This window comes from Vanellus vanellus, assembly GCF_965231255.1.
Source record: "Vanellus vanellus genome assembly, chromosome: 4".
Lineage (NCBI taxonomy): Eukaryota > Metazoa > Chordata > Aves > Charadriiformes > Charadriidae > Vanellus > Vanellus vanellus.
In genome coordinates, this window is record NC_138909.1 from 2,656,252 (window position 1) to 2,717,199 (window position 60,948).

General features: G+C 44.2%; 4 protein-coding genes across 4 annotated transcripts; 3 read left to right on the plus strand and 1 right to left on the minus strand.

The window, feature by feature from the left end:
• Positions 1 to 636: 636 nt before the first annotated feature.
• LOC309671612 (alveolar macrophage chemotactic factor-like) lies at positions 637 to 1,319 on the plus strand (the record flags this gene model as incomplete). Its single annotated transcript, XM_082482888.1, has 3 exons — positions 637 to 700; positions 938 to 1,067; positions 1,232 to 1,319. 3 exons carry the CDS (start codon positions 637 to 639, stop codon positions 1,317 to 1,319), a joined length of 282 nt encoding a protein of 93 aa, XP_082339014.1.
• Positions 1,320 to 2,073: 754 nt separating this feature from the next.
• LOC309671491 (C-X-C motif chemokine 2-like) lies at positions 2,074 to 3,483 on the plus strand (the record flags this gene model as incomplete). Its single annotated transcript, XM_082482735.1, has 4 exons — positions 2,074 to 2,137; positions 2,665 to 2,800; positions 3,161 to 3,244; positions 3,351 to 3,483. The coding sequence occupies 4 exons, from the start codon at positions 2,074 to 2,076 to the stop codon at positions 3,475 to 3,477; spliced, it is 411 nt and encodes a 136-aa protein (XP_082338861.1). The 3' UTR covers positions 3,478 to 3,483.
• A 4,289-nt stretch (positions 3,484 to 7,772) lies between these two features.
• On the minus strand, positions 7,773 to 41,523 carry CNOT6L (CCR4-NOT transcription complex subunit 6 like). Its single transcript, XM_082482681.1, has 12 exons — positions 41,488 to 41,523; positions 20,880 to 21,001; positions 20,234 to 20,420; positions 19,668 to 19,753; positions 19,129 to 19,218; positions 18,265 to 18,333; positions 16,824 to 16,981; positions 15,650 to 15,804; positions 14,115 to 14,266; positions 12,748 to 12,972; positions 11,847 to 12,049; positions 7,773 to 11,477 (listed from the first exon to the last, which is right to left on the minus strand). The coding sequence occupies exons 2-12, from the start codon at positions 20,989 to 20,991 to the stop codon at positions 11,265 to 11,267; spliced, it is 1,650 nt and encodes a 549-aa protein (XP_082338807.1). The 5' UTR covers positions 20,992 to 21,001; positions 41,488 to 41,523; the 3' UTR covers positions 7,773 to 11,264.
• Positions 41,524 to 43,820: 2,297 nt separating this feature from the next.
• MRPL1 (mitochondrial ribosomal protein L1) lies at positions 43,821 to 60,099 on the plus strand. The gene is made up of 9 exons (XM_082482512.1): positions 43,821 to 43,870; positions 44,064 to 44,175; positions 45,317 to 45,560; positions 46,656 to 46,739; positions 48,187 to 48,258; positions 48,494 to 48,605; positions 50,013 to 50,113; positions 57,631 to 57,712; positions 59,676 to 60,099. Exons 1-9 carry the CDS (start codon positions 43,837 to 43,839, stop codon positions 59,828 to 59,830), a joined length of 996 nt encoding a protein of 331 aa, XP_082338638.1. The 5' UTR covers positions 43,821 to 43,836; the 3' UTR covers positions 59,831 to 60,099.
• Positions 60,100 to 60,948: the final 849 nt, after the last annotated feature.

Below are 60,948 nucleotides of genomic sequence, written 5' to 3' on the forward strand. Positions count from 1 at the left end.
GTAAAGTGTTGTCACCCTGGGTGATGATTTATGGGCACGACGTTGCTGGCAGGGTGATACAGCCGATGCGCCCCACATCCAAGCGGCGGTGTTTGTGACGGGGCTGGGGCGTGCAGGCAGCCGAACGGCTTTTGAAAGCGGCGAAGGGCAATAAGGAAATATAGGGAAGGGGTGTGAGGTCACTTGGCAGAGTTTCGGGATAATCGGCCACAGGTGGGGGAGAGAGCAAAAGCAAATGTCCCCAAAGCTCGGGCTGGGATGCGCCTCGCTGGGGGGAAATGTGATTGTAGGAGAAATGAGTAACATCTGGTCGCGCCGAAAAGAAAAGCACCCAAAAATACCTCCAGGCTTGTGGAGCTGCATGGGCTAAGAACAAGTGTTGGGGGAAATGACCAAAGTCGAAGACTCGGCTTTGTAGGAAGGGGAAAACGGAGCTGGTTTCAGGAAGCCCGGTCCCCCGCCGAGCCCCGAGCTGCTTTTTATCGGTGGCGCTGCAAGTTCAGCGAGCGCCGTCAGCAGGGAACGGAGACGGGCAAAAACCACCCCGACCCCGGGGCCTCCCGCCTGCGCCGCCTCACTTCTCCTATTTTCCAGCTCAAATAGGGGGATGCTGCCGGGGCCGGGGATGGGGCCGGCATGGCTGCGTGGGCGGCCCTGCTGCTGGGGGTGCTGCTGGCGACCCACCGCCCCGGGGATGCAGGTGAGGGTCCCCGTGCCCGCAGCGCGTGGGGCTGGAGGATGCTGGGGTGGGGGAATGGAGGTTTTTGGAGATGGCACCCTGCTGCCATCTCCAGGGCTTAAATACCGCCCAGGCTCTTTTGCAAGCGGGTGCGTTGCTCCTGTGGGATGTGGGGGGAGACGCATTGCCCATAAAGGGTTTCGGGGATGGCGGCGGGTTTTCAGGCAACGCATGAGCTGTGGCCGTGTGCCCCTCCAGCTCTCCTGGAAGCCAACGGCAACCTGAGTTGCCGCTGCGCCAAGACCACCAGGGCCTTCATCTCCCCGCGGAAATACAGCAGCATCGAGGTCCGGCCAGTGGGGAGCAGCTGCCGGCGCCTCGAGGTGGTGTAAGTGGCTCCCGGAGGGGTACGAGCCCTCTGTTCCTCCCCCCGTCCTCCCTGAATTATTTCGGTTTCATGCTCTTTTCCTTCACGAGACGTGTCGGGGGGGGGCTCGGCTGCTCCAGTCCCCCCACTGGAGGAGGGATGCTGAAACCCCATGTGTTTTCTAGGATTAAGCTAAAAAGCCTGGAGAGGGTCTGCGTGGATCCTGACACCCCTTGGGTGAAGAAACTCCTGCAGGACCTCCCTAACCTGTAAGCCCCCCCCCCTCCACCCCGAGCAAAAGGAGCTCCCGGCGGCACCAGGGGCATCCCGTGGGGACCGCTCTTCACACGTTTCTCCCCACTTCTGCTTTTGGCAGGAGGAAGAAAGAGGCTCCCCACTGAGGAAGCTGCCACCGGTGGGACGGCCAAATGCGCCGGGCCCCAAACTGGACCCCCCCCACACCTTTTCCTGTCCCCCTGCCCCAGTGTGGAGGGGGCTGTGCTGCTGCGTGATGCTCTGAGCCCCTTCTTCCTCTGCGTTTTATGCATTTAAGCCCTTGAAAATGCCAGTCCCCACTTCCCCTCCCTCCCACCCTGTGGCCAAGTGCTGCGTGTCGCCTTCGGGCACAGCCTAATAGGTCCAATTAAAGGTGGCAGCCCTCGGTCACTGTCACTCGTGTCCTTTCCTGCGGCGTGCCAGGGGCTTGGGGGGTGCTTAAGGGGAGCGAGGGAGCAAGTCCCCTCGGGGTGGGGAGCAGAACAGGGCTCACCGGCGTTTCTCCACCAAGAAAAACGGGGCAAGAAGGAGGTTTTAAGAGGCGGCCACAGTGGTTTCTGCCTTTTTTGGCGGGGAGGTGGCGCGGGCCACGTGCGTCGGAGGGGAAGCGACGGCAGGGAAGTCGAAGCATGGGGCAGCTCGTGTGTGTGTGTGTCCCCACACCGCCCCCAGCGTTTCCCAGTCTGCAAAATCCCCCGTCGGGGCCAGTTATAAAGCCGCCCCCCGCGGCAGCTCGGGGCGGGTGGCGAGGATGCGGCTGCTGCCGGCGGCGCTGGCCCTGGCCATTCTCCTGAGCAACTTGGTGCCGGGGGACGGTGAGTGACCTTGGGGTGGCTGTCTGTCTCCCCATCCAAACCCTTCAGTGCCCCGGATGGGGCTCCTCTGAGCTTTCAGATTTGTCTCTCGCCCGTCTTTGAGCTTGAGTTTTGTCTTTTAAACCCGGTGGCTAAGCTGAAGAAGCATGCTTGGGACCGGGGAGGGGATTTGCTTGATGGGTTTAAGCTGCTTCTCTTCGAGATCCCCCGTGAAACTCGAGCGCTTGGTGGGCGGGCGATGGGTTTAATTTATAAAATGTTGATTAAGTTTTCGAACTCTGAAGCTAAACCCTCTCCATCTCCATGAAAAGAAAGCTTTGGCACCATGCTTGGAGGGATTAGCCTTGCGTCAGCCTCGCTGCGTCAAACCCCATTAACACAAGTCCATCCCTGCAAACGGTGCCGAGGAGGGGATGGGATGGTGGCACGGCGACGGTGGCGTGGGGATGGCAGTGGGAGGGGGTTGTCTCCATCTGTTTCCCCCATGGGGGGGCCGAGACCTGGGTGTGGGTTGCTCTTGGGCACAGGTCTGTCGTTGGAGAGCCTTCTGACCAACATGAGGTGCAAGTGCATCAAATCGACCGCCCGGGTCATCAACCTGGGGCTGATCCTCGCCATCGATGTGACGCCGCCGGGCATCCACTGCAGGAGGAAGGAGATCATGTAAGTGGAAAACCTGCGAACCAGTTCTTCCGAATCGCTCACTTGTGTACCAGTGCAAAAATACGCAAGCTCTTGCGCCCTCTCCGATTCCCCCAAATTTTGCGGTGACTCTCGCTGTTGCACGGGACGCGGTTGCATGGGACGCCGCTGCCTCTTTTAACGAGGCTTATCCCTGGCGTGGCTCATGGAGCCGAGGTTGAGGCCCCCAAAAATCCCATCTATCTCCCAGCAAGGGTTGCAGGGGTGTGGATATAACTGTGGCGGGGAGCGAGAGGGGTTTTCTCTGCAGACAATGGCGTGGTGAGAAAAACATTGGGGAAGCGGCGTGCGTGGGGCTGAGGGGGTTTCATCCCCTTGCAGCCTCACCCTAAAGAAAAACAAGAAGGTGTGCGTGACCCCGGAGGCGCCCTGGATCCAGCTGCTCATCCACAAGCTCACGCAGAGGTATGTGACGCCCAGCGACCGAAAAACGAGAGGGGTATCGAAGGCAGGGTGGCCCTCTCCTCCCGAATGCTTTATTTGCATTTGTTTTCTCCCCTAAAACCTGCAGGAACGCCACCAAAAAAGAAGCGGCGGCGCGGGCGCGGCGGGAAGCGGAGCGGTGGGCTGGGAGAGCGGGGCCATGGTGCTGGCCCCCCGTCCCATCTCTCTCTCTGTCCCGATACGATAATAAATAACCGGCCGTGGGTGATATAACCCCTCCGCGCCGAGAGACGCCGGGTTTCATGGCACGCTGCCGGCGTTTTCTCTGCTCCCAGGGTCTTCGGCAGGGGGCAGGAGTCTTCCCCCGTGCTCTCCCCCCTAAAAAAAGGCTTTGCCCTCGGGTACCTGGCGGCGCCCTCCATCGCCTGCATGCGTCGGCAGCCTGTCCCAGGCGCCATCAATAAAAGGATGAATGTGCTTCCCTCCCTGTGCCGCGGCAGCAATTTGTGCACAGATTTGTGTAAAAATTGGGATTTTTAGGGCAGGGGTGTTTGACCGGATCGTGGCACCGTGGAGCCCTCGGCTGCTTTGCCGCAGGGCCGTTCCTAACTTGTCATCTTTCCTCTGCCCCGAATTTTTGATGCCTTTTTCTGACAGCTCCTGGGAGGAGCAGGTTGTGCCGTGTGCCGTTGGCAGGATTTGGATGGGGTCTGAGCTCTGCAGCCCCACGGTGCTGGCTCCCCGTTGTGCGAGCAACTGGGAGATACTGGGAAATTTCCTGGCTGGGGCTCTCTGGGTGGGCCCCCACTTTCCTGGGTTGGATGCACAGGTCCCGCGGGGACCGTGGTATGGCACAGGGGATGTTCCTTGGCCACGGGGACCGAGGCGACGCAGGTGTGACTTACAATCCTGTGTACTATCACCATTTAAAAATCTGGCTCGGCTGTGCTGGTAAGAGGTGTCTGAGGTCTGGGGATGTCCCCAAAAAGGGTATAGGAATCAAATTTGCGTCACCACCGTGGATGCCAAAAGACTGTCCCAGGGAAGCGGCGAGCTGTGAAACACCCGTCCGGTACCCGTGTCCCTCCTCCTTCCCACCCCATGTTTCTCAGGAACCACAGCAGGGGACAAGAGTGGTCGCAAAAGGGCTGTTTATTGCCTACAGAAGGACACAAAAGTACACAGGTGGGAAGAAACAAGCAGGAATTTCACCCTCTCCATCACGTGTGAGCAGTACCCCATGATGCAGGGGGTGGGTGGTGTTTAAATTAAAAAAAAAAAAAAAGAAATAAGAAGGGAAGAAGAAAAGTAACAGGGTTTCGAGGATGTCCCTTTCCCAAGCTGCCCGAGTTCTTTCCGAAGGAGAGAAAAAGAGGATCCGTTTGTAAAAGCAAAGGGGAGAGCTGGAGAGAAGGTTTCTTACTGTTTAGTCTCGTGGGAAACGTGGAATAAGCAAATTACTCTGTGGTTGTTTTTCTTTGCTCAGGTCTCAGTTGAAGGCTGCTGCTCTTGCATGTGTGATGCTTAGGGCTGGCGTCAAACTTTGCAAAGCTTTTTTGCCCGGGAGACCGACCCCGTCCCTGTCCCGGGGCCGGTGGGTTCAGCAGCCACCCAGGGCCCCCCCCAGCTGTTTGTTTTTTTTTTTTTTACCATAAAACGCGATGTAAACGCCCTTAAAATTTTAGTGTAAGCGTGTCCGGGAGTGACACTGACACTGCAGCTTCCCCCTCTCCACATGCACTTCCATCTTTTGAGGGACAGGACCTTGCGGTTGCAAAGACAACACCCAAGAAAGAAATCCAATTAAAAAAAAAAGGCAACAAAAACCCGAACAAACCCTGACCTCCCAAAATAAGCACCGGGAAATGGGGCGGGAGGGGGAGCCCGGGCTCCCATCACCGCTGCTCCGGTCCAGCTTGCGAGTTTATGAATTAAGGGCATGTTTAGCTCCCGGTGGTGCACACAAACACTTTTAATTGCTCGGAAAGCGAACACACGATGCGATAATTAAAAATGGAAAACAAAGCCAAAGTCGTGGAACACATCACTCATGAAGAAAGCCACCGTGAGGGTCATGGGGTTTTTTTCAGTTGAGTTTTTCTTTTTGCTTTGGAAGAAAGACAAATACAGACAAATGGCAACTCAGTAAATGCCTAAATTGTAGGAACTGGGAAACAAAGAGGACAAGACCACGTACCGGGATCGCTCTAACCTTCACGGCGCAAACGGTGAGGGATTTCGCAAGCTAAACACACCGTACAATTGCAAGGAGGGAGGGGAAAAAAAAGATAGAGTCATATCACTTGGTGTGCTTTGCTGTCAACGCTGTTTAAAACACCCTAAAGTACCAAAGTACCCCCAGCGCTTCTCTATCGTCACTCTTATTTTCAGATATACTCAGAGAAACTGTACTCCTGAAGTCCGTCATCCTCAAACGTAGCCAAACCAGCAAACTTTATCATTTCTTAATACCTCTTATACTTTTTATAGAGTCAAATCATTTTTTTTTTTTTTTAGGATGAAGGAGTTCTTTAAAGGTGTTAATTTGGTCCCTTTACTCATCGGGCAATGCCTGCGCCTGCCTCACCCACTGGTTTTTTGTCCCCACTCTCGTTTCCTGGAGGAAAAGCAAACCCGCAGTCGGTGTCGGTGCAAAGAGTGGTCCCAGGAGAAGATACTATATCACGTAGAGCTGTGCCCAGATCTAGAGCCTTATAATTTCCTTCTAAAATTGTTTTTAATCTTAAAGTGAGTTCTTGGCTGACGGTCAGCATAGAGACTTAAGACACGAGTGGTTTCCATCAGGTTCTCTTGGGGTGCGTGTCGCCTTTGACCGCTGTGGGATGGGGAAGGGAGGGCACGTCACTATACTTCTGTAATCTTATTAAAAACTGATGACCTGTGTATCACAAGATGCTCTCCCTCGCTATGAGATGGAGAGACTCAGCTAATGGTAGCGTCTAGCAGAAAAACCCAAACCTCTCTGCGTTCTAGGGCTCGTTTCTTTTCCAGTCTCTAACAAACCAGGTCCTCGCCTGGGTAAAACCCCTCCAAGACCAAGCGTTTCGGCTCCTTTTGGGATGCGCAGAATTAGGCAGGTGAGGTTTTTCAATGCGCGTGCTTGGTGCCGAGACCATCCCCCTTCCGAAGCCAACGTCAACTTCAGCCAGTCTTGTATGCCGCTTCGCTTCCTACACCAGACAGCTCTGGTTATGAAGACCGCCCAGAAGAACATCACACCTGTGTGGTGACCAAGTAAGACAATGACCCGCTGCTCTTTCGTGTTGACAGCCTGATTTTAGCTGAAGCACCTCCTGCTGCTGCCTCGCGTAGCAGCGTGCCAGGTAAGGATGCGCTTAGATCAGTCATCTCCCCGTACAACAGGGAGAGGGTCCTTCCTGAGGTCTGAATCGGGCTTTAGATCTTCCTTACAAGAAAAATATCTACACTGAAGCCAAAAACAGAGGAATCGTAATTACGTACAAAGCGGCAGTCGCTGGGGAGAGGGCAACTGCTATTTGCAATTAAACTCCCCTTTTTTAAACCACTACGAGGGTGCGTATCGCATCAGTGTGATATTTCTAACGCAGGCTATTGATTTGGTTCGGAAAGGACTAAAAGACCTTTCACTCTACCCCACTACGCCAAGCTTCATGCCAAAGGAAGGTTTTGATGGTAGAAATTGAAAATGAAGTCACTGCTGCTGTGTTGCTCGGTTTAAATCTGGTCTTCAGACGGGCAGCCACTTCTGGCTCCTGCTCCCTACCAAGGCGGAGTGAATACTGTGCTCCTGCAGTAGTAATCCTTAAAGCGTATCCCCAACCTGTCTTCTAAATTAACAAACAAACTTTGAATTTCAACAAGCCTTTTCGACTTTCCCCCCTTTCCACCACCTCACCAAAACCAACCCCCAGAGAAACAAGTGATATGAATCTTTGAGGTCACGAACCCTCGCTCGCAATGCGGACCTGACATCTCACGCACTGGGTGCGGAAAGCCGGTCTCCAAAAGCCTGATATTCCGGATTTAAGTGGGAGCTGCAGATGCTCAGCACCTTTGTGAAGCGGGCCACGGGAGCGCAAGAGCGTGAACGTGGACTGAGGAATCTCCGCAGCGAAGCCAGCAAGGTGGGAGACCGTCAGCCATCCACCTGCAGCGTTACCCGAACGCTGAAGATCACGGTGTGGTTTTGAAAGCTGCGTTAGGGTAGCGGCAAGTGTTTCTGAAAAGGTTAAGAGTCAAAGATTTTGGCTTTCTAGTCTATAAAACACAGAACAGCGAGGATTTGAGATTAATGAGACCTTTTCTGGATGCATCTGCAGACTAAACAGGAGTGGCTTCCAACAGACAGAGGAAGGTTACTGATAAAATGAAGTATTTTCTCAACAAATGCTAAAAAGAGATTACGAAAAGCTTTTAACGAGGCAAATGGGAAGGAAAGCTGGTCTCAGACCCCATTCTGCCATACCTGACTTTAGCGTGTGGTATGCAAATGGTCACGCTCCTTACATTGAAATAAGGAAACAAAAATATTCAGCTACATTGTACAAAATTCTCTTTTTTTTTTTTTATATATATATATATACATACACACACAAAACCCCATATCTAACAGATTTACCATATTGAATTTTAAAAAGTTGCTTGTAGAAGGGTGTTGGATTTTATTTTCTCTGCTTGCTTTAGGCAGTGCTGTTGCTTAGAAGTTGACACCAGGCACCATATTGTTTTGAAAGCAAACCGAGACAGCGAGGAGCAATAAAGGATTTAAGAGCTTTTTTTTCCCCCGGCATCAGCTGCGAGGGCACGGCGATGTGCTGGGAGCCCAGGATGGGAGGTGGAGGGAACTGATGGTTTCCCATCCATCTCTGCTTAGAGTTAGGGATATTTTGCTTCGTTATTACTCCTTCTCCCCTAAAAAAATGCCCTCCCGGCAGCTTCCAGCTGCGTCAAAAAGAAAATTAGCGTCACCATCCGGACGATGCGTATTTTTACTGAAAGGGATCTCATCCTGCGCATCAGGCTGAGGGCTGCCTACTCCGCCGTTCCCTCTCTTCTCAGACCAGAAAATCCCTACGGAGAGCGGCGTTTCTGCTCGGCTGGGAAAAAAAGCACAATCCCTTTACTGCTCCAGTGGGAAGGGAAAAAAAAAAAACAGAAGGAAAATGGGGAGGAAGCCAGACATGTGAAAGGTGGGTAAACACGTCCCCAGTTACGTGCATCGACTGTAACATAAACAAGACTCCTTTTTTCTTAAAAAAAAAAAAAATCCAGAGGTTTTGTGCAATGTCTGTTAAAATAACATTATTTTTTTTAAAATCGCACAGCATAATGGACATTTGGAAGTGCGTTTTGCAGCAGAGAAAATCCAATTAAACACCTTCCCGCAACAGAACACTTCAGTCGGTTCGAAACCAAAGGAAAGTCAAACGTAGAGCAGTGTACAATGTTTGCCAGGTAATTTTTTTTTTTTTCATCCCCATCCTCTCCCGCCCCGATATTACAAAAGATTGTTGTCGGTTTTTATTTTTATTAATAAACGGGCTCCTCTGCAGTTTCATATACAATCATAGGTGAATTTGAAATTCCATTTTATACAAACATCTCAAAAAATATTGGGAGTGAAGTATGGTAGGAAATATTGCTCACGTTGCTAGTTAACATGTGTGGAGGAAAAAGGAGGAGAAGGGTTTGTTAGTGCACACCTCCGGAGCAGAGCAACCCCCCCACCCTTCTTCCAAAAAAGATACAGTAGCTGATTACAGAAAGGTAATGTCCACAAAATTAAGTTTTTCATGCTATTCTACTTTCCAGTACTATACTCTCAAATCGCTTTCGCGATTTCTCTGCAACGGCTAGGTGGCGAACGCTGAGGTATATTAAAAAAGAGATACCTGCACCTAGAGAAAAAAAATCCGTCTTTAGAAAGGGCTTTTTTTCTTTTTTTCTTTTTTTTTTTTTTTTTTTTTGGTGCTGCACAAAGGAATTGCTGTACAGGAATTTCACCCAGCTACGATCGCTTCCAATTTAGAGTAGACAATAGATGACGCCTCCGTTATTTTATTTTTATTTTTTTTTTTAGGCACTTATTTTAAAAGGGAGTTGTCGTTTCGTTTGACCGATTTTTTTGCATTCTGTCCCACACCGCCCCCTCCCCTGCCCCCGACAAGAGTCAGGGAATAGTTTCTACTCTAGCTCCAATTGAGTTTTCTTTTTCTTTTTTTTTTCCTATGGATAATTTCCTATGTATAAAACGACAAAGGAAATGCTTAATTAAAGAGCAGAGGAACAGCCTGACTTAGCAGTCTTGCAAGACCGAAGATGGCTCCTCAGTATTTCAAACTAATTTCACAATTTCAATTGGACTTCTTTTTTTAAGTATACGAATGAGACATAAATATAGGCTATCGATCTGTTTAAAAATTTCATTCACATAATGGAAAACTTTTTTCATTTATTAAAAATATCACATTTTGAGACTAGAAACAGTAAAGTGCATGAAAAGTTTAAAATATAAATTCAAGAAAATCTTATAGCAGCAAAAAAGCAGAATAAAGAAAAACTTAAAAACACAGACACAACCTTTTCCTATCACTGTGCCATTATTATTACTATTTTTTTTTAAACATTAAGCAGCCAACCAATTTTTCAGAAAATTGCATCATGTTTAATGCCTCTTGAGGCATAAGGTTTTGAACTGGCCACCTAAAGCGTAAAAAGGAGAGGAAAAAGAAAAAAAAAAAAAAAAAAAAAAAAAAAAGATTTCCAACACATCCAAAGAGCATTAACAGTTGGGAATGAACCAGCAGCTTTTGAATTCAACCCTGACCGACAACAGAAATTAAAGATTACTAAAAAAGTGTGATGGCTATTTGGCAACTAGGGTCAGGAAAAATAATCCAAGGAATGACTCCGGCTACCGCTCGCTCCCCCAGCGACAAAAACGTGCCGACAGCTGCTCCGCGTGCCCTTCGGAGACAGAAGTAAGGTCATTTCCGGCGGCTTTTTCCTGTACCCTACGCTCACGCAGTCAATCCCAAGTTTCCCATCTTTGCAACCGCACTTGGGAAAAGGAAACCTTGGATGGATTTGCTACTTTTTTATTCACCCGGAACCCAAACGCTTGCAACGGTTGGTTTCAAGTGCGATTTCTTACCATTTCTAAGTGCCGCTCCCAAACTGTGCTGCTGAACAGCGTGTCGCCCGGGCTGGCCGAAGCGGAGAGGCAGCTCCGTTTCACGGAGGTCCTTCGGATCCCCACGTATCTCGCCCAGAAAGGACCGAGTCCTTCAGAGCTCCGGGAGGGGGGAAAAAAAAAAAAGTCACCGTGGCATCTGCCGAGCGAGCGATCTATATGCAGCATTAAACGCTCACCCGGAAAGTCTTGTGAGACGTAAGTTGGCGGGAAATTTTGTTGTAAATGAAATTACCTCAGGAGAATTTAGACCTGAAATTTTATGACAGATATTAAGCCATCTTTGGTTTTCTAATATTAGTTAGACGAGGGGCAGGGCCACACTGCTAATCATTTATAGTCAGGTATTAAGTGCTTCGCTAACGTGCAAAATTTCTTTCGGATGCAGAGTTCAGTCTCCCTTTTGGGTTCAAACAAACGGTGTTTCTAATAGTCTTCCTACAAAACAAGCATTTCTATTTTTGTTGTTCTCTCTCCTAAAAGGTTGGCTCATTTCGCCACGTTCTGGAAAAAAGCATTACTTTGAAATATGTTTATAAGCAAGTTTTTAATCTCATTTGTCCATTTCTAAGTGCAGCTTCCTACTGAAAAGAAAAAGCTTGCCAGTTTAAAGAAAAAAAAAATTAAATTAAAAACCTGGAAAGGGAATAATACTTTGGTTCCAGCCCTAGTGCCAAATGATACCAATATGCACCAAAATGTGCAAAATCTCATATCGAACACATAAGGAAAGGAGCTCGAAGAAGCAGCTTAAGGTTGGCCATACTTCACTCCTATATACTTTGATTTACAACTGTACAGGTCCATAACAACAGGTCCTTGCCCTCAAAGGGGCAGGGCTCCACACTACCTCCTGTTCGGCAAGTGCACACCGTTGACAAGAGGCAGGAGCGGAGGATGGAGTTCGAGTTGTGTTAACAGTGAGAAGTGGTCTGAAGGGATGTGAGGGTGTGGACACCCAGTGATGTTGTTGTCAACCAGCCACTGAGGGTCCAAAGGCCCCAGGACACCAAGCACGTTCATGTGAGTGTTGGAATAGAAAATGTAGTCAATCACACCCTAGGGAGAAAGAGAAACACGAGAGTGAGAACAGACCTCGCTTCTGGCAACCTCAACTCGACTGGCTTCTGGCTGCCATTGGCAGGAAGAGGCGCAGCGCTGGAATTAGGGTAAGAAACGCGCGGGGCGTTTTGCGTTCCAAGCGCTGCATCCGTTCTCATTAAGTCACTGGCCAGAGCCAGGTCGGAAGCTTAAAAACACCAGCAAATCAAGGATTTGTGCGCGGTAGGAAAGTGTCCAGCGAGTGTAGGAACCAGTGACGAAGCACTTACAGGAACAGAGAGAAAGACAGCCAACGGCCAGAAAATTCAGACAGCATCCTGGGGAGACCAGGTCAATGTCTGCCATTTCAGAAAAATCGCTGCTTACTTTGAAATCAAAAGTGTAATTGGTGTAAGGCATCAAGTTGTTTTCATAGGCGCTCTTGAGTTGGAAGCCATGCGTAATTCTTCCTTCAGAAGCCCCGTTTTTTCCGTTGCCACTGAAGTTCATGAGACACTCGTTATAACGCAACTCCTTGAAGTCCTTGTGGTTGTCAGCTACTATGCCATTGCTTAAGTATTCCACTACACCTGTTTGCAAAGGAAAGGATTCAGGGAGTTGCTTTAAAATACAACATTCAGGGAATGTTGGCCTCGGAGTTAAAAACCAAAACACCAGTAAGACACCCCATGAGATCAGAAAAGAGCTTTCCATCTAAGGGGAGATCTACACAGCAGCTGTCTTGTCCGCGTCTGAGCCACCTTCCTGACACGCAGCCGGGGAACTGAGGCTCTCCAGCGGTTTTGACACCATTTTTTGAGGATTACAGTAAACCTATAGCACGTGTGCTGTAGTACACATGTGACGGGGTGCTAGAGAGGCTGCTTTAATACATATACATGATATTACAGTATCGAACGTCGTAATTACTAAAGCAAACCTGTCTCCTTAGAAAGTTTTCATCTTCCATCATGACCGTGCGTCTTTCCTACTTGTTATTGCCGCTCAAGGCACGTGTATTTATTTAACCATTTATTTAACATCTATTTGTGCTTTTCTACATCTTTCCAGGTGCGCCCAACTTTTCTGGAGCTGATGACGAAAAGCAGTCTACTCAACCAGAGGACTTGCGTTCTCTTCAGCCGGATTTTGAGAGACAGCTGCTACTACGAAAGTTTTCATCCATACCTACCCGGGGAAGCGCGAACCGCCCCATCGCCCACAGAGGAAAAGAGGATTCGGACGTTCTAAAAATGTAAGTTAAAAATTAAGCCAAAACCAGTCTTACCTGAATCAGGCAATGAATTGAGATCCGCGCACAGCACCAGAGGGATAGAGTTAGGATCTGCTGTTGGGCTACCAGGCCTGCTTGAAGCTTTCTCGAGGATATTTTTCAGTTCCGAGACAAACATCATAGTCTGAATGAGTTTCACATCTGAGTATTCAGGGTCCCAGTGCATGTGGGCGTTGGCCACAATAAGCAGCTGTTTGTCCACATGAAGAGATTTCATACCTAGATAAACAAATACGTTTTTATCAGAGAAAGACTGATTGTGTGAATACAGCAGATTATCCTGTTAATGTTCAGGGTCCAGCTACTACGGGCTCCAACTCGGGCACGCCAGCAGATGGAGGTACTTTCATCGCTGGAAAAGAGGCATTATCTGGATCACTCCTCCCTTCTAAATCGGCAGCATTTACATAATATTACATGACTAAATCTCTCCAATATAGGAAAGAAATATCCAGCATAATCTGACGTGGTTACAATTGCATTCCTTCGCTACTGCTCAAGTGGTCATCGCTTGACTGGGCACCACTATTCAATATTTAAGGCACAAGGGAGTTTCCTGACTCTTAGCTGCCATGGTACGGCAAATTGTTCCCTCGGGGAAAAAACTCAAATGTGCTTAAATGAATGCGGTATGAAACTGGCTGCTGCAAAACGCTACAGCTGGTTTTACTATTTATCTGAGAAACCATACTCCAAAAGACGGGCATAAAGTCACAGGCAGCTCCTTCCAGTCCTGCAATTTAGACATTGTGGTCCTTTGAAGGGTACGTGGGAAACAAGGGATCAAAAAAACAGACAGAGCAGAGCAGGGTGGCAATTTGAAGTATGTCGAAATTGTCTACTGCATCTGATCAAACTTAATGAAAATGTGACACTCAGTCAATCGAGTGGCATGAAAAGATACCTGATAATCTCATTCTTCCACATCAGTACATTAGCACTGTCATATAATCACTGGGGGAGGATGGAAGGATTCAGAAAAAAAGAGTTGAAAGATAAGAGTTGAAAATAGAAGTTGAACACTACCAACAACTATTGGCGTACGCATGTAAACACACGGACCTCGGAAAAGCTGAATTCTTGAAGTAGAAATTAACAGAATAAGTAAGCAGGGACAAAAACTTGAGAGGAGAAAGCTAAGTGCTGGGCGTCTGGCTGCGAGTGCGACCAGACCAGGAAATTATGTCATGTGTGTCCCGTCTTAGCCACTGATGTGCTATCGGTTCCCAAATTAGCAGAGCGAGCAGCATTTGCTCATTTGCAAGTATTTGGTTACCACCACCAATGGCAATAATATTCCTAAAGAATAACTCATGCCTTTACGTGGAACTCAGTAACAGGAGCACCACGGTCATACTCACTTGCTCCAAATAATTCTTTGTGCACCTCTAACACCACGGCAACTCCGATGTTGTCCTTTGTCATCACTCTGTTTAACATCGCTTCTGAACCTTCAGAGTTAGCCATTGCCACCTGGTTGAACTCCACTGTATGCTTCTGCACCAGCGTAAATCTGATTAAACAAAGGGAATCGCCTGTGAACATGCGTGACATACAGCTACGTGAAAAGACGCGGTTTCTACCTGCACTCCAGTCTATCCTGTCCAAGGTGAGAGCCTGCAGGACAGGGTGAGGCACATTTCTGTTGTCCTCTCGTTTTATGAAAGAAAAAACAGTTCTAAGAAACATTCCCCCAGTCAGGATAGAGCTCTCGGTCTGGCAAGTGAGGTTACGAAGTATTTACTCGTTTCTGCGTAGCACCCTGAGCGCGCTTTTAAGAGCAACGCTCAGAGGTTATCGCACCTCCTCAGGAGTGTTCTAGGCAAAAAATTAAAATGAGATGGTCATTAAAGGCTCGCCTTTTACTTTGGGCAAACGCAGTATTAAAAACTAGCTTCTTTCAAACCACTAGCTACCACCACTCGTTTTGTGAAATTGTTTTTTCACTCCTTTCCAGCCTTAGGATGCCCGAAAAAGCCGTGCTTCGGGACAAACTGAAGGCTGCCTTTTCAAAGGGGTATTTTTGGTTTAAAAATTTAAAAAAGAAAAGTATTAATAGCAAAACAAAAAAAAAAAGGATTTTTTTTTGTTTTTTAACTGAGAGCCACAACATAATAACCAGTTCTGTCTATTTCCTTGTTAGTATCAAGGTTTGAAAAACATCACTTGTTTGTTTTCACAGACTTCCTCTATTCAAAACCAGTCGAGTTGTTTTTATACATGATCCCAAAGGCATATTTTTATTTCTGGAAGCAATGAAAACTCTGAAAAGAAGCAAAATCTTTGCGAAACTTCCATTCTAACTACTGAAAACTGTTCTGAGGGAATATTCAGAGGGATACGCATTGTGGTACAACCCGTGAGTGGTTTACACAGGTGAGAAGCGTGAATGCCAGCACCTCTCCTCCCTTCCCAATAGTTTGATGCTTTTAGCTTAGCAGAAATTTTTGGATCAGGTATTCAATAATGTAATGTTTCCGCTCACAAAAGCAGAGAATATTCTGTGATCGCTTGGTAGCAACAGATCTTTTACTACCTGAAGGTTAAGCCAGCACCGAACTTTCATCTTAGAGGGGGCGCAACTGCTGTCAAGCAAGGCAAAAGTTTGTAGAGAAGGTCATCTGCCCAAAAATGTGCACACGAAGCACCTAAGTTTTTACTCATACTGGCTCTCCTGCAGCTCCCCTGTTTCTGATCTTTCATCGTAGACTGAAAGGAACGGAAGGATTCTGTCACAAATAGAGCAGCAAAAGGGAAGAGGGGATCATTCTTTGTAGTGAATATGTTGTTTTCTAGCGCAGTACTTTGGTTACCATGCACCCTGAGAGAGGAAAGCTTTCAGACCTAAATCAAGCCGGGTTTAATGGATTTTCAAAAAGCTGCTTCTGCCCCTTACTTTTCAGTTTTGAAGAATATTGCACAGCCATCCACATGCTTTTTCTCCTGCTCAGACATGATTTTGGCACGTGACTTCGGAGAAAAGAATCCATCGTATCCTCGTTCTTTCAAGGCCGGCAGAAAAAGGGTGAAGTATTGCTCGGTTTCCACTTCCTGGAATTGAACACAAATACCTTAAGGCTAACGAAGTCAAGTAAACCCTTCCTATCGCTTTATGGCAACTTGGGCTTGCCTTTGCTGGCAGTCAGCAGCTCTCACCAAAGTGAAAAGCTTCTGTTTGCACAAATCATGTCACTACCTAGATAAATGGCCTTGCTGGAAACAGATTTGCATTCCTGGATATCCTGGAATCCTCCCAAAAGGCAAAGTGACAGGTGTATTTTGAATATGAAGAGATTACACCTGATATTTTTGACATCTGAATGCCGATACCGTCTTAAGGTTAAAACTTCTGAGAGGTCGATAGATATCCAGCAGCGATTAATATTTAATCTGGAGAGCTCTTTCGCACAGGGCTCTCTCGCGGTTCTATAACAATACATTTTCCTTGTAGTAACACTTAGTCTCCAAGAGGATTTCAGAGGTCGATGTCTTGAGGTTTTAAGACCAAGGTAACTACTCTTTTCTTACAAAGGATTTTTGCCTACCAGAACTTGCTTAAAAAATGACAGATCAGTTTAAAGGCAGAAGCGTTCAACTGTTCTAAACATCAGCAATAAATTTCTAATAATATATCAGGATACAGGTACCGATAACAATCGATGTTTAACTTTGACCGTGCGAGTCCCCCTGTTTGCCAATGAGAGTATTTTTGAGACTTGAACTTCTGTACCAAGCAGGAATGGACTAGGAACAGGAACAGCAGCATTTGGGGTTATTATAGCAGTCTATATTCTCCCCTTCTGCAGTAAACCCGGTACACCCAAGAGGGAGACTATTTAGGATGCTTATCTGAGGGGGAAATGACCCAGACCTTCCAATGCAAATTACCTACTGATTTAGCTAATTTTCTCTCACTCACTTTGTCTCATTTCATAAAACACAAGCCAATGCATAAACAAGGAGCTGTCAGCGAGCAGGCGAATATGGTGTTTTCAAGGGAGCATTTTGTTCTAAAGGAGAAAGATCATGCTTTCTGTTTCTGATTAAAAATACAGTTCTTTTCCAATTACCTGAAGACTAATGATATCTGCATCACAGTTGACAATTTCTTCCATGATTCCCTTTTTTCTGTACTCCCAATTGAGTGCCCAAGATGGGCAGTAGCCATAGAGCTGCCGGGTGGCGTATTTATCGCACAACACATTGTAACACATAACTGTGAATGAAGCTGGAAGGAAGGAAAGAAAGGGAAAGGTCATCAGCCTCTGAAGATAACAAATGTTGAACTCATTCAAGCCAAAATACTGAATCTTACATGGTCTATTCTGGAGGGCCTACTGAACATGAGTCAGTGGGCTTATTCCACTGAGCGTTTCGTGAGCGGGAGTGAAAAACGGCCCTGCTGAGCCGGCAGTTACCATGTAAGGCTAAACTCTGCCTGAAAAAAAATCAGCGTTACTACCAAAACCAGATGACGTCGTGTGCGTAACAAAGCAATGCAATTTCGCAACCAATTGGCCTGTTACGGTTTCTACTATGAAATATTCCACAGCTCACTCGCCTAATACTGTGCAATGACTTCTGAAATTCTTCAATGATTTCTGAATTCTGTTTCTGCTCAGGAAGTTTGATTTAAAAAATACAGCCAAAGTCTGTGAAACTCCACTGACATACTGATTTGTAAGGGAATTTGAAACAGAAGTGCAGAACTTAATGTTGTGGTGGCTTACAGGACTTTTGGTATCTCCCGTTTCTTCCTATTTTTTCTCTGTTTTGTTATTCTTTAATAGGAAAAAAGTGACAGATGATCTTAACTGCAACATCAGCCTGCCTAACACACAGCCCAGGTAAGTTTTGAAGACCTGCCATCGTCACGCTTCTAAAAAGAAAAAGTGTAGAGGACTGTCACGTTATTCTTGCTGATTATTAATCTGATCATCTGCAATAACAATATTGGCATTTTTCTTCTTTAAACAAGCTCACGGATGCTTTTTGAGGGCTATATTCAGGATGTGCAGGGGAAGAAGAGCCACTGGATTTGGACAGCCTGAAGAAATGCTGCCTCTTGCACTTTACCAAAAGCAACAATAGAGGGCATTAAACTAACTTCAGTACCAGGCACTGCACGGGTTTACTTGCAGACAGGGACTTCTTGGAGTCTCGCTTTAGTCAGCCTGTGCACGGACATGGTGTTTGTATGCAGTTATTATACAGTTCTTATTATTTCTGAGAAACTAATTTTTTTTTAAAACAGCTCTTTGGCTTGGGCTTCAGTGGCTAGAACAGTCATGAAAAAGCCTAACATGGAAAAGAAAGGACCATCATCCCATTCAAATTACAAAAAGGATATTTACACCATTGCTGTATGTTAATTGTTTTAGTACGAATCAACACAAATTGCTATTTTCAATCTGATCCACGTAAGGCAGAAGACTTCTCTGCAAATAAAGCCAAAGAAAAGTTTTTCAGCGCATCGTTGTGCGAACATAGGGAAAAGAACTGCAGATTTACCTGAGGGCAGAATTTGGTCTCTCTCTTTTAAAGTAATCCATGGCCTCGGAGGCAGCTGCTCTGGATGAACTAAAAAAAAATTTAAACCAGTGATTTATTCAGCGTTTATATTTGTAAATTACAATTTCTAAGGCAAATTGATGACTGAACAGTAATTTTTCATTCTGTGCTTTGCAACCCCAAATCCCGAGTCTTTTTACAGTCCAGGGGATGCAAAATAATTTAAATGGCTACCTACAGTATAAGCAAATTTGCCGGTTTTAAGATTCATGACTATTTTTGTCTCTTGCTTTCAAATCTAGGAGCACCACCGAAATATTCCTGCACCTTGAATATACTGCTGAAGAAGGAGGAGTGAATCCTGTAGTGGTTCAGACATCCTATACTCCAAGAACCTCACCCTATATCCATCATTCCTCCAGTGTTTTAACTTAGTAGCCATCAAGTAGAAAAACAGAAAGCTCAGTTACAGAACCACGGAGCAGGATTCAAGTCAGGTACTGGATATTCTTAATTGCAGTGGTATTTCTAGATCTAAATTGGACTTTCTGCTAGCATTTGGATTATAATTTCTACTGGCAAGTATTAAAATAGCTTCAGCAAGGAAGACTTTGCACTTTGTTGGTAACTGAAGGGTTTCAAACAGAACACGGTATCAGGGGAAAAGCGTAGACAATCTATGTCAACCTCTTCCGCTGTGTGCGAGTGTGTGTTCGTGTACAACTGGAACCACTTGACAATAACGCAAAAGCAGTTAGAAAATACTCTCCCTTCCGTGGTTCAGAATCTTGTTTTAGCAGGAAATACTGTCAGAAACGCATGCTTTTAAACCACTTCTGTCAATCAGTTTTGTAGGGCTGTCACCTGCTAGATTGTCAAGCATGTAGTTCAGTAGCTTTCGAGTTCCGTCTGGATCCTGGTAGAGGCTGAGAATATCTTGTGATAAAGGATTGCCTGCCAACAGCATAAAACAACAACTGGGTGATTAGCTGCCTGACTTTCTTGAGGCTTTCCAACCAAAGAAAATCTCCCATAATGAGAACAAGACAAATTGACCCAGAAGATATTTAGGTTGCTTAACTTGGAACCGTAGAATACCACAGTAACGGATGCTAGAGAAATAGCTAGCACACACAGACTTTCTTCCTTTGACGCACCTCAATCAATAATATGGTTAAAGGGTTTGTTTGCCTATCTACAGATTTGAAATAGACTCGTAAGGAAGGTTAATAGCATTAAAAAAGAAAAGCATTGTTTTCCAAATTGGCTGGTCATTTTTGCTACAAGCTTAATATCTCAAATAATCTGTAAGAACATATTGAGGTAATGCACAAAGATTTTGAGCCCAGCCCCCTCAGTAATTCAAGAGTACTCCTAGAAATATTTAACTGTAAAGAACTCACCTTTCAAACCTAGGGTTTGTAGCTGGAAGAGCCGTCCAAGTTCATAAGGCAAAACCCGTAACAGATTGTTATTTAAAAGCAATTCCCTGCAGCAAATGCAAAAACACTTTTGATGAGTATCACTTCAGAAGAAAACTCTTAAAGCGCTATATGCCGCTCCTCTTCAAAGATGACACTTTTTACCCTGATTTTTTTTTTATATTATGGAAAGATATGCCAATCTTCCCATTTCAAAGCACAACCAAAATACTTTTATTAAGGGGAAAAAAAAAAGCCACAAAAACCCCAAACACAAAATTAAATCAGGGAGAATTTAAACAGTTGGTAATCACCAAATCTCAAAGAATGTTTCAGAGCAGAAGGCTACATAGCTTATAGGCATGTATCTGTAGAGATCAGAAAAGAAGGGTAATGAAACCAAAAGTAATTATTAAAACTGAAGCTTTGCACCAATCTTGAATATTTCAGAATTATTCTAAATACAACAATGGAAAGCAAAATAAAATTCTCAGTCCCAATCCCAGAATATAGAATTCTGAAAAGTTATCCAGAATAATTTCTCTCACCTGAGAGATACCATGTTTCCTAGTTCTGCTGGTAAACTTCTGAGTTTGTTGGATGACAGATCCAGGTAAACCAGATTATGAAGCTTGGCAATATCAGGTGGAATGCGAGTAAGATTATTGTCATTGAGGTGCAGAGCAGTCAAGTGCGTCAGCGACCAAAGTGCCGTACTTAAGCTCCGCACTCTACCTAAAAAAGAAAAGCAAAGAACCGCCTCTTCAGTCAGCTTTGCACTCTCAATCTATCAGATGTAAACTACAGGAGATGTCCAAATATGGGACTTCCAGTGTGGAAACCCTACCACTTACTGGACCATTCAGTGATGCTTGCAGAAGATACCTCCGTGCGTCTTTCCATGAGGAGACTTTAAATAATTATCTAACCCTCCCGGTTAGAGACCGTGGTACAGTTCTACAGAAGCAGATGTGCTACCCAAAATCTCGTGTCCGATCTGAGTTGGTGTTTTAAATCAACCGGGTGGACTGTGAGCCAGCCAAGCTTGAAGGCAACCTGGTAAGTCAGTCACTCCTCCTCCCCCACCTCAGAAAAACTGTTTTCACAACAGGATCCCCTATCTGAAAGCATCTGAAGCGATTCTGGGGCACCAACATCTCCGCTGAACCAAAAATCAAAACCAAATTAACTCACCCGAGATCTCTAGTTCAGCCCAGTGCGACTTCTTCCCATTGGCTACCTCTTCTGCTGACATGATGGTGTAAATTCTGCGAGGATCTGGAGGATCATATTTTTCCTTTGGCATCCCTGTTAGTCTGAAAGACCATCAGAACCGTTACTATCTGTCACTCGACAACATTTCTTCATTTCTAGCCTGCCAGGAGATTATCTTCGCCATTGACACTCTGCAAGAACACATGCCCTGGAGTTTAGGTATAATAAATATTATGCTGATGTGAGCCCAACTGCTCCCAGCACATGGAGTTAAGCAGGTGCTCAGACTTTTGCAGAATAGGGGCCCATGACAGAAAAGGGCATTTCTTCCTACAAAGTTTGGTTTTCTGCAGTTATCTGCAGCGTTACCTTGTACCGCCCCGATGCAGGCTTTCTGGATTTCCTAGTTTATCCCCCAGACCGAAGCAAAACCTACGTCATTGCTGAGTTATTTGCTGTGTGCAAAACCTGCAGACAAGATGACAGCGTTTCTCTAGTCACGGCGAAAGGGTGCGGATTGCTCCCTCCTGTAGTTTTCCCAGGGAGCCAACGACTGAAGGGAAGGCTCTTCTTTTTGCTTTCACAGCAATTATTTTCAACATACAAAGTCCTACTTTTGCACTCCACTTATACAAGACTCAAAATCGCAGTCTGAAGGGGAATTAGCTCAATTTTTCCATTAACTGCCTAGCTTTTCTGTTTTGGGCTTTTTCACGCTCGTTATCAGTCAAGACCTTTTTATTCCTCATGGCCTAGGAGACATATACGAGCTCAGGTAAAATTCTCATTAGCTGTTCTTATGCATACAGGGTTTCAGCCCAGTCCAAAACTTTAATATCAGATGCACTCGTGTCTTAAGAGTGAGCTTGCACACACACACAAATTCAACTGATCTCACTTTCAGATTCTTGTCAGAAGAGAACTCCAATGTCCCGTTCAAAAAACAAACACTTTGCAGATGACACGGGGAGAAGTTTCCATCCATACCTCCCCAGACCATTGTGCTGAGAAAGGCTGGGGGGGGGGGGGGGGTAAGAGGGGTTGTTTGGTTTAAAAATACAAGGTTAGCTGAATTTGCTGTTCACCGGTCTTTTCCTCCCCAGACACACAAAATACACAAACCATGATTTTATACAAATCCAAAGCAGCTGGTCTACAGGATGCCTTTTTTTCCTTTGTAAATACGTCTCTGCTACAACGGGCTGTAATAGCCGTGAAGCTCTTTAAAACAATTATAACTCATTTGGTTTGCTGAACTGACAAGACAGAAAACTATGAAGAATTTGAGGAAATTAGTTCAGGGTTTGGTTTTTTTTTCAGCTACTCCAACTAAACAAAGATCACACATCCCCTTTACGAGCTTAAGGTACTGCAGTTTTTCCAACCGATGCAGGTAGCCAAAACAGCCTTGCGGCATTGCACAGGAGCAGGAGTTGTCAGGGCTGTCCCCTGTGAAGGGTCTCGGTTACAGGTTTGGGGCTTCCTTCCCCGACGAACACGCAAGGAAATTCCATTCATGCTGAATTAAGGCTCCCTGTTGCAAGCGCAGGACAGATGCGGGCCCCACATCTAATTATAGCCAACTTCTATTTACAGGTGAAGTCATACGGCGAGGAAAGCTACAGGGTAAGAGGATTCTGCGCTCACGCTGCTCAGCTGCAGCAATTCAGTTCGAGGCGATGAATGAAACAGATTACTTAAGGACATGGGATTAGACCTGAAATCGTTCAGTCCTCATTTCAGAACCTCAAAATTGGGAACAGTACTTCCCAACACAATCAGAGTTACAGGCTATGCTTCCGGAGTGCTAAATCTCCAGTGCTCACGGTTTGCTGCGTTTATCTTCACTGTTAAATATGTGGACGTGCAGAGGCAGGGAGCAGCCCCGGCCCCAAGAACAGATTCCTCACAGCCCCGGACGAGGGCCACAAGAACCCTATTTCACCTTTTCTCCCAGGCATCTTTGCCCTTAGACGCGTCTGAAACTAATCCACATTCCAGCAAGTCTCGACACGGCTCTGCCTGGATTTTCCTAGACCCCTGGAGCCGACCAGAGACATCCAGCAGAGCCGTGAATTGCTGCAGAGACGGGGGCCAAGACCCGAGCACTGGGAGAGCCTGAAGTCCCTGGCAGCTGCGGAGAGCGTGGTCCCAGTCCCGACACCTGCAAGGAACCACATCACAATGCTACTGCACTTTGTATTAAAGCCTAATCGCCTTGAGTAGCACCGAGTGTATTATATAGTGTACTACTCAATACAAATTTTACGTGATGTACACCCAAATCAAGACCACAGTTCTAGCGTTTCAGACACGGCATAAACGGAGTGAGTCTGTCCATGCCAAAAAGCAGCAAGCTAGTTTTGCAGCAAGTAAAGCTGTCATGTCACTGTCACAGAGTTACCTGCAATGAGCCTTTAATAGAAAATGAGAATTCATTACCTGGCAATATTTATTTCAGCCATAAGTCACACTGCAGGTTAGAAGGGGGAAACTTAAAAGCTGGGTGGTGAAAATCAAGCAGAATACTAACAAAGGGTTAAGGATTTACAGCAGAAGGGAGTCTTTTGGATCTTTAAGTCTTAATCATCAAAACATTTGAATTGATCCAGGACAGATCTTCATTTTGCTTTTTAATCTGTCATATCTTAAAACAATCTGTACTTCTACCACATCTGGATCTAGGACACGGCAAACTTTGCTGCCCAATACCCAGCATCGGCATTTGGGTGAACAGCCTGTAAAACACGCTGTGTTTAATGGGTCTTCGCATTCTTGTCTTCTACAGCATAATATTATAGTAAAATCAGACCCAGGCAGATTTAAATTTCAGTTTCTGCATACTGAAACTCCTCCCTGCCCTGCATAGTGCTGGCAAAAGCTTTGGCCACGGTTGCTTCCTATGGGCTTCTCTAGGTGCATTTCCAGCTAAAAAAGCAAAGGGGGAAATTATCTGTATTTCTGCTTGCTCTTTCATCACAAGGCAGCCACAGATGGCTAACAGCTCAGGAAGGCTCCGTCCAGCCAGGGGTCCCCTGCTGTCACACACACACGGTGATTCAAAGTCTTGAAGTGGCAGCGGTCCCCTCCAGCTGCTGAGCAGCCTTGCTGGAAACCGGAACAGGGCTCACCGTTCACCAGACCTCAACAGCTTCACTCCTCGCAACGGGGGAGAAATCGGACAAATATCCCAGGGCTTGGTGATGAAGTCTTTAAAACCGCAGTGGTTAGACCATCTGAGTCACCCCATACTCATCCATACCTGCCCCCAAGCCAAGAGATGACCACTGACCTGGTGACACGATCAAAAAGCTTCGGGATTACAGTTTCCTCCTTGGCAGGGAACCCAATTAAATTATGTTGAAGCATCACTCGTTATGAGAAGTGCTCTGCCAATTTAAAGCAATTTGCGGCAGTCGGAGGCCCTCCAATGAAATGAGCCCTGAACCGCGAGTCAAACGACATGGACATTTTTTCAGATATTAGTCACTTTAATATTATTTTGAAATAGTAGTGAGTCAAACGAGCATCAGTGTAATTTCCACAGTTACAGAAAAGGGAAAACAAACCTAAATCAAATATACTTTTTTTTTCTTCTGCGTAACAGCAACATTGAGCAAGACTTGAAAGCCACCACATGTATTTTTTTGAAGCAAAAATGAATTCTGCCTGAGTTCCCAACTCCTATCGTTCCCATCTTCTCCTCTGCTTGTCCTGGAACTAAACCAGTATCCAAAAATCCCAGCCTATTTTTGCTCAGTCTTCAGGGAGCTACACCGAGTTCCCTGAATCAGTTAACCCCCAAATCGGACGTGTATTAGCGCTGTCACAAGCAGCAAAGCAGGAAGACCCAGCCAGGAATGCGGGAACCGAAGTAGCACTGATTTAGGTCAGCTTGAGCTGTTGCGGAGTTGCACCCTGTGGGTCCAAGCAAGGCCTTTGCTAAAATTCAGCTAACACAGGTGTGACAGGAGCAGAATATGTGCAGTAGGTTTCTTTGCTTTTCAAGTGGGACCAAAAAAAAAATTCTTGCCGCTCTTCTTCTAAAGATTTCCCTTGGAAAACTTTTGAAGCTGCTAATACTTGCTCTCCATTACAAGTCTAACCATGTAAACTTAAATAGTACAATCCTGATATTGTGAAAATTAAAGAAAACCTGACTGTGAGAACATCAGTGCATTAGTAAGAACAATATTTAAGCTCTGAACAAACTTCAAAATTTGGGGGTTCCTAACAATGTCATGCTTATGCGCTAATTCTTTGGCTACAAGTCCTCCATCATCAAGAGCCTAGAGGTGACTGGCAGAGCAGGGTTCCTCAGCTGAAACCCAAAGTATGGTCCCAGCTGAACTTAAGCAGCTCTCGCTCAGCTGTATATAAAAAGGGTTAGGGGGAAGGTGCTCAGTTGGCAAGTGTTGCTAGCAGTAGGTCTGTGGTTGCCTTTTTTTTTTTGCACAGTTGTTTTTATTTGCTGACTTTTGTGTATGGGGCACACCGACTACCAATTAACGCCAAAAAAACCCAGAAGGTATAATGTAACATAACAGTACCGAAGGTGTGAAGAGTGGCAAAGAAGAAAGTTTTGAGCTATCAAGCTGTGTCACAGGCTTTTATTCTGAAGACGCATTTTTTTAGGCAACAAACAACAGGAGCTTCTGCATACTTGGAGTTTCTGACAATCAGGTACCACCAGAAAAGAGCACTGCTCTTCTGTAGTTATCTAAGACCTTCTGAAGTTATACAGGTGTGGAGAATATGAGATAGGGAGAATGTAGTCAGCAGTATGAAATATAAACTATGAATTTATTTTTGGGGGGGAAGGAGCTGGAGGCAGCCCTACAAACTGCATCAGCACAAGAGAAAAAAGGACACTATGCTAAGGATTAAGAAACTTCTTAACTCATAGTGTGTTTTTTTTATGGGTGGGGGAAATCAACAGCAGCTGTGAACATAGAAAATGTCTTCCATTACACAGCACATCCAAAGACAGAAAAGTAACTATCTCAGGGTCGCTATGAGAGATGAACTGCATCACTATCACTTCTAATCAAGTCAGATTTCTTCTTCCGAAGGCAAATGTCCCTCATAAAGCAGGAGGATTAACGTATGTTCAGAGGCAAGAGAAAGCTTGCTCCAAGCTGTCCAGATTACTTGGCATCTATGTTGCAGGAGGGCTTTGAAGCCAGATAGCTCAAAGTCCCTTAGAGCTATGTGCTGCTGCAAAATAATGACCAGTCCCTTCCCCAGAGAGGTTAGAAGATGCATTTCTTAAATTACAGTGACTATAATGTGTTGTTCCGTTTAAGTTCTGTCATACCTCAATGCATAAGGTCTGCTTCTAACAAGGAAGCAAATCAAAAAGAGCTGCAACTTCATCTCGCTTCAGCCCTATGTTCATGGATGTGTTGGCACAACTCAAAATCCTTGCCTCCAGCAGAGTGACATTCTTTGTGATTTTTTTTTTCAGTCTCTGTATATAGATGAGTCAAACTGCCAAAGCATTTTGAAAACTATCCAGCAGACGTCCCTGAATCATTCCTCCTTCCTCTGCGCAGCAACAGCTTACTGTCCATCCACTTCCATATGGTGATCCCTCCCAGGAATTCAGAATCCTGCTGGCTGATGGGGCCAGAGCGTGTGCGTACGCGTGTACACACACAGGCACATGTTATTTAACGTTGGAAAGTTGGACCACAAGCTGGAAAACAGAGCCATTTTTATCTACGTATTCTGTTAACAGGGCTAAATGGTTGCAAAGGGAGGAGAGGAAGGCTACTCATCTGTAATAAGCGTGCTCTGTTTTTACTTGAGTGTATGACAAAAGTCTCCTCATTTCAGCTTCCCAAAGGAGAAGTACAGCCAATACCCACAAACACAAAAACTGACTTAGAGTACTTAAGGGGGGATGAAGATCAAGAAAATAAGGTGATTGTTTAAGGATATGTTAAGGGGATTTAAAACAAAACTGCTAATACTAGGGTATGTATGTATGTGTTAGCTTAAGGCAAACTACTGAGTATATCAGTGTATATATAGTACCTAGTGCGTCTATATTAGCAAGAAAATTTGCATGGGGAATTTTTATAGTCTTTTGCTTGGATCTGAATTTTCTCCGTTGTGCTTTCCTGCAGGAACGTGTTCAACCACCTCTGCATACGCTGTCTCTACCAAGAGTTCAAGGAGCACTGTGAGTCTGCCAACAAAGGTACCGTCTCTTTTCAGTTTCTTATTCCAAGTAACCTGATTGGGAATAGAGAGTATGAGTGAAAGAAAGAAAAATGGCTCATCGTGGTTTTTTTTATTAAAAAGAGGAAAATATGTATTTTGTTACTTTCATTTCCTAATACTGAGATTTCAAACAATCTTTGAGGAACATATAATCAAAGTATGTAAATAGAGACTACTTGGACACAAGCAAGTATCCTAGGAGAATAGTTAAACAGTAAGTGTAAACAGATCACAAGGCAAAAGATGAAACTTGAAGTGAATAATAAATCTAAGGAATAACAACTAAAATTTCAAGCTTAGCACAACGGAGCTGGCAAACCAACCATGAAATCCACAAGTACAACTGAAAAAAAATATTTTGTTTTATAAATCTGTAAAAAGATGCGTTTATTTTCATATCATCCGTCCAAGAAAATTGTTTCTCCCGAGAAGGCACACCGACTCTGCTGTGCAGAGGGCTCCTCTACATGAACTCAGTAGGACTATTGATCTCTGCTCATGAGCAGTATCTTCTTTAGCAGAAAGAGTCCAAAACCACACAGTTAGGAGAACTGTGGAAGTCTAGATCATTAGTCATTTACTTCTATCTCCTTTCAAGTCTGTAGCAACAGTACCTCTGCCTCTACAGTAACCTGTAGACAAGGCCTCAGCCCAGTTTGCTTTTTTTTTTTTTTTAAATAATCTGAGCTCCAAGTGGGAAAGACAGGACCTTACTTCTGTAATGCTGTTAGCGAACTCCATCAGCTTACACTCTTGTTCTGATAATGCATTTAAAAATACAGCAAGGTAATAACGGGGGGCTTCTTGAACCACATCTGTCGTGCATCTAAAACCAAACCTGCTTTAGTAAGACATCTTTGTTACTCTTAGGTTCAGTACTTAAGTTCCTTAACTTGAAACTTTTAGGGAGTCTTCACGCATATTGCAAGCCGAACATTTTATTAAAACTGCCACCTCTCCTCCATGATCAAGATCAATATCAGATGTAGTAAATATTTCAACAAAATAAGCTTCAGAAGCCATTTTCATAGTCCTTCCTTGTACCTATTACAAGGCAGATCTCCTTCAAGGACTATAGCTTTATATTGCAGCTGATGTAGGCAAATTAAGCGGAAGTGGAAAGACCCAAGTAGTGGGATCTCTATACTGATGCGGAGAGGATGAAGAGGTGTTCCTCTAAGCTATAACTAGTCAAGTGGCATGTCTGTGCCGAGAAGCAAAAGGGAACAGACTCTTACTACGGTGCTGCCCCTGCCTGGCAATTTTATTTTTGCCATAGTCAAGTGAAACTCGCAGCCATCCACCAGGTTTGGAAAAAGGTTGTACAGGCAGGAGGCATGTTCAGGGTCAGGGAGAGAGCTCTACTTCTTGATAAACTTGGTTGACAATTTGGAAAGCGTTGCCGTCCTTACCAGAGCGGCAGCAACCCTGTGAGAACCTGCATGGAGGATTTTGGACTTGCACTCACCCACTCCAGCTAGCGAACCCAGAAGCGTGGTGAAAAGGACATGTCAACAACCCACACAGCAACAATACGATGGAATTTGTCCAAACCTCGCTCTAGTTTTTATTCCATGTGGTACTTAGATTAGGTTCAGCAAGAGGAGGCTATTTAAGTTCTGCATGTTCAGTTTCACAGAAAATCCTCTCTTTACTCATTAGCGAGCTCTTCACCGTGCGAGAGGTGCAGCAGTTCACAGGGATCTGCCAGAGGCTGTCGCACAAAGGGGCTGTTTTCAGGGACTGAAAACACAGTCACTGTTACCTTAACAGTGTACAGCTTTCTTCTTTTCCAGTAGGGAATTTTCTGTGCCTGGCACACTGGTTAGGGTACTGGCTCAGCTCACGCAGAGCTGCTCGTGTGCTGTCGAGCCCCTGTAAGGCAGGCAAAACAAGGTGTACCACCGGCTACAATGATGTTCAGCAACCACATCCTGCGAGGCTTCTTGCCTCCTCGACCCATCTGGATATACAGCATGGGCCCAAGTGCAGGGAAATTCAAGTTGGGGGTGGGAATAGTGCAACGCAAGAGGTAACCAAGAACCTGCAGCTGATAGTCAATTCAGTGGTGGTGGGATCCCAGGGGGCTTCACGTGATCACTTCAACAAAGACCATAAAAGCCCAGAGGAGCACAGAAAACTCATAGAAGTAAACCCTGGAGGGAAAAAAAAAAAAAAGGCAGCAAAAGCCAAGGGGAGGAGTGGGAAGGGAGGGAACGAACTGTATTCAATTAATTCTAGAGCCAACTGGCACTCACTTGATGGAAATGCTAATTGTCCTACTGACATACACCCACTGGTTATTTCCCCCTGTTCCCTCATCTCCTCTAAATGAAGCATAGACTCTTTTCTTAAATCACAGGTAACGCAAGAATATCCAGGTTTCCACCCTTCCTTTTCCTCTATGTCACACCCCCATTTATTAGAACAGCTGAACTATTTACTGCATGGAAATAATACGTAGCATTACGCAGTTATTTTTAGTTTCTGTACTTAGTTAACATTTCAGTCCTTATTCCAAAAGAACAGTTTTTGCTCTGTTTTGAAATAGTCTGTTACCTCTTGTTGTGTACGTAAGAACTCTTGAATATCTGCATCAAGTTACAGAGTAACACCTGCCTTTGTCTGCAGATGCCTTTTATACTGACTGCTTCCAAAGGAGCTCTTAGGGGCCAGTTTACATGCAAACACAGGGTAGGTAGCTCATCAAAACCAAAGCTCTGATTAACAGAAATGCATACAAGAGGTCTATTATAGGGCAAGAAGCGTTTCAACAGGCAGCCTGTAAATAAACCTAATCAGAAGCCCCCAGAGGGATGGTTTAAATAGTACATTTATTTACACAAGTATCCCACAGTAGTTCAAAGAAATGACCCATTTGCAATGCCTCCCCATCCCCTGGAGAGCACTGGTCTTTTAATGAGATACAGGACAGAGTGGCTTAAAGGATTAAGAACTGAAGTCACCAGGAGTCTGGAGAAGGAAGCAGCCAGTGCCGGATCAGTAGCAAGCATGAAGACAAAACGCTGTCCTGGGCTGTGGGCACAGAAGGAAAGCAGTCGTGCGTGGCTGCAACTTAAAGCAGGAGGTTTTCCTAGTACCGGTTTGACAGTGATAGGACTGGGGAGACAGAAAACAACTCTCAACACCAAGAACCGAGTAAGCTTAAAGCACTGTGGTGTGTGAGCATCCCTCTGAGCCTCTAGGGAAAGAGCTGTTTTATTGACAAGCCTAATCCGACACCTCGGCTCATTCAGTCGCTCACTTAGAAATGATAAAGACCCTGTTCAGGTTGCCCCGAGCCAACACCTTGTATCATTCAACTCCTGCGGATCAATAATTGGAGAGAAGTCAGCTATCGACCTGTTTTTTGGGCAAAACTAACCAGAATTATTAATTCACGCACGCCACTGCAGCAACTTGGAAGTGGTCTTCTCAATGAACATTTCTTCTTTCCTTCAAAATACAATTCGTATCATCAATAACCTTTTATCCTTCAAAGAAAAGTTTGTGCTAGGAGAAAAGAACAAATGAGATTATTTCCGCGGCTACGACATTATCTTACCTTTTAAGTGCTAGGCTGCCAACAATTTAACAAAATAAGCAAAGCCCAGCAGCGCTTCAGCTACTCTCCCTATATGATAGAAAGATAACGGCCAGCTTATCGCTCACAGTCTGTTCTTTGCAGCAATAATTAACAACAGGGAAATCTGCCACCATAAAATTTACTTCAGAGAGCTTTAAAGTTACAAGGCCTGCCCTGTTCAGCTACAGGTAGATTTGGATGAGTCAAAGCTTGAGATCTTAAAAGAAAGGAGAAAAAAAAAAAAAAAAAAAAGGCTAGAGGAAAAAGTACACACCAATAGTGGAAACTGTTTTGCAATTGCTGGCACGATAAATAAATCTTTTCATATTACAGCCCAGTTTCAACAGGCCACAGGATGCTGCACTAGTGTTCAAAGGAGCTAGGCTGCTACGGTCAGAGGAGGAGAAAGAAAAGGGATCTCTTCAAAATAAAACAGTTTATAGGCATAACCCCCTTTCTCGATAGGGTATATTTAAATGTACTATACTTCTTTAATCAAAGAAGTAAAAAAGCTTGCCTGATAGCCTAAGAAAAGCATATTATTTGGATATCGAAAGACAGTTAGTTCAGCTGCTTATGTATCTGATTATCCAAATTATTCATGTGTGCATTTACACCATATTTAAATTTCCAAATACTGGATGTGGTTTTAAAATCAACGTTGACAAGTAACACATTCTCTTCTAGCCACATTCCAGCAAGGTGGAAAATGAGAAACTACAGCAACAATAGCCCAAGACAATCCCTGTGGGGACCAGGAAAGTCACCTCTAACAGCAAAGTGAGATGCAGATATGTGGAGGTTAAACTGCGAGCATCTACGAAATCTGACTGCAACAAGACACACAAAAGCTGGGATCTCCAGTAGGTCAGGACACTACTCAGTGCAGGAGGTATCCTGCTCTCTAAACCAAAATTAGCAGAAGGCTAATGCTGTTGCTCAGAATGATCAGTGTAATATTTAGTTCATCAGAGGGAAGTATGCCATGTGGGAACAAGCCCTGAGGTATATGTTAGCTGTCAGGGGCCACGGCCGAGAGCCGACACGAGTTGTGTTTGTTCCTCTGCCAGAAGATAGGTTGAACTTGGGTGGATTCCTCTGTTTAGCCACTTGAAGGGATTTCATCTACAGTGCATGTATTACCTAACAAGGGAATACCTTTGGCAATTTTTGCTGTTTTTTCAAACAGGTCAGTTTCCTGTTATTTCTTAATATGCTAGCATGGAGAAGTTAATTCAAGAGTTCCCTAATGTTTGTGTTTGCAAAGGCTTCCTCGTGGTCCCTCCTCCTTCCCCGTCATGCTGAGTTTTGGTCACAGTCCTTCGCTACAGATTTGGAATTACACAAGCCATCAGGCAGCGTCAGAAGAGCTGCGGCACTAACACTGGCTTTCGAAGCACTGAGGTGCTAGGAGGCCCAAGTACTCATGACACTAAGTACATAAACCTGCAAAGAAGATAACGATCTCTGAAAACAAGTTAAAGAAGAGGAATACAGTCCGAAGCCCTGGTCCCACCAAGCATCACTCACCGCTGCTTTACAGAGCCCAAAGCAAGAGCACCGACACAATGGGTATGCGGAAGAGGCAGGTACCGATTCAGGAATGCTGTAGCAGTGTTGACAGCTTGAGGTTTTAAAACACGTAATTTTCCAAGTAGAAAATACTTGTGAGTTATACTCATCTCCCTGCACATGCGGCCAGGGTTGTTTTGTCCCTACCTGCAGCTGCCATGAAATAAATGGCCATCAATTTAAAATTGAATGGTACCCCCTTGACATGCAAGGGAAGCTTTGTTTGGCAGCTCCTAGGGGTTACTATAGCAGGCAGAAAAGCAACTTGCACTTCAGTCTTCAAGTCAAACCATACACCAAAAAATACATCAAAGAATGAAACGGATATCCTAAGGTCATAGCCTTACTCAGACTTTGCTACTCAGGTCTGCAAAAAGGCTATAGAACCTTGTAATCTGAGACATTTCGAAGAGATCTTATCACTGTAAAAAAAAAAAAAAAGTAAAAAAAATCAAACCTCCTATTCTATCGGCGGGTCTCAAATACTTAATATATGTGCTTCTGCCATCGACTCAAAATATTCCTAATTTATCTGACGAACTCCACCCCTTCAAATCTTTTGCTCCAGACTAAGAAGGAGAAGGAAGAGGATCGTTGCACAGGTAGAAAAATGTGCCTAGAGATTGAGCTACTCCCAATGGTAAGATGTAATTTGGCTGGAGGAAAAAATGCGAGCCAAGGGCCATCTGACAATCTGAACCGGACTCTTCCTGGCACTTGAGACTATATTCTGGCATGCGAGAAGTTGTCTGGCCCCGTTTTCCTTTTGCTTTCTTAACTTTCCAAAACAAAACGGGATTAGAGGAAAGGCGTTCACAAGTGGAAATTTCTGCTGGGTGGATAACTCATCCTGTGCTAGCTCCCTCCTACTCCCAAGGCCAGCCGTAAATTCATGTAACAGAATAAATATAAATTGAATTTTAAGGTATAGAGGAGGGAATAACCAGTTTTCTGAAACTACATTCAGCATTGCCCCCGTCGGCCTTTTCCTGCCAGAAGCTGCGAGTTCCACGAGTCTAAGAAAACGCAAAGAGTTCTCTTTTACCTGAAAAGCACAGTTTGACAAGTGTTCTGCTTTTATATCCCTTGCAAATCAGTTTTAAGTTTTCTATCTGTATCAGCAGGAAGCTCTGTCTTGCAGCAAGCCTGTGTCGCGTGTGCAAGGGCCGAGCAGCGCATACTGATCTGCACTCTGACAAGAAGCGAGTTAACCAACCCTTTCCGCAAGGCCAGGAAACGCTGGCAGTTTCACAGTGCTGGTAGCGGTTCCTCTCTGCGTTTCTCCCCGTGGATGGTGGGGTGACAAATCTACGTTTTCCTCCAAGCGTTTTAATTCCGCTCCAGCTCTCAGCCTGATGCAACGAGAAGAGCAAAGGATATTCTCCAGGTGTGAAGGCTGACTCAAGATAAAAGACATTTATTTGAGGGAGATACGCATTGTGCCATCGGGAAGTTTATTGACTTCCCATAAGTACATACGGCAAGCAAGTCTTGGGTACGTATTCACCTCCTACCCCCAAGAGCAAACTCCCTAGCTTACAGGACAGGAAAGTGTATCCAGAGTGCTTGAATTGTGTCCTTTCCATTGGAAGCTCTCAAATACCTCTTTTGGCCATGAAATCTTAGCCTTAAGCATCAGGAGCGGTAACACCTGCAGGCCAAAGAGCTGAAAATTTAAAAACCTTCAGGACCTTCCTGCTCCGCTGTTTACAGAACACAGGGTGGTAATATCCAGCAAAGCATACAAAGTGTGTTTTCTGCTTTTCTTCCTTTTTCAATCTCCCTGCAAGTATTGTGTGGGAAAAAAAAAAACAAAACAGCCAGAACTCTGCAGAAGGAAGTCTTCCTCAACATCCTTCTCTCTCTACATACTTAAAGCCAAGCCAGAACCTTCCGAGAGCGCCTTTAGATTGATTTCTTTGGAAGAAAAAAAAGCAAAACTAATTTGTGATTAGAAGGCACAAAGATGTTCAGTCAGATGGAAGCATTCCTGAAAAGCGAGGGGAAAACTACCCAATCAATTCATTCAGCTGCCCTAAAGGGTAAACACCCAATTTGAGAACAACCTACAAATCCTGGCTATTATTAACAGCTTGACCAAAAGCAGATGTTTTTTGTAGTTATCTTTGTACTTGTGAAATCTGATGAACTAAAAAAAATGTGGTGGACGGATGCTGACACCAAAGCAAAGAGGACAAAAAGAACAAAGGATTGCTTTGCACTTTTGCTCCCAATGTGATGTTCAGTTCCCTCACTCGGAGAAGAAACTTCGCTAAAAAAGGTTGTTTCGGCTGGTAGCAGACACTCGAAGAGATGAAGAAGAAAAAAAAAAAAAGAGACTTTCTGCATTTCAAATTTACCCAAAAGGCATACATCTTAGCACTCGCAAAACTTTGCTTAGCAGTGCATGAAAACCTCCTTTTCAAAATGATCTGTCAGTAAAGCAGGTTTCTGGAGTTGTCAAAGTGTCTTAAGAAGAAAACCAAAGCTTTTTTTTACGTGGGGAAAGCTCCCTTTTCAATACTGGGAACCTGTAAGGTGAGGACTGCATATCCCCTCTGTCTGCAGCTGTGAGCCATGGCAGGGATATTGCCAAGCAGAAGGCAGTTCCCTTTCCCCCTTGCTTTTCCTGAGGAGACCTTCCTTCTTCCCGCCTGCCCCAAACAACAAAAACTCCCTCTGCAGCAACACAAGGCTAAACATTCCTCTCATTTCTGCAACTTGCAGAGCTGCTTCGGCCCACAAGTACTTTTTGCCTTTAAAAAGCATTTAGGATAGTTTAGGTTTTTAGTTTCAAGTGGTTTTAAGTAGGAGACTGGGGAGCTTTTGACTTGCAGTAGCAGTTGTGTAAGGACTGGTGGCCAGGATAAAGGATCCTTAGTGGGGAGCTTTGCTTTGTGTTCCCCTTTCCAACACAGGTCTCCGGAGACCACAGGCGGGTGCATAATTCGGGAAAGGCAAAAGCCCAGGGGTTCTTTGGAGGAGAGCTGTCTCCTGTAGCTCCCCAGCCATAAAAATTCCTGCTGCTCCTAGCCGAGGGCACAGTAGGTTTACTTTTACGCTTGGTTTAGGTAACTAATAATCCTGATAAACATCAGCAGGGATGATGGCAGGGTGCTCTGAAGGATTAGCTGGTTTGTGTCTGTAAACAGTCAAAGATTTACCAACCCTCAAGCTGCAAATGGGGGGGGGGAGAACCCCCAAAACTAAAAGCCCTTCTGAAAATCCATCACCCCGTGGGCTCAGGAAGTCTGTGCCCCTTCCTGAGGGATGTCACCTTTTTTCCTAGACCTTTCCTTCAATAACACATACTGATCGTTGTCATCCCTAAGGTGGACACTTGGGTGGGATGAGTAAAATAGTACAAGAGCTCTTGTGGACTTACTTGAACTGGAGCCAGACAGCAGTGCTCCTGTTTTGATCCTGAGATCACCATTTTTGACGCCTCCGCTGTTAATCATCAGTGTCACAAGCAAGCCCGAACTTGCTTTTTTTTTTTGGCAGCGAGGCAATGAGAGAAAACCCCTCCTCTTCCTCTCTCCTCTAGTCCTACTCTCGGTTTTGTGCTCAAAGTGGAAGTTCCGAAAGGGAAAAGTATTTAATTTCTCTGCTGCCAGCGCAGACTGTCTGAGCACCTTTGCTAACAGGACTGTGTTGTAAACCTGTAAAATCTGTCTGCAGACAACGTGTGCACAGTGTTAACTTTATTTACAATATGCATCTATACAACAGACTTTGCATCCTAAGAAATCTGCAGATAGAGTCTCTTACAGCCATTTTAATCTCATTTTATGTACCGTCTCAGAGAAAACATAAAGGTCCTTTGCAGGCGAGCAGAATGTGAGAGACAATAAACCATTTAGCTCAATGCTAAGCATAAACAGCTACAATGCCGTGCAATCATAAAACGCCATTAATCATTTACATCAGCAAATGCCAAAGTAAGGGTGAACACACACAGACTTATCTGTTCCTTGTGTACACACGCAAGTTACAATCTTTACTTAAATTACTTGTGTGCATGACACACAACGACAAAATGGGGTTCTGGTCCTTGGCTCTAGGTGCTGACTTCAGACAACTTCAAAAATCTCTGTGTTTGCTGACTGTACGTGAGTTGTAGCTAAATTTGTTTGTATTTGTTTCTTCATCTTGGAGCATGTTTATCAGTGCTGGTTTAACGTCTCGCCTTGAAAGGGACAGAATTTGTTTTTTGCAGAGCACCAGACACAATGTTTTTGCCCTATGTAAGGCACTTTTGCCTATCTTTAATCATATTTTCAATGATCACCTCTCAAACCCTGGAGAGAAAGCTTTCTGGTAGCGTCTGAACACCGTTAAGGCACTTCTTGATCCTCTGCAGGGAGATGTGCAAGTGGCTGCAGAAGCAACTTTTTTGGAGAGATTTTCTTCCACTGCTGCTCTTTTTTTTATTCAGAGTTATTTCGGTTTGGGACAGGGTTTTTTGGTGGATTTTTTTTTTCTTGTTTAGAACTCTGAGAATAGTTTTCTCCCAAATAACAGAAACCAAGTCCTGTCCTGTATCTTGCCGTTATAGGTAGCTGTCACACAGCCTTTTTGTGACTTTACTAAGCTTCAAACAAAGCAAGTCAGGGTGTTCAGCCAAAGGCCTTACATGGTCCTGTCTGCATCATGCTCTGAGATCTACCCCAAGGCACTCATGGGTCCAGTAAATCCTGTCCTTTTGCCATCTCCTGTGGGATACTTCAGAGTTTGCTTTGTCCCCTCTGAGTTGTTTGATCTTTTTTTTTAGGGGGGAGACAGAGTGTCTTGAGATGGGAGGTACAGGTGTGAAATTTGCTGAGATGCACAAGCCTTTTAAGATGGAGAAGGAGAGCAAAAGAATTCCAGAAACACTGTCACCGGTTAAAAATACCGATAAAGAAACATCTTAAGAAAGTCTTTCCTTTTATCTTTACAGGTGAGATGGAGAAGCTGTACAGACAAATCACTGAAACCCAAGGAATTAATCAAAAGGTGAAGTTAGAAGGTGCTGTCACTGCTGATTTAAGAATCAACACCTTTAAAAAACATGAATGCTTTGCAGCCTCCACCTCCTGTTTTGTTTATTTATTTACTGTCAGGCTAGCAAGCGAAAGTCACTCAGCACAGGGTCCAACCAGCGGCAGGGCTGGGAGCAAAGCAGCGCTTCCCCTTCCGGCACCAGTGAAGTTCAATCAGTTCAGCTGGGACAGTTGCACCATCAAAAACAGCTTGCTGCGTGTTTTGACACGTACATTAACTGATAACCTGATGAATAGAGGAGAACGCACAGCTCTTGGATTTAGTCACAATTTCTGCACAGCTCTCCAGAGTGATGGAAGACCTGACAGCTGTGTGTCCTGAGCGAGGTAAGTGCAGCATTAAAGGCAGTTTGCTCCCCAAGCCTCAAGCCACCAGTGGTGCACAGGGGATGCAGACAAATGCAGAAGAGCTATCTATGTCTTTATGGTGTTAGCAAATCTGCTTGAGACAGGAGAAATGCTCTGTTAAACTGAAGAAAGCAAGTAACAAACACCCAAGCCTTGATTACAACAGGCTATCATCAAGAGAACCACAGAATTTGGGGAAAAAAAAAAATAAATTACAAGAGGCTTAGCATTTAATGCTCTGAAGTAGTAAATCCACAGCAAATCCTCCTGAAACTAAATATGCCAAAGACATATTTTAACTTATTTTTTAAAGTTCTCTCAAATGCCATCTTATGCTCCCAAACAACTAAGCTCCACCGTTACATTTGCTTTCTCCCTACTCTGCAAATTGGGCTACATCCAGTGCCTCAAGTACCCTTTCAGCATCCCAAAAGCTCCTTCCAATAAATAGTAAGCAAGCCATTTATTCGTATTTATCTCCCCCTTTAAACCCAAGTAACCCAAAAGCGTCCAACAGATTAAAGCTGATCTAAGCAAGGTGGGTTTTTTTCAGTTAAAAGTTAGCTGAAAAATTTTGCACGTTACTGACGCATAACTTCACCACTTAAAAACAGAATGGCTTTGGAAAGGTTTTAATAAGAAAAAAGAAATATACCTCCCCATTTGTGCACATTGACTCTGAACAAAAAAAGACAGCAGCTCTGGTGATCTACCTAAATGTAAGGTTTTTTTCTCAGTGTTTTAGATTTAAATTAAGTAAAGACTTACTGTGGAAATTAATTAATTTTTCTCCAATTATGCCTTTTCATTTTACTACCAGAGTCCACACGCAGCTTTGTATCACTTACTAGCTTATTTCTTTTAAGACTGGTGTGAAAGCTGAATATTACCGTGCTTGGCAAACTTGATCAAAAGCTCGTCTCACTCTTTGCAAAAACAAGATTGTTAATGAAAAACAGCAACAGTCCACATGGAAAAAAAAATATCCCAGCTTATCCCATGAAATGAAAGTTTGATAAACACCTTTGGATGGAAAGAAAACAAGTAGCAGCCAGAAGGTCACTTACTTCCACAAGAGAATTCCCACTGCAAACGTGACCGAGCTCGTACAGACCGTGGATGGGAAGAGGAGAGCCGCGTACAGAAAATACACCCTGACCAGTCGTCGCTTCCAAGCCAGGCAAATATATGTCTGATTACACTACATCCTTGAGAGCACGGTGCTTTACTGGCAGCAGCACTGCTACCAGGATAGGGAAAAACACCCTTTAAAAACGAAAACAAGCTATATCAGTAAAAGTGCACTTTTGCAGATAACTGCTTCTACAGCTGGGACTTCTGCTGGCACAGCTATGTCAGTCACGGGTCACACTTCGTCACAGCGCTTGCAGACAGAGCTGTGCCAGCAGAAGTTTGCCATATAGACCTGGTGGGAACCTCGACAGCGACTGAAATGAATCTGCAAAGTTTTGTGGTTTTCGTGCTGCTGCCAAACTAAGTTTTTGTAACAGTCTAATGATGGGTAGTCTTACTCCTGTGCTGCTGACGTGTTAGGATTTCGGCTTCCAAGGACAGAAGAAAACTAAACTTAGCTCAGGAACATGGCAATACCTGTCAGCCATTTACATTGTACTTTATCCTTCAATTAAATACACAAACTAAATTAGAAAGAGCCCCTGTAGGAAGAAAAGAGAAAACAGAATAAATTAAATACTGCTGTACTTTAGCACTAAGAGTAGAACGCCCTTGCTTTTAATAGTAAGGAAAGAACAAAACGGAAAGTGTTTAACAGGCTTTGTTTAGCAGACAGCAAAGCACTGCAAAATTCTCACTGTTCAGTTAAACCAAACAGTCAAACTGTAACAGGGCTTTTGTCATCTTCAATCGTCTTTGAAGACAGCAGGGAAGGAGATTTAACGCCCGAGTTGATGCTCAAACATAGTTCTATTTGGGTGAATCGACACGCTACTGCGGGTCGTGCGTACGGTGATGTGTATCGTTATTCCAGAGCACAGAGCAGCAAGATGTCAAAGTGTGCACTGCTGATCTGCTCTGGAGCAAAATTACAAAATCAAGCTGTAAATAAACTCCCACCACCTTCCGTGGGGCGAAAAGAAAGCTACAAGCAAGCATTTTGGTGCCTCCCAACTCACTTGCGTTCAATAATGAATAAAGCTGTCCAGAGCGCAGGGCTGTGGAAAGAAGGGCTGCGTACAGGAAGTCAGGTCAGGCTGCGGCGCTTACATGCAGCGCAAAGTAAACCTCCAACGTAAAGCCTGCCTTTATCTTTTGTGAGGTACCGCCAGCACATGGCCGGACCTAAAGCGGGCTGCATACGGAGGAGCAACGTTTGGCAGTCCAAATTCTGCCATCGCTTCCTATTTTGATAGGGAGAACGCAGAAATAAAATCACTGGTAGTGCTGTGTTTGTAAAGGCCGTGTTCCACCTTTGTCAGAGTTTTCTGGCCCTCCAAATTGGGATACAGCTTCTAGGAATCCTTCGGGTTGTGTCACAGGGGAGATTTTGTTGTTAGAAATAATGTTTTTTTCTTAAAAAACAAACAAACAAACAAACAAAAAATTAAGGGGAATAATAATAAGGGGCAAAAAAAAAGCACCAGTGCAAAAACATCTCAAAGGAATGGCAGAGTCTAAAAATAGACCCATTATCATCACTTTCATTATCAGCCATGTCTACACACACAAGAAGTATAACTAAGTGACTTCAGGATGAGGTGTTTTCCCCTCCAGGTTAGTTTTAGGTTGTGGGGGAGCACGTTTGTGCTTGGCTGAACAGTGGAGCTTCACAGAGAGGGGACGGCACAGGTATTAATTTAATTGTAGCAAACCCCCCCCTGCTCAAACAAGGCCATCTAAAATTCGTATCAGCGGGCCAGCTCGTAAGAAGTTGTAACTCCCCAAAGCAAATACTTAGCCTTTTCAAAGTTTCAAAAATGGCCTGATAAAGGCTACTCATCTAAAGATTTCAGAAGGTCAGATAAAACTTGGTGTGGCTGCGAAACGGCAAAAAGCAACCGAGCCCTCCGCCATATTTACCAAGAGTACTTAAGTTTAAAAAGCAAGCCCCAAACTGTTAGAAAAACTCAGTGGTTAGGTGCATTATTTTATGTGCAAGCACCTCTGCCTGAGCTCGAAGCCCCGTTTATATCGCTGGTGACGTTCCTGCCATCTTCCTCGTACGGCACTGCTGCCGACCACGGGGAAAAAGCACCGAGACCCACGCGTCCCCAAAAACACCCTCGCCAACCCCGCTGCCAGGTCACACGGGTTGTCCCATACCGGGATGCTGGCGGGTCCGGAGAGGCCCGGGGCCAAGCACTTGTGGTTGCCCCGTGGCCAGGTTCACCCCAAACTGGGGTTCACCCCAGACCGGGGTTCGCCCCACCGCTGCTGCCCTCAGCCAGGGCTGTGGGGTGAGCCGGACATCCCCAAAAACAGCTCGGGGGAGGGCAGATACCAACGAGGCCCAGTCTCTACGGATCCCCCCCCCTCCCCTCCCCGCAACGGGACCCCCACTCCCTCGTCACCCCCCGGAGGGGGCCCTATCCCCCACCGGGCCGCCCCCGCTTGGATATTCCCGCAGCCCCCCAAACCCCCCGTATATACGGTGTCCGTGAGGGCGCGGATCGGCGGCTGAGAGGCGGCCCAGGCCGCAGCGGCCGCCCCGGGTGCTGGCCCCGGTGCTGGCGGGGCGGCGGCGGCGGGGCCCGACATGGCGGCGTGGGCCCGTTTCCCTCCCCCCCCCCGCTCCCCGCCCCGCCAGGCCCCGTCGGGCCGCGGCGCTCACCTGCATCCGGCGCGGCGGGGCGGCGGGGCCGGCGGCGGCAGGGCGGCGGGGAGGCGGCGGCGGCGGCGGGGCGGCGGGCAGCAACGACATGCAGGCGGCGGCCCGCCGGGGAGCGGTGCCGGGCCGGGGACGGAGCCGCGGGGGCCGGGGCGGCCGGATCGGCGGCGGCGGCGGGGAGGAGCGGGCCGGGGCTCGGGCGGCGCGGAGGGCGGAGGAGATGGAGGCGGGGAGGCGGGAGGCGGGCGGTGCCGGGGCCGTGGCGGGGAGGGGAGAAGGAGGGGGGGACCTCGGGCACACGCCGGTTCCTGTCACCGCCCGCAGCCGGTGTCAACACCTGCCCGGGGCGGGAGCGAGCCACCACCGGGCCGGGGGGGACACCACCGACCCGGGGGACACCGGCAGGTCCCCGAAGCGCCTGAGGGAGGGCAAGACGCCCCATTTTTACCTCACGATTTTGTTGGCGACAGCCAGGAGACCTCCGCAGAGCGGGAACGGAGGAGGTGGTTGTCATCGGGAGAGCCCCCGGGGGATGTGGCTCGGGGTCTGGGGGAGATTTGGGGGGGAGGGAGCTGGCTTTGCCCCCCTCCTCCCAAATGATGGAGGTGAGTGGGGGGCTGCTGGCCCCCGGGGTTGGGAGAGAGAAATGGCTGGTGGGCTGCAGGGCCAGAACCTCCTCTTTGGTGGTGCAGGCATCTCCTCTTCGGCGTTGGTCCCGTTTGTTTCTCCGCAGGCAGCAGCTCCTTTTCCGGGGGAATCTTTTTTTCGGCACCTAAATTTCAGTTGTATGGACGCGGGTGGTGAGACAGGGATGCTCTTCTGGGCAGCCGGAGCAAGGAAGCGCAGGTAAATGTCATCGCGGCATTAGAGCCCCTCTTCCCTCAGCCCAGACCAAAATCCTTTCGGTGGCCATTTCCACGTTCGATGAGGAGGAACGCGGGCCTACCGTCAGGGGAAGATGGATTGAAAATTAAAATAAAAGCAGCAGCCAGGGGCGGTGAGGGATGGAGGTCTTTGCGCGCTGACCTGTGGGACAGCCCCAAGTGGGAAAATGGTGGGTTTGTGGTGTTTTTTTTTGAAAAAAAAAAAAAAAAAAAACACCAGAGTGGTGCAGGGAGGTGTGTGAGGGAGCAGCAGGCGGCTGATGGGGGCACAGGATGGGACAAGAGCTGAGGCCCAAGAGCTTTTTATTCGAACTTGGTTCCTGCTTGGACTCGCACCGGACCGAAAATGCACATTTATACTCCAAGAGTGGGAAGTGCAGAAGGAGCCTCTGCCATAGAGCCGGGGGGGGTTGATCGGGAACGGGATTCAGAGGGAGTGAGTCACGGGGAATGGGTGCACGTGAAGCGTGAGCCCGTGTTTTCCTCCCAAGGCCAAGATCCAGAGCAGCGACACTGTGTCTGACAAGCCGGAGGCTCACAAGGGGACTGAGGAGCCACGGAGAAGGAGCGTGATGGATGCAGGTCATTACCCGATCGCAGGTTAAACAGAGCCACGGGGCGAGTTGTGTATCACATCCGCCACCACTGTAGGAGACATAATGTGCCTCATGCCTACCCAAAAAGAACGCTTTTCCCAAAGCCACTCTTGTGATTTGAATTCATACTTTTTCACTCTTGAGACTTTTTAACATAGGAGGCTGTTTTTTTTCCTCCTGTCACTTTTACACCATCTCAGTCCTTTGCTGGGACACTGAGCATATACTTACATTGGACCAACCTGTATCGTTTTTGTCACGACTTGTTTTATACATGCACATATTTCTGATTTAAAAGTTTTAGTTCAAGAGCTGTAGTTGACGGCTTATATCTGAACAGATTATGACCCATTAAACAAAAGTCCTTTTAGATGGATGCTGCTCCTCCGGGAGGTTTGTGGACCAGGTGGGTCTTTTCCCAACCCATTTGGGAGGGGACAAAAAGCGACGGCAAACAGAAAATAAATCTCTTTCTTGAATTACTTGGGACTCGCAGCAAAAATCATTCAGAGCCAAACGGCGTGCGTTAACCCACGCTGATGTTTCTTTCAGGCGGATACGCGCCGGTTTCTGAGGGAGGCGGCTCTGGCCGCCATGTTGGGTCTCTCGGGGGGGGGCGGGGGGGGAGTCAGCTTTGCTGGCAGGGCTGCGGGGACAGCCCCGGGTTTGTACCGAGGCCGCCCGTCAGGCTGGTTCAGAATCGAGCTGGAGGTTTTTAATCCGGCCCCGGGAATACCCCAACTACAGCGGACGGGGGGACCGGCGGACCCCGGCAGCGGCGGGGTGGGGGGGACGGTGGCGGGTGTGACACCGAGCGGCACTTCCGGCCGCCGCCGGAACCTTCCCGTGCTGCACCGCGGCGGCTCCGCAAGATGGCGGCGCCCGTTGGCCGCTGCCTGTGGAGAGGTGAAGGGGTTTCGCCGTCTCTCTCACCGGCGGCTTTTCCCTTGGTGGTGGGGCAGGGGGCGGCCCGGAGGGGCGGTGGGGACTGCCCGGGCGGGGGTGGCGAGCGGCTCCCGGGGAGGCGACGCGACACGACACGACGGAGGCTGGGCAGCCCAGGCGCCTGTCTGAGGCGATGTTTTCTTTTCCCTCGCAGCGCTGGCCCCGCATCGCGGGTGGACCTTCCCCGGGCTCAACCAGCGCCTGGCTGCCGCCCCTGCCATGGTGAGCGCCGCGCCGTCCGCTCGGCCCTATGCTGCGGCAGCCAAGTGAGTGCGTTCCCTTCTCTGCGAACCATCTGTCTTGGCCGTCGGGTGTTTACAATGTCAGGGGGTCCTGGTGGCGGTAGGAGGAGAGTGTGTGCTGTTTTCGGTGTCTGCAGTGTCATGTTAACGGCTGAGCTGGGTATGGTGGTATCCCATAAGTTGTTAGCTCCTAAAGAAACAGCCTGGAGAGCGAAGGTCTAAACTGGACTTGCAGGGAGTGTTTTCTCTTAGTTTTCTAATAATGAATGTAATAGTTATGGCAGAGGATTTACCTGATATTTTTGATGTGTGCTTTTAAAGGGTATTATAGCTTAAGGGGTACTGTCAGCCTGAAAGCAGATGAGTTTACGGAATCAGTTTCAAACAGTTCCTCTTCTTGCTTCAGGTTGCTTTTTGTTGTTTAATTTGTTATCTCTTTAAAATGTCAGTGTAAGTGGGAGAAGTAAAATAGACGTCTGTGTAGAACAGTGAACGTGCTGTACCTCAAGTGTTCTGAAGTTGTGTAGTCTCTTTCACCATAGTTAACGGAGGAATGGAGTATCTTGCTATTACTTTAATATTTTTTCCTTGATTTGAGAGCCTTTGAAAATAGGTAGGAGGATAAGGATTGGGCTAGTCTTTCTTTACTGCATGCAAAACAGTACAGGAAAGGGAGGAGATACCTTTTCGAAAGGTGGGACTGCCATGATCCACTGTAAGAAGAAAAACCCTGCAAATGGGGCTCCTTCTGATTATCAGGATGGTGTGTGGGATTTGCTTGTATTTAGAAGCAGCTTGGGCAGAGTGCCCACTGCCAGGCCATGTGAAGGCAAGACCTGTAAAAGTGTGCTATCTTAAACTGGTTTCGCTTTGATACAGTAGCGGGTCATTAACTTGGTTTTATGCTGCATAGATGTGGCTATGTTGTTTGAGGAGCTTAATTGCCTTCAGAGTTTTTGCTTTCTGAACGTTTGATTTCTGTCTTGGTCGTCTGAGACAAGTAACTGGGATGAATTTAGGGATGCTGTTCATCTTTGTATAGAACATTCCTTGTTAACTAATTTTTACTCAATAAGCAACACATGACAATGCCTACGTTTTTTCTTTTGGAACACATGCGGAAGTCTTCAGTTCATGATCTAACAGTCTTTTTCGTTTATCTTAGAACTCCAAAAAAAAGTTCACAAAAGACCAAGCGGGAAGAACCAAAAAAGAAACAAGTAACTAGGAGGTGGCCGCTGATGAGCAAGCCTGTGGACGATGTATACTTGACGTGGTATTATGAGCGGCCATCCTATGATGTGGAAGAGGCTGTGGGTATGCTAAAGAAATTTCAGGAATTGGACTTCACTTACCCCAAACAGTATGTCTATATTAACGTATTCCTAGATATGGCACTACAGAAAAAGGTAGGTTGGAAGTGTATACAGATTTTGATACTTTTTTTTTCTTTTTTAACATGGGAAGGCTGTGTTTTAAGTGCAAAGCAGATGCTGCTGTGAGCCTTCTCAGTTGCCCCTTGTGGCTTCTCTGATTGTCGGAGTAAGTTGAGCTTTTGCAGGTGGCTTTGTGTCTTTATACAAGTATAACTATTACACATCCCTCATACTCCTGAGGTGAAGATAGCACCATTGTGGATTTTGAAAATAGGCTATTATGTGACTGAAATTCTGGACAGAACTGATCAAACTAAGCATTATATCTATTTGGGCTTTCCACTTAAAAGATGTGTTACCAAAATCACGTGTGTGTTTTGTTCTGGGATGATTGTAACAGGTAGAAGTGTGAAGACAAGCTTCCCACCTCTGTCCTTCATCTTGGGGTTTTTTTTTGTTTTTTTTTTTTTGTTTGTTTTTAATAATGTTCCTTGAAAGTATGCTGTCGCTTGTTTGCCCATGATGTTTTTGATTTAAAGGGGTCTAGCTCAGTTCAGTCTTTCTCTAAAAGTCCTTCTGCTTCCCCCACAAGTAGAAAACAGGCCACATGAGAGTTGGTTTCTTTGCATGTGTAACTAAATATCCCTTTAGTATACTAGGGGTCCCTTGGAGCTGGAAATTAAGTTCATGTTTAAAGAAATGCAGCTCTTGCTCCTGCTTTCAGAGGCTGTGTAGTATGCTTAAGGCTTGGTGAGCAACACCTTCCTTGCCGATGCTTTGCATCGGCTGTTGCATCGGAAACATCACTTAGATAAGCTGCAACTACAGCACAGTTTGTTATTGACTGCACCTGAGCCTGGTAGCAATCATACACTGGAGCTGCTGATCCCAGCCTTTTTCTCTTGGGCAAACTGCAGTATAATTAATTCATGGCTCTTAAGTTTGAGTATATATCAGCCATAAAAAAAGCAGTCAAAACTTATGCATTGTGCTTATTTTTATGACCTCTGTGCAAAGAAATTGTGGGTAAGGTTGCTATTTAGGGCACCAGCTCCACATAATTGTATAACTTGCCCTTAAGTGCTGATTTCTTTTTTTGTTTGTTTTAATACTTTCTTTACTTAATAGAAAAAAGTGGATCCATTTGCAAGCACTGTTCTTCTTCCACATCGCTTTACAGATGAAATGAATAAGGTCTTGGTTTTCACAGAGGTGGGTAAGCCTGAATTACTTGCTTTATGTGTGTTATGTATGCTCTTACAACTAGGTCCCATGCAAGTACTATACCTTTTCTAGACTGCAAATACTTTACAGAACTCTTAAGTCCATCTAGGATTCATTTTCAGCAGCGTTGTAATGTATTAGCAAGCATCGACTTCCTTCATCGTGATAGCTTTATTTGTATGTAGATTATTCTAGCCATGCACTTAGGGAGTAAACATCTGCATAGATGTGACTAAGGAAGAGATGATTAAAGATCACTTATAGATTAAAACCTTTGTCACCTTTTTGTAATACAGGCAGACGATTTAGTGTAGCAGCTGTGTCCAATCCTGCTGTCTTAAGCCTTATTAGGCAGTGCAGATTGGAAGCGGGTGTTATTCACAGTAACTTGTGCTGTAACAGGATACCTTTGAGGGAGGAGGGGGAAAGTAACTTCTCAAAAACCCTAAACAACTTAACAGCTCTGTTCCCCAAATCTTTTGTCTGTTCTCCTAGGAGTTCACATGTGTGAAATGGTGTGTAGAGCAGTTGTAGCATCTGTATGAGACTAGTTTCAGCCTCTGCTGCTGTTCTTTGCCAGTTAATTATTCTAACAGAACTGACCTACATATATTTGTACGAGATTATCTGAGAGAATTGTCGCAGATTCAGTTGACTACCTTTTGGGCTTAATTTTTGTAAAATTCTCTACCTCAGCTACAAGGTGAGAATCCTGCTGCAGAATGGTGGGCTGGCAAAAGACCAGAGCATTGGTCTTTGGTGCTGTATCTTACAACCTTCTCTCTTCTCTTATCCCATGTGAATTTTGAGTGATCCCATGCCTTGTGAAAGTGTGTATGTGGAAAAAGATTGAGCGACTGAAACACTTGCTAGTGCTTTTGGATGGAAATGTGGAGTGATTCGGTTTATTCTTGTGAGGAAAAGCTGATTCTGGCTTTGAGCAAAACCGCACAGAGGACAGATGAGATTAACTTCTAAGTGGTCTTTGAAGCCAGAGTGTAATAGCACTTTCAGAAGCTGAATTTTACAGCTGGTTTTAATAGCACGTGCTGTGCTTTTCTCTAAGCTCAGAGTAAAATGTTGGCTCCATCCAGTGGATGATTTACTGTATTTTCCAGAGGATGGAGGTGGGAGAGAAAGGGCTTTTGATAGAGCTCTTCAGCAAATGAGCTGGGTTTTTCTCCTTCTTCTCCAGTAGAAATTGACTAAAGAATTGACTATCGCTTCTTGTTGGGACCTGGAGTGAAGTAGAATTGCTGCTCCGATATTAAATCGCTAGCATTAGATATTTTAGGTCTTTTGGTTACCTTAAACTGTTCTTTCCTTCCTAACCTGTAAATAGCCTGTTCTTATACCCAGTTGCCCAAGATAAATTGCCTATGCAGTGCTGTTGATACAGGACAGATATTACTACTTTTTTTTGTTCTCTCAACAGAATGAACAAGAAGCTGAAATAGCTCGAGAGAATGGCGCTGCTGTTGTGGGAGGAGTTGAATTAATAAAATGGGTATTTTTTTTAATTTTTTTTTTTTTTTTTTAAGAAGCATATAAATATTTTAACTTAAACAGTTACTGAGGGGGAGGGAGCAAGAAACCGCATGTTCAATAAGCTCTAGCTTGAAGTTACCAACCAGTATGAAGAGTGAGAGATGGGTTTCTGTGCTCGGACATGGTTGTAGGCCAACTTGTGTACTGAGGTGATCTATTGTATTCCTAAATATATTTAATTGGTTTTATTGCAGATTTTGGAAGATGAAATCCAAGTGGACTTCTACGTAGCTGTTCCTGCAATAATGCCTAAGCTAATACCATTAAGGAACAAACTAAGACGAAAATACCCAAGCACAAAAAGAAGTAAGAATTGATTCTTCCTTATAAATCTCAAGTAGTGAACAAGATTTAACTCTAGGGATGACACTGAATTTTTTTTTCTGAGAATGCATAGTTACATTGAGTATTAGACTGTATGTGCCTGAGCCACTTGTTTTGTCTCAGATAAGAGTAGTTTTAGGAATCTAGAACTCTGCTTTGCTCCTACAACAGGCAAATGTGGGATTACAATCAAGAGAAGTTTGCATGCTGGTTGCCCCCATGCTTGTTAGCCTTTATGAACCATAATAGTATTTTGAAGTTACCCAGGAAAACAGAAACAACTTGAAAAAAAACATTATCGCTGAGATAGTTGTGTTGTCTAACTGTTGTGCAACTGTCTGGATCCCAGCTTCGTGACTGTTCATGCTCCTTCTGCCTGTTCATTACTCCTCAACAATGGAGTTATTTATGCTTTTCCTTAGTACAGCCTGCTCCCTTATCTACATGGTCTCTCCGTTTTCATAATGCTCAAGACGTTTCTTCTTCAGGTCAGATTTTCACAGCAACAAACATCAGTCTCTCAATACTTTCGTCCTCCCTTGCTGACTTAACTTTTTTTTAGCTATGTGTCAGGGGTCTATTTCAAATATTAGGGGAAAAAAAAAAAAAGGCCTGTTTTTCAAACATAGAGTCTGTGCCAGCTGTGTGGAAGCGCTGAGTCTTGAATCACATTTCTTACTTCCCTGCCCCACCTGTCTTAACCTTTTACAGGCTGCAGGCAATGTTTTTTAGGCTCCTAAGACTGAGAATACTCCAGATACTTTTTGGAACAAATGAAAGCTATATTATGCCATTATGAACTTGGTTTGTAGCTTGTCCAGAGCCAATTTCTATTGGAGCCATCAAAAGATATGTGAGAGAACTAATGCTTCTATTTGAAGCAATTGAGTGATGGTGTAAATCTGTCAAATAAGCCCATACAGCTAGGAAACCGCTAGTCTTGACTTGTGGGAATGGCTGGATTGGGGCAGTGTGTTCCAGGTAGCGTGTAACCTTGCTGTTATGTAGCTGTAGACTTTGTTTTCAAGGAATACTTGGGGCTTGTTTGAAACCTAACTCAGTAGGTTTTGGTCTTTCAAATTGCTTTAATAGCATTAGGTAATAAAGCTTTGTTTTAGATATACATAAACAGGTTCTTTATTTGAAGTGAAGCCTTTGTTATGTTTCCTACTGTATTAGCTATTCATGTGTGCTGATTAACGAGAAGGGAAGAAACAATTTAAATAGTGTGTATGAGGACACCTTTGTCTTGTCCATGAAACTGCATTTTTGATTGGAGTTTAACTGCCTTAATTGAAAGAGTGAATTCTCTCTTTACTAATATCATACTTAGGCACTCTAACAAGCATTACTCAGAGAACTTTTTTGCCCTTTTTTTTTAAAAATTAGATTCCCTGGGCCATGATATTCCCAAAATGCTGCAGCTCTTCAGAGAAGGTCTTGAATACGTGGTAGAAGATGAGCGTGTGATCAAGACAAGAATAGCAAGAGTAAGTTGTATATAGAGTTCTTAAGTTTTCTCTACTGAGCAGAACTGAAGTTAGTATTAAAAGAGGGGGAAAAGCATGTTTTTAATCTGCATGTTCCCAATATTTTTTACCATGTCCTTCAACTGACCTGTGAAGTAAAAGGAACTCTTAACTCTTCAGCTATTGCTCTGTATGTTGTTAGTGTATGATCGTAGAAGATGGCTCTGCTAAAACTGAGAGCAAAGCATACCAGATGCGAAGAAGTTAAGGATGCCAAGAATGGGCTTTGTCTTTGCTGCTACATTGGCAATGAATCGTAATAATGAACCAAATAGGATGAAAAAGGTACTATTCCTAGTAATCTTGTGAGTGGATATCTTAACATAGAAGTCCACTCCTTTACTCCTGCTTTCCCCAGCACCCTCCTGTGAGTAAACAAAAAGGCGTATTAGTTATTTTTTTAAAGTAAATAAACTATAGGTTGTAAGTCCATGGTCAATATGCACAGGTGGATCAAAAAGTGTTTGCTTTAACCAATAATTGAAGACTCATTTAACTTTGATAACTTTAGTTCTGGACAGGAGCAAAAAGCAAGAACTGTTTGCACTACACCTGAAATATAAAATTAACGTGCACTTTGCTGTCATATAAGAAAATGGGGTATATAAGAGCATCTTTTTTTCTTCTTTTTTTTTTTAATATGTTTTCCTTAATGGTTTTTCTTTTATTTATTTATTTTCCCTGCTCCCAACTGTTTGTTGTTTTCTTTCTGTCTCTTTGTAATAATGCCTAATTTTTAGTTTAACTGATCCTGGTGCAGAAAGAAGGGGCACAAGATGTTGAACCCCCAAAGTTTTGTGTGGCGCTGTTAGAGACAAGCAAGTTTATTAATTCTGCCTCGCTGCTTTGAGTTGTATGTGTGAATTTCAAGGGCTTGCTTGTCTATATGACACTTAAAACTAAGGTTCTTGGGAGTATTCTGCTGATGTGTGTTATATATTACACTTTGATACAGGCGGGAAGTATCTTTAGCTCTTTATAAGTTTAATGGACCGTGTGAAATGTCTCAAATCCATAGATCAGTCTTGATTTCAAGTATTGTGACTTTAATTTTTGCTTTGGACTGCTTAAACTTTAATCATTTAATACTGTAGATCAGCCTAAAAAGACCTGCAAATTAAACTCATTGTCAAGTTTCTTCTTGCTTAGTAAAGAAGAAAAATCAGTTTTTTAATGAAGGTGAATGAAGAACTCTGATGTCTTGACAGTATCCTGTGCAATTGTGGCTTGTTCTGCTTAGTGTGGCGTCGCGCAGCTGTGGCTCATTTCTGAAGTTAAAACCACGTCCTGTTACTGATGTAAGATGTTGGTGTTACAGATGATGTTAGGTTCTGCGTCTGGGCAGCTCAGCCCTGCAGTTTCATGGCATTTCAGAAGATTTGGTGCAGCCAGAGATGTCACTCTGTACAAGAAAATAAGTTCTTGTGAATGAACTCTTCATCTTGGATCAGAAACAGTACGATGAGGGTTTGCTTACAGACCAAGTTCATATGTGTGAACTTAATGTCAGTTACGTGGCAGAGGTGACTAACACTCCACACACAGTGTGATATGTTTTGTCACACTGTTGTGTACCGAGTTGTGTGCAGCGGGATGACTCGGTGGTTATGGCTTGTGTGAAATGTCTCCACCCTCTCTAGCTACGATCCCTTACCTGACCTAGTTTTCCTACTGTTTGCGCAGTGGCGCTGGAAAGAAATCGAGTGCAGGCAAGGCTCTGGGATGCTGTGAGAGCCTCGAGTGGTTATGCATATCTGCTCGCCACTAAATCAAGAGCTTTTTGAATTTAAATCTTGTCAGTGAGAAAATAATAATTTATGAATTACACAGAAGCATGAAGATCTATTGCTGTATTCCAAACAGTAGTGTAGATGTTTCTGGGAGTCTGCCAAGCTGGCGTTTCTCAAAGAGATGTTTTCCCTTTAGCGCTGCTGTCTCATGTTGCCTGTTAGTTCAATTATGGCCAGTGGCTTGATGTAATGCTGTACTCCCACATAACTCGGCAGCCTCAGTGGTGTTTTCTTAGTAGTAATTGAGTTGGCAGCAGTTAAGTTTAATTAGTAAATCTGAAGTTATGAAACTGAGAATGTAAAATATTCTTTTTAGGACATGGAGCTTAAAGCAGAAGAGAAACAAATGAGGACACTCGGGATATCTCCTTCAGAATAAACCTATCTGCAGAGGGCAGCATAAAGTCTTTTTTTGTTTGTTTTTGGTTTTTTTTTTGTGAGTTTTGACAGTAAGTCTTGAGTCCAGGCCAGGTGCTGTTGATCATTACAAAATTTTCTTTTTCCTGAGTTGGAGTTGTCTTCAGAAAAATCAGAGTCCAGATGTGACACCAGGAAGGAATTTCTAATGTATCTTCCTATCTATGCAGAGAGCTGCCTGCAAAATGGTTCTTCTGTGGAAAAGAGTAAGATGGTTTCAGGAGGTGAGACTTCAAGGTTTACTCTGAAGGATGTATTTTCTGGGAAGGGGCATGTTTAGAGGAGTGCAGTTTTATTAACAGGGTTAGAAGTATGGAGAGATGCGTGCTGAACCAGAGATCTCTCAAACTTGGTACATAGAACATACAGGTGCATGAAAATGAGAGTTGAGGGAGGAAACAGAAATGGCAGTTTGCACTAGAAATAACATCTATCTCCCTCGGCTGTTAATCAGATTGAAGGTCTGAAGTGTCAGTGTCCCTTGAAAAAGAAAAAAACAAGACTAATGGATCCTTAGCTTTGAACTCCTTAAAGGAGTGGGAGGAAAAATCCTAGAGTTGAGGTAGAGCTGTTAACTCTTGCCATTTTGAACGCTTGAGAGTTGAAATATGTTTGTTGGGGGATGAGGGGCATAACGCAAAAAGCACAGGCCTGTAACAGTTGTCTTTTACCTGAGCTGTTTTTTTATTTGAGAGATCATGCGGAAGGGCTTGCTTGCCTGCAGTGCTATTTCTAAATGGTTCCAACTGTTGACAAGTCCAGGAAGAGAGAGATAGCCTTAAATTGTGTACCTCGGAGTTAAAGGTGTTGCATAGGTCCTACTGGTGCTGGACTGTACCTGAATAACGTCTTCCTGGTAGTCTTGTACTGGCAAAAGGCTTGAGTTTGGAACAAAACGGGAATGAGGATGTAGAAAAAGTTCTACCAAGTTAAATGAGGAGTAGGAAATGTCCCTTTACAACAGCCTCAGTAAGGGTATTTTTATGCCTAGATTGTTTTTTTTTTTTCCTGCAGAGTGCACGGGGCTACTAGCTCAGAAATGTATCCACACTGAGTGCCAGGATGAGAAAACGCTATCTGCACGGTCCATGTTATTATAGGCTCCTACACAGAACTCTGTTTATCCTTATTCTGACCTTCTCAGGGAGGTTCATAACTGAGCAGAAACATATGAAAGCAAGGCCACACAAAATACGTCAGTAGTCTTCTCTTATTGATACTGTCAGTCCTCCAGATGTCTCTGCAAATTGTGCAGAAATGTTGTTCTGCCGTGTTTGTCAATGCTTACCTGTTGGTTCAGAAGCTTTCTTTTTTTTTTCCTGGAAGCAGAGATGTGAGTTTCTGCCCTTGCCATGTAATGAAAGATGCTTGATGTCCCAGAGTAATGAAGTTGTCACATTATGCTGCTGCAAAGCAAAATAAAACTCGTTAGGAGTAGCTCTAAACCTCATTTTTAAAATAGATGTAGTTAACATTTTGTGCAGAGGCATTTGAAGACAAGCTCAGTAGAGTCGTGTTTTGTGTTGAAATTAGGAGAAAATCTGGTTATAATATGATGATGCAGAGGTTGCGTATTGTTATGGGATGCTGGTCAAATTACCATTGGTAATTGCCTGGCAGTTTATTGGGCTCCACAAATGTCTCATTGCAAAAAGGTAAAATAGGTGAAAAAGGTGAATCTCTTAATAGACAGTGCAAGGAGACAAAAGGTACCTGCTTGGAAGACAGAGCTATGAACACACGTCTGTTTTCATGAACTTGTTTCTTGTTTTGCATTTGACTGAAATATTTATCTCTTTTGTGGATAGTTGAATTCTAGATCTTGCTGTTGAGGGAGCCAAACCTGAAATTCTGGGTCTCTAGGGGTTTTCTATTCTTCTTAGTTTGGCTTTGTTCTTAATTTGATTCCATTAATTTTCTGTTGCTCAATCTTTCTTTTTTGATGTATAAAATTGTATGTACTGGATTTTACTTCATTTTATTTGTCATCTTTTATTTGCTGGTTCCCAAACCGTTAACTATCTTAGATAGTTATCAGGCATGTCTCAAATCACGTCTCTCCTCTGCACGTGGGAACAAGATTTTTTTTTTTTTTTTTTTTTTTTTTTGTCTGTGATGTAGAAGATGAGTGAGCCTCATTCTATATAACCTTTGCATCTGCAGGACTTGGCTGTCTCCCTCTTTTTGGAGGGAGGTTGTTTGTGCTCTTGAACTTGAATATTCATCTGAAATGCTGGGGTCCATCCTCTGCTTTATCCCACATGGTGCACACACTCCATACTGCTTCTGCCATGTAGAACAGCTTTGCCATGCCTACTTGTGGTTTTTCTTACTGGCTAGTTTCTAGCTTTATTTTCCTTCCCTCTGGTTCTTAAAGCACTGAGTTAAATAGCTGGCAATAATTTTGTTTTGCAGAGCATTAATCATTTTGTGTTAGTCATTTCTCATCTTCTACCAAGCGTTTTGGCCCTGCCATCACTGCCATTCCCTGTATGCGTGTTATATTCAAACTGCCTGGTAGTTAAGTCTGCAGCACAGCTTCAGTGTTCTGAATGATCTCTTGATACAGTTCTCTAAATACAATTTATAAAAGCAGCTGTGTGGTTAAAGCTACTGTTTTAGTAGCAGGAAATCTTTTTTGTTTTTCATTTGCATATTTAGCCAGTTGCATCCCCTTGTAGATTCCCTACAAGATGAGAATCATCGAGACTTCATGAATGAAGTTTTAAACATGATCTGTTTTGGTGAACTTGTGCAATGCTGAATATTAATAGGCAATTTCCCACTAAGCAGCAGAATTAATGGGAGGCCCCTTTAAAGATAAATATAACAGATATCCTTTTTAAAAAAAAAAAAAAAAAAAAAAAAACCACCAAAAAATCCCCCAAAACTTCCCTGATTTTTTTTTTTACAGCACCTTGTGCCGCTCTAGAGAGAAGTGTCCTAAACTTTAAATGGTAAGATAGGTAAAAATTCATTTCTGTGTTACTGTTGTATATACTATCATTTTCGAAGTCCTTTGTGGTTAGGTTGTATTTATGCAAAGTGGACTAGAAATTGATTTATAGTTGCTCCATCTGCAGGCATGGTTATTCTTCAGGAAAGCTCAGGACTTAAAGATATTTAGCTCTCCCTGCAATCGTTCTGAACAGAGTAGCTTGCACAACCTTGAAGATCTGGTCCAGAGTACTTTTGCCCATTTGGTGAAGGTTTGAATTAAACTAAATATCTAAGTGGTGATACACCACCCCTGTGTATACACAAGGATTTAGTGTGAAATACTTATTTGGAAACTGGAATGTTTATTTGGATGCGGAAGCTGTTTTGAAATACTTTGAACCCTCTGAGCATTACCTGTCTCTATGGAGCTGTCAGCATCTTAAATTATGGTATGTGATCTCTTGGGATGTGTCATGTTGTCTGAGTGAATGCAAGTTCTGTCCTATTTTCCTGTCTTAACAAATACAGAATATAAACTAATGTCTTCATATTTCGAGATGGGTTTTGTCTCATAATGTGTTGTACTTCTAAATCCTTATGTGTAATTTGTTTAGAGCAACTTGTAAATTCTGTCTCTTCTGAATGCCTCTAGACTTCATTACAAAAGATGAATGCCAAGTAGCTCACTGAAATTGTACCTGAACTTAGTGGAAGGTTTGGAAGCAAACGCTCTTTGAACCTTCATTTAAAGTATAGATTCTAATTAGTTATTACCAATGAATTGTTTTGTTTAAATGGTTCTGAGTATTCCTTTGTTTTGAATTCGATGGAGCACGATGAGTCTGTCAGCAAAGTGAAATGCTCAGCATTAAAAAACAGATTTTAACATCTGTTAATTTATGAATGATTAAGCACTTTGGAATCAGCATAACAACGATAAAGACAAATGTGTTCTGGCCTGTGTCACGGGTGAACTGCATTTGGATTGCACGGCTGCCAGAAGAGCATAAAGAGAGATTAACGTGCCAGATCTGGGAGGAGAGTAGTCAAGTGTAACAGTATTTCTATTGCAAAGTAATGCATACATTTACAGATAAGTGAGATATTAATAAAGTATGGTCATGATACATTGGGAGGTGGTGGAGAGGAGAAGGAGACCCCAATGATGCCTGTACGCTCCACTGAAACAGAGTTAATTCCGTGAGAATAAATGCTAATTATTTCTCCTTAATTCCATAACTGAAACCTCTAGGGGAAAAAAAACTTGTTTTTTCATCCAGGTAAAGATATGTGGATGATATGGGTGAGACCAGATAGCAAATTAAATTAAGTGTAGCAGGCCATTATAGCAGCTGAACATTAAGTCTGAGAAATGCATGTTGAGCTCTCCAGGAGCTGAGAGAGGTCAGTCCTGGCTTTGACCCCCCGAGGGTGTTCAGGTTGGCATGTCTCTTGGTCATGAGTTGCGTGTTCTCAAAGAGAGTCCAGATGAGATGAATAGCAGTCATGGTTTAATAATATATATGAGATATATAATATATATTATATATATATGAGAGAAGATGGAGATACTAATTTTTTTGGCAACAATGCTCACTTCCAAGTTGAATGGTCCAGTGAGGATCACATATGTGTCTGAAGTGAGGTGTGCTTGAGTGCTCTGTTAGATGAGGATATTGGGCAGAACGAGGAGCCATCAGTCCAGTTTTTCTCAAAATGCTATGGATGGGAACCGGGGTGTGTAAAAAGGGTAGGTACAGAACTGCTATATGTTTAGAGCTCAATGCTTCCATGCACTTTATGTAAAAAGTAGAAATTCCATGTAATATGTTAAAATGGGAAAGAAAAGGGGAAGAAACTTTATAATTTTAAATGATTCGTTTGGTTCTGCTGAAGTTTTTAATACCTTCCATTTTAGATGCTTGTGTTTTTTGATTTGATCTGTTTTATGGTCTTTGACAGCTACTTCTTGAAGCTTCTTTCCTCAAATGCTTTATTTATCATATGATTTTTGAGAAAAACCAATACCACCCTTGTACATATGTATTGATTTTTAAGACTTTTTACCTCTTTAAGGCTACAGAGGTGTAGGAATTTAATGTTACGAGTACAAATATGGAGCATAATGATGAGCGTATAACCATGTATAAAATACTTTTTTCCTCCAAGTCATTTGTATAAGGCTGTTAACGGGATTTGTAACTCCTTAATGGAGAACACAGAGAAACAAAATCTGTCCAAGCGTAGAATAAATAAGTACCCAGTGCTTTCAGATTTATTAATCTAGGCTTCAAGTATCACCATGGCTAACTTTGCATTATCCTTTTTCAGCTGGATATGCCTACTGAGCAGATAGTTGCCAATCTGAAAACAGTTATCAATGATATCTGCACATTCAAGCCATCAACTTACGGTAAGTAGCTGTTCCTCTAATGTAGTAGTTGAAGTAAAGCAAACAAAATTAAGAAATGAGTGTTCTTTACTGCGTTGTCATTAAATGACATCACTGCTTTGTCTGCATTGGGGCAGGAGGAGGGAGCTGTTAGCCAACTCGTTAAATCAATACCTAAGAACTTGACAGCCTGTAAGGGCGTGGATAGTATCTGCTCTCATTTATGCGAGCTCTTCATTGTGCTGTAGCACTACGTAAGTGTCTGCGTGAGGAAAGAAATGAGACGTTGTACGAAACTTGGTTTGCAGGCTTGATGCTTAAATAGATTAAAGCCATGCAAGGAAATTCTTATGAGAAATGGGGGTCTTCAGCATCTGTGTGCGTTGGTTTTACCGCGTTGATGTGATGCTGTTGTGGCTTGATGCAAAAAAAAAAAAAAAAAAAAAAAATATCTGAACCTGAAATCCACCTGCAGTTGCCTTAGGTAAAACCTATGCTTCAGTTAACATCTAGACTGAGTTAGCAACCCTGTTTGAAGGTATACCACTATTTTCTTTTCTATAACCAAGATACTTTTAAAATTTCTGGTGCTATGAAGGAAAAGCTGTTAATATTTTTTTTAATTATTATTTCTTGGCAAAAGGATCAGCTTACAAAGGGGTAAAGGTATGAATTCTGTGTGATGTTCCTGTGGGTTCTGCTCACAGAATGTGAACAACTAATGCTCTATCTGCTCTTCGTCATAATGAAGTAAACTTTAAACAAATGTCATCTGCTTAGCTGGAGTGGAAATGGTGATTTATGAACATAATTTTATGGAAGAGTAGCCTTGTACGAGCTACGAAAACAATTTTTTTATATGAATGTTGGCCTAATGTCTGCAAAAAGAATCATCTTGCATCTCTTGCAGCAATGCTGTTAATAGTAACTACTGTACAGAGAACAGACCGTGAAAAGCCAAGTACACATGCGTCTAGAAGCATTTCAGCCCAAATAAATGTATGAGGGGTTGGTTGACTTGAAATATGAGTAAATAGAAGCAGAAAGCAATGGTATTTCTGTCCTTAATAAGTTTATACGTGAACTACACCAACCTAGTTAAGGGTGACCTCTTGTGGTCTTAGCATTTCTGCTGATTTTGTGGTGTCAAGCCTGATTCTTGTGGTGGGTCTTCTACTGGCTTAATTAAAAATATTTGCCATTTGTAGGAAGCAAACTCAATAATTAATGTATCTTTACAGCAATGGAGTCTAGATATGCCTGCTAATAATCACTTCAACCAACAAGTTACAGTTCCTTAGTTCCTTCTAGACTTTCCGTGTGTAATGGCATGTCTTCATGCAGCTGTGTAGTTGTCACTAAAATGTCGTTCCTCTGCAAGTCACTTGATCTAATGCAAGACTAAAAATACCACCAGGCAAATGTTCTCAGAGTATAATGTAGATCTGTTTAATCTTCCATAAAGAAATCCGACTATTTCTGTAGTTCTTCTTGTCAAAATATTCCCTCAGCATTTCATGGTGGGATCCTGAATTAGGAATGGTTTCTTTTGTGCCCTTAGTCGTGTAGAAATATTTGGGTGATGAACAAGCTTCACCCCACATATCTTGCCAATCAGGTCCACTTCCCAAAGTGAGTTCAGTTCACCTCTATTTCTTTTCTTTTTTTTTTTCTTTTTTGGAGGAATGTGTGTGTGAAGCTTTATTTGTATGTTCTTAGGCCCAGGGGCACCGGTGATGTTAACAGCTGGTGAGGTACCAAAGGAATGAGGTAGCCATCGAGTTGGTACCTTTTACGGTGCAGAGTGGGAATTGCATTTTGAACTCAGTCTGCCAGGGTGGATGTTAAACTCTCTGTACTGAAGGGATATGTCTACAGCTGCAGTTCTGATTCTGGTTCAGTATGGATTAGTACTAAGATAAGTCAGCCTGGAGACATGAAAAGTGATAGAGTGACTAAATCGGTGGTGTTCTTTGTTTTCTAGGTCCTTTTGTGCAGAAGTTGGTTATTAGATCTTCAACCAGTGAAGGTTTGTTATTGAAACTTGATGGACTTCTGCCTCAGGTGGAGAAAGTAGAAGAAGAAGAAAAAGATGCAGATGATGAAGAAAAAGATGTCCAAGAATCTGTTAGTACCTGATGTCTTTCCTTGTAGATCTGATGATCAAGTTTGGAAAGCAAATGGTGTAATTCAAATCATACATTATGAAAAGAAAAAATAAATCTAACTTCTGAATATCACTTGTAAATTTTGTGTAACAAGAAACATTGTCGCGAACAGGAGTCTGTTGTCAAAACCGAAGACATCTTAAATTCCTTCTCTTGGTAGCCAAAAGCTCCCTAGTTTGTGTGGTGTCTTTTCTTTGCACATAATAGTTCTTACTCTAATAAAAGTATTTCTGTAACTTCTGACGTATTACTATCCATTTTCCGCAGTTGCAGCCAAAAAGGCTGGGCTTTTTCTCTGGGAATTGCAGAACGTTCAATGCTTTCGTGGTCTTGACTCGGTCCCCCCAGAGCAACTAACGCAGCTACTTGTGGAAAGCTGCTGTATAAATCACAAATGAAGGAAACTCGTTTTGATTTACTGATCCATTTTTCTGCAAAGTCAGAGATGGTGTTCCTTTTGAGTGGGTGGGAGTCACATCTGTATGATGCTTGTGATACCTCACTTTGTTTTCATTTAATCTGCATACCTAGATACTGGAGGGGTATACAGAGGATTACTGCTCTGCTACTTTGAGCCTCTGAATGCAGGTCAGTCTTTGTGACAAATTTTAATAGGTGAGGTGTTTCTAAGGAGAAACGGGATGTGTTCTGTGGGAGGAGTGATCGTGCACCTTATCTTTCAAATAATGCTATTTCATCTCTGCATAACTGATGCAATGCCCCTCGGAGACAAAGAGCACGTACATAACGGGAGCGGTGAGTAGGTAGGAGCTGTAGGGCTGTGGTCCTGCGATAAGTTAGTCATCTTGGAGGCGTGCGAGGCTCTGTAGACCTGGCTAGAAGACACTGGTTTTCTAGTGGCTGGTTGGAGGCTCCCCATCCCCTCCGCCAATGTATGAGGAGAAAAGAAAAAGGCTGAGGGGGGGTCACCTTTGGTTATCTACCTGCTTAACTTTGTTTCTCTGACTCTTAGTAGATATGCGTATCGCTTAGATTTGCCGGAAGACCTTGAAAATGAAGACTTTAATTGAAACGGAGGTCTCTTGGTAATAGAATTTGACGTAAGTGGTAGATTCCCTATAAATGAGT

Coding starts and splice junctions, on each gene's coding strand:
- MRPL1 (XM_082482512.1), top strand. CDS start 43,837: ATGGCGGCGCCCGTTGGCCGCTGCCTGTGGAGAG. Junction 44,176..45,316: donor CCCTATGCTGCGGCAGCCAA/GTGAGTGCGTTC, acceptor CGTTTATCTTAG/AACTCCAAAAAAAAGTTCAC. Junction 48,606..50,012: donor ATACCCAAGCACAAAAAGAA/GTAAGAATTGAT, acceptor TTTAAAAATTAG/ATTCCCTGGGCCATGATATT.
- CNOT6L (XM_082482681.1), bottom strand. CDS start 20,991: ATGCCAAAGGAAAAATATGATCCTCCAGATCCTCGCAGAATTTACACC. Junction 15,805..16,823: donor CAGATATCATTAGTCTTCAG/GTAATTGGAAAA, acceptor GTTCAATTCCAG/GAAGTGGAAACCGAGCAATA. Junction 12,050..12,747: donor CAATTCATTGCCTGATTCAG/GTAAGACTGGTT, acceptor CTTTGCAAACAG/GTGTAGTGGAATACTTAAGC.